This window comes from Falco biarmicus, chromosome 11 (assembly GCF_023638135.1).
Source record: "Falco biarmicus isolate bFalBia1 chromosome 11, bFalBia1.pri, whole genome shotgun sequence".
NCBI lineage: Eukaryota > Metazoa > Chordata > Aves > Falconiformes > Falconidae > Falco > Falco biarmicus.
In genome coordinates this window covers 11,601,717-11,652,942 of record NC_079298.1, presented here as the reverse complement: position 1 = coordinate 11,652,942, position 51,226 = coordinate 11,601,717, and the positions used below count along the sequence as shown (strand labels likewise).

General features: G+C 39.3%; 1 protein-coding gene across 3 annotated transcripts; it reads right to left on the bottom strand.

Moving 5' to 3' along the window:
* Positions 1 to 2,282: 2,282 nt before the first annotated feature.
* On the bottom strand, positions 2,283 to 47,907 carry SPATA6 (spermatogenesis associated 6). Of its 3 annotated transcripts, none has more exons than XM_056355769.1 (13): positions 47,723 to 47,907; positions 42,060 to 42,197; positions 40,493 to 40,541; positions 39,568 to 39,609; positions 38,091 to 38,212; positions 33,495 to 33,575; positions 30,625 to 30,903; positions 28,989 to 29,076; positions 27,199 to 27,239; positions 25,321 to 25,496; positions 16,005 to 16,104; positions 12,171 to 12,259; positions 2,283 to 8,387 (listed from the first exon to the last, which is right to left on the bottom strand). In XM_056355769.1, the coding sequence occupies exons 1-13, from the start codon at positions 47,897 to 47,899 to the stop codon at positions 8,207 to 8,209; spliced, it is 1,563 nt and encodes a 520-aa protein (XP_056211744.1). In that variant the 5' UTR covers positions 47,900 to 47,907; the 3' UTR covers positions 2,283 to 8,206. The 3 variants fall into 3 exon arrangements, with proteins under 3 accessions (XP_056211744.1, XP_056211743.1, XP_056211745.1); XM_056355768.1 differs by having other exon boundaries at positions 38,091 to 38,215; positions 47,723 to 47,906; XM_056355770.1 differs by lacking the exon at positions 39,568 to 39,609 and having other exon boundaries at positions 38,091 to 38,215.
* Positions 47,908 to 51,226: the final 3,319 nt, after the last annotated feature.

The window sequence follows — 51,226 nt, the reverse complement described above, 5'->3', positions numbered from 1 at the left end:
AAACCAAAGTCAGCCGGCACTGCTGAGTTCGTGCCATTTCAGTGCACGGTTCCCAGGAACGAGGAACAAGCTGTCCCCAAACACCGCTGCAGAAACGCCCCTGGGGAGGACATTTGCCCGCGGCCCTGTGAGCCGCAGGGTGTTCCCTGAGGAGTCCCAGTGCCACACAAGGGCTGGGCACAACGGCGTGTAGCAGTACACACGTGTGTGCAAAACGTAACAGCAACTGCACTTGCAGCGCTCAGTTACTGCTCTGCGGTGTGGTTTCCCTACTACACGGCTACTGGCTGGGTTGACTGCACTCCAGCCTCGGTGCTGGGATGGAGATCACTGGGGACAATTCCTCCGCCCACTTGCTGGTTTAGTCTAACACAGCAAGTTTTATTTCTGGGGGGGGGAGGACGAGGACAAGGAGCAGGGTAGCCATTTTAAGAAACCCGTAATTTCTGCTGATTTGTTCAAAAAAGGAACGTTGTTCAAAACATTTAGCTGGTGACTTGCTCCCGTAGCTTCCAGAAAAGCAGCATTCAATTTAATATGTGAGACTCATAACCAGCTCACGCAGTGCAATAGTTCTCATCAGTTTGAAGAAAAAAAATTCTGCTGGAAGCACAGGGAAGTAGCAGTGTCAATTTTTCATTAACCTGCAGCCACTGTCTCCATAGACTTACAGCTATAAGTAAGATTACTGTTATAATTTCTTCTGGTCCCTAAGGAGAGGGGAAAAAAATCTTCTCAAAACTTTTAAGGTCATTAAACCCCCCACACCTTTAAATTGGAGGTAGTTTCAGTTTACTTTCATATTTCAAAATCAAATCTCAGCTTCAGCCTCACATCAAAGCAGAAATGTCCGTTGCTTTGTTTCTATGTCTTCCATGAAAAGAAGTTCCAGCTTTTACATGAGCTGAATGCCAAGTAAACAGATTTTCCTGGGGAACAAACACATCTTTTTTTGTTTGTTTCAAACATGTGTAAATAGAGTCCCAGGAGCTGAGCTGCCTGTCACTTCAGCCAGGTTTACACTCATGTCACTCCAGCTGGTTATTTCTGACCCACCTGAGGTCAGAACCGCAGACATTTCCCTCCCTGCTCCACCCCGCACTCGTATCAAGCCCTCTCCCTCCGGCCTCATCCCTCAGCAAAGGGGAACCAGTTCAATATGCACTCCTTTTAAACCAGTTCAATATGCACTCCTTTTAAACCAGTTCAATATGCACTCCTTTTAAACCAGTTCAATATGTACTCCTTTTAAACCAGTTCAATATGCACTCCTTTTAAACCAGTTCAATATGCACTCCTTTTAAACCAGTTTCTGGTTCCTTCTTTTCCTTTTCTTCTGTTTCTGAGCTCTAGCTACAGAATCCCAGCAATACTTTGGTCCTCTGTCACGGTCACTGAGACGGATCTAAAACGCTTTCGTCAGACCAGATCAGTACCTGACAATATACGGCTACTATCAATAAACAGTCAGGGCTGTGCTGCTACATACCGAGAGTACGCTAAAGGCTGATGGTACCTATTGGCTCATGGCCAAGATTATGGGGGGCAGGGAATGGAAACCAGAGCGGATTTGTAACGGAAAATTACTTTTTTTTTTTTTTAAACAGGAGGGCACCATCAGTCTTGAGATGCTGCTTTTCAGTACCAGCTTCAAACAATGGAGAGTTACTTTCTACAAAGCCAGAAGACAACAAAGAGGAGTACAATCCCTTAACATGCCCATCACCTATTAAAAAAACCCAAACAAACAAACAAAAAAACCAAACCAAAAAACGCAATAGTAGATCAACGCAAAATTAAGAGCATTTAATGCCTGTCATTTCCAAATGGCTTGGGTTATATCTCAATCTTCAGCACTTGTTTTGGGTGTAATAACTGGGGAGCACCAAGGGATGCATCACTGTATGGGTTATGCATAAATCGTAATTAAGGAAAATCCTCAAGTACAAGAGAAACCTCAATTTTGATTGGCCAAGTTACCAGAACCTATTGATAATTCAAATCACTCAAGTATTATTCAGTGTTTTCTTCTCCCTGCTTTTTTCATCTCTTGACAAGTTTACAAAGAAAAGAATGGAGCAGAGCTTAGCTGCGTTACATCCAATATGCTGCCTACACAAACGCCAGAGAAGCTAAATGAACCCCAGAACATATGGCACTCTGCTGACAGAGCTCAGAAACTGGTTCTGCATGAGCAACAAGGAACATCTTGAAACGCACAAGACATATGTGTTTTAGGAAGAAGATTGAAGTGTTTCATAATAAAACAGGACAAAGTGAAATACAAGTGCTGTATAAAATTTTAATTAAAAACTGGTTTTACCCCTCAACGTGAATATACAATATGTTTCCCAGATGGATTTCATATTTAAGTATTATCCAAACCAAAACCGTAAATGAGACAAATAAAGCCTTCAAAAATGGCACAGAGGCTAAAATGTACGTAAACACTAGATGACTGTGGTGAAAACAAGGAGGCAGACAAAGCAACCTTTTAGCAAATGTTTACTACTGGAGTACTGAATGAAATAGTTCAACTATAGTTTTAGTAACAACACAATCCGCTAAACATTCAAAAATTCAAGTCAGTGTAACAATGCAAATAGAAGCATTAGAATTCACCACCGTTCAGTGACGTACATGGTGCTTTTGTTACTTATAAGCTTCACCGGTTATTTTATACACTGATAAGTAATGGTATAGAAATGCATAATTCGTGGCGTGCCACGCATCAAACCGCTCACAGTCACCGCTGCTCTCCAGCCTCCCAGCTGGTGCAAAGCTCTGTTCCTTCAGCGGCGTCAGCCCCACAGGGTTATGCAAATGCCTGACCACAGAACAGAAGTTTTGTGCTGCCTCCTCAGGATCAGTAAATTCTTACAAACCAAGAGGGATGGTGCTTCGCAACAGCAAACTCCTTTCCCTGAAGAGGCCAGAAGCAGGCTCAGGTCACCACTTCTCCGGCTGCAGAGAGCTCTCAGCTAGGTCAGAAGCAATCCCCGGGAACTGAATGGCACCAGGCACCAAGGAGAAGCACCACCTCCACACAGATCCCGCAGAGACCCATTACAGGGCCTTTCTGTTGCCAGCCAGCCAAATCGGCACCGCACTTCAGAGAATTTCTCACTGAAGACAAACGGGGCACAAACTGCTCGTCTTCGGCAAGCCAACACTGTAACAAAAGGAGCTACAGCCTCAGCCTTTAAGGGCTTGGGTTGATGATGTTTTGGTCTCTACTGCTTTCTCCATGGAATTCAATGCAACCAATGGGGCTTGTGATTAATATTCCTCTTTCTGTTACACAGTAAACTGTCAGGGGTTCCCGATCACTTCTCACAACACTGGTTTATCTGTTGAAACTGAGAGGAATTAGGCAAAGACCAGTTATCTGCTGCTACCAGACACCACCACCTACACCAGACACCGCTTCTGTCAGTGCGGTAGCTCGTGAGGACCACCCACAGAAGTGCTGTCTCCTCTCAGCTTCAGTCGTTTTCACTGGAACCAAGAAGCTAAGTTTCATTGATTTGAAAGTTTCCCCAAATTCCTTGACTACTACACGAATCTCTGGAGATACTCCCAGCACTCTGACATGGATCACTCCATAACCACTGAAGTAACTAACATCACGGTAGGCTTTCCTATGACCCAGAAATTCCACATTACAAGACTGACGCAGTTAAGTGACCGCTGCTAAAAGGGTAAGAATTCTGTTGCATAGTTCAATGTTTCAGAAAACACTTTCAAGCTTAAAAATCAGGAAAAGCAGAATTATATAATAAGCTATTCCTTGCACACGGACTGAACAAGCAGCGATTCCTTCCAACTGACTTTTTCAAACAGACCTTTGGCACGCCACACAAACTTTTCCACTGTTGAGTTGCACACACCATTGCACCCCTTGCTCTTGGGAAAGAAGAACAAGTGATGCGATAGATGTTAGTGGTGCTCATTAGTGCATATAGCAGACAGCACTAAGACATCAGGATGGCAAAAAAAATATCTGTATTAAAAAAAAATAATTATGAGAGCAATCTGCATGAGTCTGATGAACCCGGATCATGCAGGAGACAGAAGCAGAGTAGGATAGCAACTGTAAAGATTAGCTTCTAAAAGCACATGTAGTAAAGCAGTTCATTATCTTTTTCAGCCATCTCTTAGATTTAATAGATTTCTATCTTGATAAGATTAAGACTTGCTTAATAATTGTCTGATTAAAACATAATAAACCTGGGAAAATTAAAATAAAGCCTTTTACTAACCTGGAGATGAGATGGGACTTTTCACCCAGGCTTCCACAAAATAATTTCTGTAACGTTCACCTCAGGATCCCAAAGCACTTCACAGTCATTTAATTAAGCTTCAACAGAGCACAAACTCCCCATTTTACAGCTGAGCTAACAATGAGAGGGAGTCTGGAAAAGACTATTTAATACTGAGGAGAGCTGAATGTTCTCTTATTTTACCCAAAAAATAGATTCCCAACACCTACAGGTAGATTTCTTTCTCCCCTCACCACTTTGGTAGCCTCCAAAGTAACAGTAAAATTCAAACATGTGATGCACAATCTAAAGAACACCCTCATTGTCTTCCAAGCTGCCCAGATTTGGAGTATAAACACTGCCATCCATCCATCTTACAAAGCTGCCCCTGCCTGACCCCATCACTCCAGCCATCCCTATGCCTCTTGTCCCCAGTGGACCAATTTAAGCTTCCCTTCCTCTGGCTGAAGTCTTAGATAAGGCAAATCATTACAGAGTTTGACATTTTTGCCTTTAATCCACAACAGGTCTATTTCCAAAGCCACTACTACTCAACAAAGGATGTGCATTTCTACTGAGCACCGGCAGATAGCTTGTCTAAAGCCACCCCAAGATCCTAAACTATACCAAGTTATTTGTAGGAATGCGAGAAGGGCGCAAATAGCAAGCAGATTCCGACCTATTAAAATGAAAGTGATTAAAATATTGCACTGATTGCACGCTACAAGCGACACTGGATGCTGACTAGGATTTGGTGAGAATACTCATGGTTGTAGCAACTTGGGGAGGGCATGACAAGGAGACAGACTACAGAAAAACACTAATTCACTCAATCTGGCCCATTATTTCTAGATTTGAGTAGGCAGATTTCCTTTTGGAGGTAAAATGACGGGGGTGGAATTATACCATCCCACTGTCACTAACAGACCACTTTGTGGATGGCAAAAGATAAGGAGTGAGCACAGAAAATGCTATTTAAAGCGTCACTCAGAAACCTAGGAATTTGCATTTGATAGAAGGGATTTAAATTGTATTAGAAGGCAAGGTGCACCAAACAATTACAGTTTATTACTATGTTGGTTCACTGCCTGAACCCACACTTATCAGATACTGCAGTAGCAAAGGAGCAGCAGCGCTCAGTGCACTTGAGCTTGCATGCATATTAAGAGAGGGTTAGCTGAGCAAACAGGGAAGGGGCCAAATTCTCCCGAAAATAAAGTGGCTTGCAGATTTTATGGACAGATCAGAGCAATTTGGGTCTTAACTCCAATTTCAGAGAAAAGTTTTCCCTTAACCAAACCAGATTTCTAGCACAGTGCTTGGATGAGAACACTCTTTGCTGTTATCACAGCATATAAGCTGTGGAATGACTCTGACCCAAGAGAAAAACATATCCTACAGCAGCTGATTCAGGAAGACATTATACACACTGTCTCCCCTTGCAGCTGGAGCAGGGCCAAAGACACAGAGACTAGGCTTCATTTCTTGTTAGGCTGCATACGAAAGCTACACTGAGAATATTCATACCAGTCAAAATTCAATAGATGACACTTTTTTTTTCTCCCGTCCGGTTTTCACCTTTGATGAAAAATTTTTAATCTTTGATGAAAACCTGAAGGTTGCCATACTACCATTAGCTAGGGGAATTAAACAGCTATACCTCAGCCACTCCTCTGGACCACCCGAAAACATTACCCTGCTTTTTCACAGTGGTCTCCAACCTTCCTCATTCCCTCTGCGTCTGGAAGTCATGGCAACTTGTGTCCTTACTCATCCATTCAAAAATCCCCAAAGCCTCAGCATTCAGCCTTCCTATGCATCGAACAAACAGGGACTAAGATCTCCTGGATTGCTGGGGAGAGAAAAATTGAACAGTATCTCTATGTCACAGAACCAGATTAGACCAAAGGGGAGCAGCCAGCCTTCAGAAGACCGTAACTTTTACTACGCTATGACGCTGGTGAGGGAAAACACAGAGAATACTGAATGAAAGCTGTGGGATACCATAAGAAGAACACTAAATCTTATGGCTCAAACACACACAGGAAACTGCACCAACCTTCAGATTGCAGTAGATTCATTTTAAACCAAAAGCTTGGAAAGTCTGTCTCAGAACGTGCCCTGCCTATTTAGGATCCATTTGAATACATCCACTTTCCCGAACAGAAAGGAAAAGGAAACGATTCCTTTACGGACCAATATGGGGTCACAGACGCAGGCTAATGAATGAATACCAGGTCCTAGTAGCACAATACTCCATGGCCCTTCAGCGGCAAAGCTTGGGTAAATTTTACTTTTCACTTCTGCAAAAATAGTGTACTACTACTTCACAGAGTGACTCAACGCTTACCCACAGCATAAGGCTTGTGCAACTAATGCCCTTTGAAAGCACTAATGTGCTAAGTGGCATCAGGGACAGGAAGTTATCAGTGTTAATCCACTTCAACTGGTTTCACAGTTACAAGGAATAGAAATGTCTATATGCAAGACACTTCCTCCGAGAGCCCCCTTTCCTGAAACAGAAGCACACAGCCTTTCAACGTGCTTTCCCACTAGCATAATTGCTCACCAACTGCTTTCTCAAATCAATTATGTTGTCTCAGCATTAAAGGATGGAAGGCAGAGTAGACCAACTTTTTGTTTATCTAGGCATGCTGGCAGGTTACAGTCATATGTTCTGCCATCTGTACTGCTGGCTTTATCCTTTATCCAACCATAACAGGTAAAATGGCACTGGTGTAACTGAATCTGCTCGCTCAGTCAGGGAAGGAGCCAGAACAGGCATTTGCTTTTTCCCCCCATTCTGAAAGGAAGCAAGAGATGGACACTCTTGCCCTTTTAAAACATTCCGTTTTTCAATAGATGGGCAATTTGCCCTGGTCTGCTAATGTGGGATCTGCTCAATGCAAGGCTGAAAAGGTTCCATCCCCAGGGAAAGCATCGAACTGCTGATGAACATTTGGTGGCCTTTAGCAAAAGCGATGCGGTTTCTGCCAACAGGATCCCAGCAGACTGGGAAGGACAGGCTCCAAATTAGGTGGGATTGTGATGCAGGAACTTCAGAAGGCCTGTACAGGGTATATGAGGAGCTTGCTGACTAGCTCCAGTCTTTCCCCCTCCACACTCTTTTCTTATTCATATTTTTTAAAATTACAAGTGTATTGGCAAATGTCATGACTGCATTCAAGAGAACCTGGAAACATTCAAATGCACAGTGTGTGAAGATAACCTTTCTTCCGATACAAAGGCTGCTGGGCTGGGTGGGTTTCTTTTAAAATTTGACAGTATTAGAAAAATTGTGACTAAAGGTGCTTGAAACTACTTTGAAAGCACATCTATAGGTCAGTATCAGTTTCTGCCTTTCTCAAAAATAAACAATCCAAAGGCAATTTTCTAGAAAACAATTCCCTTTGTCCCAGATGGGACACTTTTAAATCAACACTCACATTCACCTTCCTCTTTACACCCCCGCTCTGAACACTAGGACATATTGCTTCTTCAACCAATTCTAAGTTACTAAATAGCTTTAATTATTTAGTAAGAATTGGCTGCAGCTGAAACCTGAGTTTAACGTCAGACAGGAATGTCCAGCAGACCTATTAGTCTTCAAAAGACTATATTTTCATAGTCTCAAAGGAGCAACACCCTCTTGCTGAACCAGAGGAGTTAGTTGCTGTTGGTTTTTTGGTTTTGTTTTTGTTTGTGGTTTTTTTTGTTTGGTTGGGTTTTTTTGTTTGGTTGGTTTTGGTGTTTTTTTGTGGGGTGGGGAAAAGGGGGAATGTTAAGAGTTTCCTTTTGGCAACCCAGGACAAACCCCCATTTCTCCAAAACCCTGCCCAACCATAACTGTACCTTAAAAATACAGTACAAACACTGGTTACATAAAAATAGTTTTCATTACAAATATGAACACTGTGTACTGTGCATTTCCAGGTCAATTGCTATCAGGAGTGTGGGTTTTGGCCTGAAACAGTGCCAGAAGCTTTTTGGTACATGTTTCTGTAGATTTTCTCAAGACTTTCTTCAAAGATCACTCTGTGAGGCTTCCCTTTGTATACAGCTGCACGACTAGACCAATATTCACCATTATCCAAGTGCCCAGTAGTGTTCTGCTGCACTGGTAAACTGTCAAAATAAAGAAAAGAAATAACAATCAAATCAAGATAAGGAAGGGGAACCAGAAGCACAAAACCAGCAGAAATCCAAATGTAGAGCTGCTAAACACAGATTACCTTTCGCTAATTGAAACAAAAACTACACTGCAGCTACTTCTAAGAAATGGGAGCCCCACGTCATTCGTTCACACGAATTCTCCCCCACTTAACCTGAGTGCACTTGATAATACCTCCCAAATAGAAAAAATTAATTTTCCAAGAGCATGCAGTAATTTTGCTATATTTTGATAAGCAGCGTGACTAGGCACTAAGCCTATGCAAGAGCAACATTTTTGTGTCCTTTGGACAAGGAAAAAAAGGATTTTTGTGTCCTTTGAAGGTTAAAACGTAACCACAAGCAGCTATTTCAATATGAAGGCAATCTATCAGAGGTATATTAAATTACTGTGGTTGCAGCTGTAAAGTGCTCTATCGGAAGCATCTTGGATTAAGTATTCTACCAAATACATTATGATATAGTGGCAATTGAGTGTTCCTTCCCCACCCCATCTTCTGTGTCACTGTTTTAATACTAAACACAAATACAGTCTCATATTTCAGTTGGTTTGAGAAATTATTCCTAGATCTATGAAGTGAAATCTATTCTCTGAAAATCACTACAAAACACTGACAAATCTGAAGTATGTATTTCTAAACTTCATGACTATTCGCCTTCTCTTGAAACTTTCAAAACAAAGGCTTGTGTCATATAATGAAATGAGCCATATTAATTTATTAAAGCATGAAACTAGTAGCTCAAAAACCATAAGCAAAAATGGACTGCTGAGGTGACATTAATCACCTCTATCTGCTCAGAGATTTAGGCACTTCAGACACTTAAAAATTAAGACTGAGTTATCTTTAGCCTTTCTTGAGCATTCTCAGCCTGGGAAATCAAACTGGAAATGCGAAGCTTACAGTGACCAACCCCACTTCGGAAACAGATTGCATTTCACAGGGAAGCTTTATATTTTCTTATATATATATCATTTATTAATCTACTATGATCAAACAGTACTTAAAACTTTGTCCTCAATATCAGTAAACACCTGTAACAAAATGAAAGAAACCTTATGTCAAAGGAATCAGAAATATACGTGTTAGCTGCATCAAGACACAAGGTTTTCACTTTAAGAATGGAAAATGGTGATGGAATAAGAGGAACATGCACGATCAGTTTTCTAAATTCACATTTCTGAGCTTCCACTGTCCCATGGAAAACAAAAGAAGGAATAGTTTTTGCTTTTAGACTTCTTACATTCAAACATTAAGGTGATGCCAACCTTTACCGCACAAACCAACAACAAAATCTCTATGTGGCTCCAGTATCAAAAAGGGAGGAAGGCCACTTTCACACTTTTTCAAAAGAGCTTCAACATTCAAAGTCAGCCAACAGCACGAAGCAAATTTAAACCTGTTTATCATCCTGGAGAGAGTGAACTGTGCTTCACAGTCTGGACACAAAGAAACCAACCTACCAAACAGCAAAATCAATAGGAAAGTTATACAGGCCTGTGTTAAATGTAGACAAGTCAATACCCTGGCGACCCATCAACAGCTGAAGTTTTACCTCCTCTTTTCTGCAGTTTGTGTTACTTCATTTCTGATGGAGAATTCTCAGGCCAACAAAGAGGCACAGCACTAGAAGTGGCACTTGTAACTATAGAACAAACAGCTCTGACACTCTTCTCCTTGGAATCCATTTCCTGCAGTCAGCCCTGTGCTTGCCTTTTCTTCTACTAAAAGCTTAATCTACACAGAGACACTCAAAATCCAACCACTTTAACTGCAGTAAAGGAAAGACTCAGAAAACAGCAGTAACTTTTACAAGTTCCTTATTCTGGTACCGACAAAGACTTAAAATAAAAGACACAAGCTTTATTTTCCCTTCTCTTTTTGGAGGGGTGTGTGTCTGTATTTCCACTAGCCAGCCCTTGCACATGAGATACTTAGCACTGGTGTGGACAAAGATACAGCCAAGCCAGGGAACAGTCCCTCTCATGTCTCAACTGGAAACCAGCTGACAACCTGAGCTAAGCAATCTGGGAATTACACTCACAAATCATATTAACAGCAGGATTTCTGCACGCAACTCCCTGCTCTGAAATACCTGTCATATGCTTTTGTTCCCTCATACATCTCCTTTAAGAGTCCCAGAAGTTCTTTTCTGAGTGAATCATATACTAAATATTTCACAAAACACGGCCCTTTTCCTTACTCCCAGTGGTTTTCAATCATCTATGTACTTTACTGCCAACATTTGGTCGACAGTACCATGTCCTTCGATGAACTCTGTCTCTGTCCTTGTGTCCTGTTTATGAGCACTGTGGCAAACACTCAGCAATCAGACTGTCCTTGAGTCCTTTTATGTCTTGCCCTTCCGTGAATGGGCCTACAGCTGCTGGCCTCTAAACCCAAGCAGCAGTCCTTCCCCAACCTGAGTGCCACATTTCATATCCCATCGCTTCATGATTCTGTAGTATTAGGGTTTGTTTTTTCTTTTTTCATGGTCTGCAGTTTCAGCATCAATCTCAAAGTCCCAAAGCTGCCTCAAAACAAAAACTTACACTTTCTCTCTCACAAACACATCCTACACAATTTAATTGCAGCAGCTGTCAGAACAAAGGATAAAGGACCAAAAAGGCTACACGCAGAAAGCAGGAGCGAGCATGGGTATAGAAATACTAACAACTGCAGCAGCAACTTCACATACATGTGCAAATCCGACTTACTAGATCCCTTGCAACAAATTACAGGAATTTAAAAAAAAGCCAACAAGTCATAAATGAACTTTTTAGAGCTTACTAATTGCAAGTAGAAGTTCACTATGATATGCATATTGAATTACCCTGCTTTCAGTGGTATGCAGTGCTGGTTTGGGAAGCCTTTGCAACAAAATACCGCATCACATTTAATTATCAAAATAAAACCTCTTCTTCTTAATGTTAAGACTTTTCAAATTTAGCAATACAGTTCTAGAACCTCTCTCTTTATACTAAGAACAGAAAAGCCACACAACCCCAAAAGATGTTTTACATTACTTAGCATCTTCCCTCAAACTAGTGCCCCAAATGTACAAAATACTGTGTGCATACATAGAGAACATCAATGTTGTTAACTTCTATTACAGAAGTTGTCAAAATCAACTCAATTGGTGTCTAAAGTAATATATGAAGCCCTAGTCATATATGTGAGTACACAGAATAATTAACCTTCGTAATCCAGGTTTTCAAGATGTCTTCTGAAATATGGCATGCTGAATTACTAAACAATACTATATATATTTGCTGGTTTTTTTGAAGATGCTTGTCTCTTCCAAATATAGGTTTTGTAAAAAAAGAATAAACCAACAAAACAGCCCCAAACCATATTACTAAAACTTCGATGTATTATTGCATTCCTATAGTTTTAAGGAAGAATAACCATTTGGTTATTTTTAAAGTGAATTTGCTCTCTGCTTGATAAAATCCCAAACCTACTGCCCAAGGATCACATTGATGACCAAGTCTAGTTCCAAAATCAGTGTTTTATGAAGACTATATTGACACAGTGCCAAACAGTATGAAAGGCGTAATTATAGTTAACTGTATTTTGCTTTCAGGTGAAAAAGCTCAGTAGGATGAACTCCTACAGAAGCCTTTCCCCCGTGCAATATATTACATAGATCAAAGTAGGAAGAGAATTTTTTAGCTAAATTTAAAGGGCGATATTATGAGTATGACTGTTCTGTCTTGGTCAGACAAAAACTCCATACCTGCTCTGCAGTTCCCTCATGGATAAGGGTGCTTTATGTGAAGATTCTCTTGTCTTAGTCAAGTCTCCTTTTGACGAGTTACTCTCATCCTAAAAAAAAACCAAAAAACAAACCAGAAATCAAATTCTCATTACCTTGGTTTCTGATTACAATGATCTCAGTTCAAAAATGCATTCTTTCCATTTAGTAGAAGACTATTAAAGTACTTACATTTCTTGGGGGAAAAACAGACAAAGTGTAATGAGCCAAATGCCATTTATGAAGAATTTTAATTAAGTTCAGTACAATTCAGCTAATAATTTTCAGGTAATAAGCTGGAAAGAATTTCTAGACAGTGTAGATCTAGAGAACTACGCAGACAGCACAAGCTTCGATAATCCCCAACAAACACATTGGCAAAATGTTATGAAACCTACTGCTCACTGCTTTACTTCTGTTTCTTGTAGAAAAGGGGAAAGAGAACCTAAAACTTATTATTTATTAGCTTTTATAATGAGCTACCATTATCTATTTAATGTATTTCACCAGGCAGAAGCATTCTACACATCTGAATACTTCGATTCCATATACAGGGCTGAGAACATACTTACCCCACTTTAAAAAATGCCTACGATACAATTTATGACCCTTCAGTGGAGTTGTAGAAAGCAGTCTTACCTTTCAAATGCTATCTAGGCATCAATTAACCCATATTTGCCCTCTTAGGTAAGTAAGACAGAAAACAGCTCATCCGAAGGGAGCCAGTTGCTCACCTGAGACAGAATAGTAGAAATTCCACTACACACAACCACGTTCACTCTACTCTGAAGAGCAAAGACACTACTTAAGAGGTGACACTAAGTGATGCTTTCAGCAGAAGCCAACTGCTGTAAGGATTAGTAAACAAAATCACCTGGAAAATCAACTGGAAAAAAAGACGGCAGTAAAAATAATCACACTTGCTGGTAACAGAAAACTGGGAGAAAGACAATAAATATACTGGTAGACGGCAATAAGATGCAGAGCAAGCTGAACGGCAGGCATATGGATGAGGAAAAACCTAACACAATTTATTGTGGTGAAATACAAGGTAATAACTGTGTTTGTAAACAGAAAAACTCTCTTCCTTCAGCAGTCACAGACTACAAAGCACTCAAGAGGAAATGGGGTACAGTGGTAAATAAAACTCTGCAGCATTTGCTAGAGGCAAATTATGTTCTGGAAAGAAAAAAAAAAAAAAAAGATGGAAACATTACAATACTGTCAGAATGTCACAGCAGAAAGTTACGGTGGACACCCTAAGGAATCTGCAGCAGAGCTCCAGTCACACCATTTTTACAGAGCACTATGGAAAGAGAATTTTGGAAAACACAGCTGGATGCTTCTGGGAATGATTATTTAGCATGAGGCTCTTCAGAATGAAACAGAGTAAGAGATAATTTTTAACCTTTCGAAGTTTGGAAGAGGATCCAGACTAGAGCCAAAATCTACTCACCACATTGCCAGTGCACTTGCCTTACTATTGCCTCACTTTCAAGATGAGCCATGTACCTCATCCATCCACTCTGTAGCAACGCAGCCTAAATTTTGGGCCATTTCGGGAAGAACAACCAGTCCTGGTGTATTTTACAGTACTCACTGCAAGCAGACTCAATTTTTTTTTTTTTAAGCAGGTCAGCTGGTGTTAGCACAGCTTTCACAAGTTAGCTGTGTGCAATTATCAAACACCGTGAGACTTCTCTGTAACATCCTCCCACTCCTTTTGCTCAGTGGAAGGAAATGGAGTGAGAAAAATGGTCCTTTTCCAGCATTGTTCTGACCAGGCAGGTAATTAAATACTCAAACATCTTACCTAATACCTGATATCTGGATTTTTTAAGGCAGAAACATGAGGCTTTCCAACAGGAGAGGAAACAGAAAGGCATCACCTCTGATTATTAATCCATGTGAGTATTCAGCAAGTGTCCAATACTGGAAGTGACAAGGTGTGCTAACGGAAAGCCAACAGAAAGTACCATGCTTCAAGAATCTAACACCATGCTTTGCAGTTTTGTGTGAATTTGTGCAATATTGCAGGAAGAAGGGAATACCAGCTTATGTGTAAGTCATTATAGAGCAGAATGTTTTATATTATACAAGTAAAATATGTAAACAGGAAGAAAATGATCAAATTCTCCTTTACTCATTATGATATTTAATAGTCTTTATGGTTGTATGGAGAGACTGTGTAATAGCCATCCAGCTCTCCTAACAAACCAGTAAGTCTTATCATAAAATCATGGTCCACTGTTTAGGGAAAGTAGTCAAGGACCACTGGAGATAGTTCAGGCTGCGCAAACTTTCATTATGTGTAAGTGCTGGACCATCATGAAATCCCATTTGTTAAGTTCACTGAAACAACAGAGAAGCATTTTACATGATTTGTACCTATTTTGGGGTGGCTGAAACACATAAAAATGTGATGGGCATCTTCTATTTGAAAGGCAGCAGCTCACAAGATCATAACATTCATATAAAAACTCAGGGAGGTACAGCATAAACTAGATCAAACAGTCTTAGCATGCACAAGAAAAGGTTTTTCAGAGTTTAAAACAAAAAGCACAACTAAGCTAAAAATGAAGATTGAACACAAATGAAAAAATAATCAGATTAAGAGAGCATGCAGGCAACGCAAGGAGCTGCCCAGATGGCTAAATGTGGGAAAATAAGTAAATAACCAGAGACTTCAGAGCTAAGGCAGATGTTCTTCAGTACATCTTGCAGCAGCTGACTGAGAGAACAACCTTCACTTCTGCCCCAGCCCCCTGCAGTGGTTTTATGTAGTCAGTGGAGTCATCCCATCCCAGCCAGCACGGCCCGCGTGCCAGCATACTAGTGCTACGCCTGTCATTTCTGTGCTGAAGTCGAGGCGCGGAGGCTAGGGCTCTCACTCTCTATCACGCTTCCCACTGACACAGTAAACCACGTCAGAGGGGAAAGGTGGACAGCTCTAAGTTAAAATTGCAGTGACATTCAAAAAGCAGCCTTCTGTCAACACTCCTTTTTCTAAGAGAGGAAACTGAAGCAAAAAGGATGTCCTCCTCCATTCTGAGAGACTCGTGTCTCTTCTAACTAAACAGTAACATCTGTGTTAGATTGCCAGACAAAAATAATTTCATCCAAGCTCCTAATCTTAATCTTGCCTCTCATTCTTACACCCTTTTATCTTACCTTTCTTTTACCTCAGCTCACAGTTAAGACCCTAAGTCCTTTGCAGATGAACAACCTTGTTCAGCTGGTACAATGCTTTGGCCAGGGAGATCCTGTGCCACAACCAGGTTTCTCAAAATCACAATAACAAAAATTTTTATCTGTCTAAAATCACACTTCAAAATTCCATCAGACTCAAGGACAAAATACTCTGATCCTGGGCATAATCTCATTCGATAAAGAGCTCTGCTCATTGAAAGCCAGGTAACTAAGGGGAAAAAGCACACATCTGAAGAATAATATTAGCTCTAACAACAGCTGGACACAAGCAGCTGCTGATGTGCAGCTGCACATGTTAAGCCCTGATGTTCTACAGATCTGTAACATATTTTTTGCTTAAACTGGAAATGGAAAACCAGATATAAAAAGAAACTTAATTGTCCTCAATAACCTGCGAGAGGGTTACCTATACCAGCTGTCTGTAAAGGCTACACATAAAGATCCTACTGCAATCAGGGTGAAACAGTTCAGCTTACACGCTGAATCCACATTTCTACAATCAAGGCTGCCTCAAAGGACATTATAATAAATCCAAGACTTTAGGCACAGTTCTCTTCCTCAGCCATCTTGGAGAAAAGAAAGGATTGAGTTTGAAGTCAAACTTACGAATATTAGGCGCTGTCTAGCACTGTGCGTCCTTAAAATATTTTTCACTCTTTTATGGATCTCATCTCCATTTGCTGATGAAGGCCAACCAGAGCTAAATCTGCAAGAGGAAGAGGAAAAACAAACAGAAGAAATACTTTCTTTTTGAAAAGCTCAAACATGTTTTTGACTCAGATTATTTTTTTTTAATTATGAAGCATACGTTACTTCCCTCTATTTGGAACATAAACAATGTTCAGATTTGATTCTTCTTCTCCTCTGGGGTACAAGTAAAGAAACATTTACAAGCAGTATAAATGGTATGCACCCACAATACCAACAGAAGATGCAAAACATAGAAACTGTTGATGATTTTGTAATGTGAGTAATATTCCCATAATGTTTGTACTGTCCCTACAAAATAGGAAAGCTATACAGCTATTGTATTCCCAGTAATCAGGTTTTGTTTTCCTCTTTTTAAAGGAAGTATTACACACATGAAATTCTTTTCACTGGAATAAATCAACAGATAACCCCAATGCATGCAAATTCAAAAGACCATGGAATTAAAACCTGCGAATTCCCAATCTTTATTTCACAAGATGGAACTGCATTTTGAGTTGGTTTTTAACATTAAAAGCAAGGTAGCTAGTGACTTAAAACTAACAGCTACTTTTGGATTTTACCCTTTTATGTTTTGCAGCACATTTTTTTCCACTTTACTGAAAAAAACCCCAAACCCATCATCCTCAGCAAGGCAGGAGCTAGCAGAAATTTCATCTGAATAGTTATTCTCAGACTGTTAAGGGAGGCAAGTAAGATTTTAGGAATAGGATCACTTAATCATTTACAAACCAGCCACGTTAGTACACTCAAAAATGTGTTTAAAAAAAAAAAAAAAAAAAAAAAAAAGAGATCAACAGATCAACATAAGTAAAGATTTACTGTGGTAAAGTTATGAAACGTTTACTTACACAATCTTATCACAGTGGACAGAAACAGGGCACCAAATCAAGATTGTGCATCTTCATTTCCATGTTTCCTAACCCCTGAGAACCTGATTTTGCACCAAGAAAATAAAAACTCATGACGTGGTATCATGCTAATATGAACGCGGGTCACCAGGCAAGCTGTGAGCTGGCAAGCCACACCGCTGCAGTTTGAGCTGACGGAACTACAGCCAGCAGCAGCACTGGGCTGCCATACTCTGGGTAGATTAGGAACACAAGAAACAGCAACATGCTTTGACAGTTGGCTTCACAAATTTGATGCAGTATATAAACACCATGACTCTGAGATTCTACAGTGGGCTCTGGACGGGTTTGTGTGACTGCGACTGCAAGCCCTTCTGCCCTCTTCTCTCCAATTTATCCCATTCCCTGTGTTATCCAGTCTATCAGTCTGAAATCCCCAATCTGACTGTGCCTGGCTTAGTTTACCTACATCAAACTTCCAGAAATTTCAATATAGCTAAAGAACCGTACAGCTCCTTCCAAAAAGGGACAAACCAAGTACATATGAAAGCTTACAGTTCAAAACAAGAAACTTAGCAACATTAAAATTAATGGAAGCAGGATTCTGAAAATGGAAAGTGCCTTGAAAGTTACAGGCAGGGCAGGGAGCTCTTTGCAGTCTTTTGCACCATTCCCTTTACTACCAGAGAGAGACAGAAATGTAAGTAGGAAGTGACCAGTTACTTGCTTCTGAGTAACCTTCTTCTGTTTTCTTGTATCTGACCAGCTTATTTGGACTCACTTATTATTGCTTATCTTTCCAACATATATCTCTCTGTTGTAAACAGACCCAATATTTTCAGCCTATTTATGAGTTTTCTTAAATCAGTCTATCTCCGAATGCTTCTGTTTTTCTGCAAGAAAGGGTGCCAATAAATGACACAATATTGGAAGGATGAATTGTATGTTCTATAGGACAATGTATTGTTCATATTTCTAATGTAATTAACATTGTTCATGTTTGAATCATTACAGGCAAGAATTTTCACAAAGCTGGCTGTAACATTTGTATTAGCATCCCGAACATTTAGAATTAATTTCAAACCCCACAGCACGTATGGCAACCATACTGTTCAATTCTTTTGCATACTAGAATCTAACAAGCTATTGCACTAAAAGATCTCACCTAACTTTTTCTAAAAGAAAGCAAAATGGTTTCTGAATTTTGTTAAGGGAGGAAAGCATTGCTTTAAAAGAAACAGGAGTAAGTCTCTTAAGCAGGCAGGAACATTCATTTCCCTAACAGAGTCAAACCAGTTTGATTTACTGCATTACAATGCATGTGCTCCATCACTAGTGGGTTTTTTTGTTCGTTGGTTTTTTCAAAACACAAAACCAATAATGACAACAAACAACCAATGATTTTTTTCTTTTTTCCTTTGAAGAAGAGAGGTAAAGGAAAGTGGTACTATTACTTTATGGCTTCCAATTAGCATTTATAAACATTTGCTAATATTGAAGAACCCCCAAAATACCTGTTTAAAAATCTGCACCCTAGGTGCAGTAAGAGTGAGTCATTTCCCATTTGACAAATAAAAGATAGACACATGAAGTCATGGCATTTTCTCTTATTTATACAGCATCTGCTGTTCTTCCAACATCCAGGTTCCTGGCACTGAGAAGCTGGAATACATTGCCCTTGGGAAATAAATTTTATGAAATTCATATGTAAGATTTCAGATCATTGTTATTAATCTTAAATTTACAAATATCCTTGGAGATAAATGTATTTACTTTCAGAAAAAAGAAAACCCGGCTTGTTATTGAATTCGTTTAGAAAATACATGGCTATGTCTGCAAGAAGAAGAAGATTTAAGTACTTAATTCAAGAACTATTAAATTTCTTTCTTCAGGTGATTTTACCGATCAATCCACTAGTGCGCGCTGTGGTATAAGAAACGTTAGCCACTCACACAGCCCAAACTTGCTTTACCGCCCCCCCAAAAATAAAAAAAAAAAAGGGAGGAGAAAAAAAATATCAAAACCTGATGTATGACTGAAAATAGTATCAGCTTCTTCTTAATTTCCTTTTCTGTTATTGTTACTGTCTAATTTTAGTAATAACTATAAGTCTAATCCACATTTAAAGTCACAATGTTAATATTTACACCAACCACAACTCAAACTAAAATAAAATCATGCCCAAAATGTAACAACCATAATCTGAAGTGAAACCTTTTTATGATATTCTAACTCTTCTATTGGAAATATCTCATAAAACAGGCCTTATAGCACAGCTTCTTTGAGTATAAATAAAGGGATGCTATTTGCCCAAAATCACCAATAACGAGTTTCTAAAATGACTAGCTACTTATTTATGTGATTAAGGTGTCACTATCATATTGCAATGTTGAAAGGAAAGTAATTTCATTTCAATGACTGTTTGTCCTGATAAACGAAATAAACTTCTACAGCTGTATTCTTTGTCATACTTTCAATTTTCCCTGGGACTTGCAAACATTCTGCAGTTACATCAGTTTAAATTGTTTATTGATTCCAATAGATTGTATAAACACTTTGGAAATATAGCTCAGTGACCTAGAAAAAGCCAGATCAATCAGAGAACTTCTCAAGATTAATTTCAAAGATGTTGTGTCGAGTCTGATCAAGGAAACAGAACCATTTTCCCTTGTAATGTGACTAAAGGCATTTATTTTCTTTTATGAGATAAGGGTTTTTTTTTAAGGTCAGACAGACAACATCTACCTTGATACAAAAAAACCCCAACAACACCCAACCAAAACATGCAGCCAAGCAGACAGTCTTTGTGCTAAAGATTAAAGTTATTTTCATGTATAATTTTATCCATTAGGATGAAATACTCCATTAGAAATACAAACAGGATACATCCACCCATGTACTCTAGTCAAACAGCAGCTTGTGAACTTGAGAGCTGTAATAAATAGGAATTTTCAAATGTCATACAATCCAATCATCCACTTGCACATAGCAAAAATGTTAATATCACATTTCAGCAGGAGATACTAATACATTTCATATCAGCAGAATTAATGCAAAAGCCTACTGCAGAATATTTGCAATGCCTATCGTGACCCCTTCCCCCACCATCCCACCTCCCAGCCTTGTGAACAGCTCTGTGCATGTGGCATCCATGAAGAATTCATCAGCTTCAAAGGCACAGACTTCATGCTGAGCAAAACCACGTACAAGGACAAACTATCAGAGGACAGAAACCAATAAGTCCTGTAGTACCAGACTCAGAATTGGAGAGAACACTACTGTAACTGGGGGGAAGAGGGAGAGAGAACTCTTAAAGCTTAGTATAATCTGAAAAAACCAAACACTGCAAGAACTTGTATATGGAACAAGAGAGATGCTCAAGAAAATCAAATATATTTAATTCTGAAATAGAAAAAAAATCCTCACATTTTATATCCAAGTAGGCATTTATACAGTGTTCACAGTAAGTGGAGAAGTTGCTTTATTCTCATTTAAGAGGACACAAAGTGGTAATTCAGTATGATGAACTTGATTCTCATTGTATGCTGATCTGTATGGAGGCATAACAGAAAGGCTGAGCTATGCTCAGGAGTTTCACTGGTCTACTTAGTAAAGGATGCAATTTTGTTTTGATTTTTCTTAAAATGACTGACAGCTATGAACCTTAGTGTAGTTGCCCCACAAAGGTGTTTTAGAGACTCTATTAGTACAGATCAGTTCCAGAATTTTAGTGAAAATATACCAACATACAAATCTTTACATTCTCACAATATGTAAGGTAAAGGAAGTAGGCTGCTTTCACAATGCCAGGATACTACTATGAAGCAGAAACAATTACACACAGACAAGGCCTTAAATCAAAGCACAGAAGCCTAAATATTTGGAAGCAGAAGCTGACAGCTTAGCTCTGTACCCATTTGCTCTCCCTTTTCAGTAAGAAGTCAAAAAAAAGTAGAAATTTCTCATCCTTTCTATACAGTTTCTCTTACTTTCAAAAGCCCTGTTTACAGTTAGGCTTTGAAGCACTGGAGATACATTCAGTGCTGGGCTTTTAAATTAATAAATGCTTTCTTCTCCCTCCCAAATTTCATATCTAGCCCTTAAAACTGTGGAAAGACACATCATCTTCGTGTAAAAAGTGAAACCTAAGTGGCAGACTGTTTCTGAGATTTCAAGGAAGGCCAATACTCCAGCTGGAGAGTTGCCCCAAAAAGGTCAAAGTTGTTTTGGTACTAAATCATGAGTATGTCATAAATGGGCTGCACCTCCTTACTCTCTTTGGAAGCTTTTCCATTAGCTCCCATCTTTTCTGAATGTATTAATTTATACACTTAAGCCAGCTTAAACAGCGATCATTTTCAAATTTACTTACCACTGCAGCAAAATAAACCAATGAAGATGACAAATAGTAAAGATGTTGGTCAAAAATTTGAAACAAGGCTTAGGTACTGCTCAGTTTTGCAGAATATAGTATGAAATAACTGACCTTCAAGCACTGATTCCAGAAATTAACTTAAAGAATGCAAAATATGTAAACTTCCCCAAGAGGTGAGACTCATAAACCCACAAGATTCAAGAACAATCTGACTACCAAATAAATTCCCCCAAAATAGAGAAATTATTTTTACGTGGTTTGAAATAAGATAGGAAATCTAGTTGCAGCCTCTCCCTAGAGCAAGCTTTTTTTAAAAAAGTCTGCTAAATTTTTTAGTGTTCTACTCTGTAGTAGAAAGTTCTCAGAACTTAAACATACACTCTCACAGAAGTAAACCCTGTCTTAAGGATGCATGTCACTCTAAAATATTAGCTGAACTACCTGTGTCTGGATTTTGCTAGGCAACAAAAATAATACTCAAGATCCTGGGGTGACACATTTCAAGATCACTGAAGCCAAAGCTTCTGATAACTGGAATTTTCAAGGACTTCCTGCAGGATCTAGTATTTCTTTAGATCTATCATTAGTAATATCTAACTTCATGCTGCCATTTCCCTCGTACTTGGAAAAAGATAATATGAAAAGATGGCAGTGAAACAACAGAGGAATATTACGAAGGGTATCTGATCCAGACAGTTAACCTCTGTCTTCAAGCAGAACTTAGGTTTTTGTTAAATTTTGTAGTAGGTAAGATCACATATCAGCAATATAACCAGAAGAATATAAAAGAAGATATTGAGCTGCACCTCACTCTGGAAACAAAAGCAAAAGCCTGCCATTCCAGAGCAGGAAAAGGAACCATTTCATCCCAAATAAAGGAGCAGTAGCTTTGCCTCTCATCATAACAGCAATGGTCAAATCCTCTATGATTGCTGTAGTCTCTTGAGCAAAGAATTTCTTTTGTGCCAGCACATAGCTCCATTCAGAGGACTTCTGTCATTACCTTACAGAATCCATCTAACTATTTCTCCTTTTCTTTATGAAAGGTACTTTGCTGCAGGTTTCAGTGCTGCAAGGAAGGTTTAGCTTGTAAATTCCCAAGAAAAGCACCATCTTTCTTCTAGGAGTCCATGAGGACACACACATACCATGAACGCAAGGGCTGGACTTAAATTTTACTTTCCTGCAGCAGCATTGAGAGAATACAGGATACTTACTTATGCACAAAAGAATATTTATCTACACACAAGCAAACAGACTGTGGGGACAAATCAACTGCATTGACATGCTGCTGGCCACACATCATGGGCAGGAACTAATGAGCGTGTATGTACCATTAGTCTGCACAAGAGCTAGAATCAAAATGGTAAGTGAAGCTGTACACACACATCACTGCTGAGTGTCAGTCTGCAACACCAGTAAATGCTTTCCTTAGGTGACCTAAATAATGGAAAAATGTAAAAATACAGTAGAAAAATAAATATTCAAAACTTTGCTGCCTTGCTCAACAGTAAATCTATTCACAGTTCTGGTTCTGGCTCAAACCCAGTGGGAAAGGGGAGAGGATTGATTCGTGGTCTCTCTAGCAGGCTCACTGGAAGGGACTGCAAACTGCTCAAAGGGATACAAAATTGCTCAGAGGACCTTATACAAGACACAAATTTCTGTATCACTGAAAAGTATCATGGTGGCTTACAACTACTCAGCAAGGCTCTGGGAAGTACTCCCAAGAATGCAGACATTCACTTTTCTTTTTTTTTAAAAAAAAGGAAAAAAAAGGAGAACTAAAGGTCGAGGTGGGGAGTCAAGTTTCATACTGACTGTGGGTTGACTAGCATTAAAAAAAAAAAAGCCTGGAAATGCTAAGCTCTTTGTCTTTGTAATTCAAAATAAAATTGAGGAAATAAGTACCAAATACTGTGAAATAAGACTCTATATTCTTGCAAATACACTAACACTGATATTCTTTCAGTAGTACTGATTTTCTCTGTATTGCTGTGATCTGAACAGCAGTGTTTGCATGCATTGCCAAACATTGACCTCTGATCCATGTTTGTCATTCCAAGTATCTCGCAGTATACAGTCAGCTAAAACCATTATCATCTCAGCAGCATGAAATAGAGATCAAATTTTTTAGACTATGCCCTTTACCTTCTCATTTTGAATTTTTTCTGATGACAAAAGTAAATGCTTACATCTTTAACATAAAGAGATGTTACATCTCTAAAGAGCTGAGAACATTTCTTCTAATAAGAAGAAAAAATGTAATTTCACAAGACCACAAATCTCTTCTGGAGAGGAACTCATAAAGAGAAAATGCAAGAATGTTCAGATAAGTTGAAGAGTAACTGTCAGATGACTAAATGACTACGCATGTAACAGCAGCTCACAGCACACAAGACTTTCCTGCTATCAATATAACAGACCCTGTCAGCTTTAAATATATCACATTTTAAAATTCACCCTCCCTCCCCAAAACAAGTCCAGCTGAAAAAAAAGGATAAAGACCCTCACTGTTACAATATCTCTTCCCCAGACTTGGGTAACTAAGGCACAAACATTGTCAGAAGAGTGGGGAGGTAGACAAGATGACAAAGAAACCTCCACCAAACCCCAGATACATCCTAATCTCTTTGTAACAGTTTTCAAGAAATACTACTACACAGAACAACAAGCAAGCAAGTTTTCAAACAGAGGAAGATACTACAACATCAACTTGATCTTCATGAGTATTAAAAATTCAGTCCCCATCTGCCATCTGTCATTTTTCTCTTCAAAGAAAAAAACTGAGGCAATTTTTCTATTTGGGGGGGGGGGGGGAAGCAAAAAAAAAAAAAAAAAAAAAAGCATTAGGCTGTGTGCAGGCTGTGAAATGCACCCTGTGAGCACTGACTGAGGTACTAATGGTACCAAGGATGAAACCGCCTGGAAGGAGTGTGAATTAGCCACCAAAGTACACCTCTAAGTAGGGCCTCAGTAAACACTTTGGCATTTAGGTCAGGACCTCAGTTCAATCCTCAGCTTCTCCCGATTATTTTATGTATTTGCTTATCCAGGCCCAGCTTTGTATATAGCTTTTCTGCTCCCACAAAGCCATCTAGTAACTTACTAAACTGAATGTACAGTAGGAGCATTGCACACCAAGTACATATTCTACACAGCAGCAGGTAGGGAATACTCTCTCTGAAGGACTGGAGGATTTAAGCATGAAAAAAATCTGTTGCTTTTTGATATGTCTTCCATCTTATTCCAATGAGACACTGAAGCTGTGAGGCTTGCCCAAAATATTAGCCCAGGGATTGAAATCCACTGAACTAAGGCATGTTAGAAACTGTCTTCACCCCAACCCCAATAGAGACTACTAAGAAAACTATTTTAAATATAGCAATTAATATACACACAATTGCTGCAGAGGCCCATACATCAACTCAAACAAAACAAAATGTTAGAATAAAGCAGAAAGATTGGAAAGTAATACACTGACTAGATTAAAGCTAGTGTGTGTAATATGCTTGGGCTAGTCACACATCTCACTACAGCACAGCCACAAGTATATGCTCACAAGCACCAGTCAGAAGTCAGAAGGAAAAAAAGTTCCCAAGTACTTCCCATAAAGCCTACTTGACATGTATTTCCTGAGATTCTAATTGTCTCTGAAACAGTGAGTATTTATTTAAGTATTCTTTGTTTCAGATGGACATTGGCAACCTGAAATCTGGACCTTCATTGCTTCAGAGAAGGTTAGAAACAGATATGTCAAAGATCCTTTTCATTGCCATATTAATAGGATTGTATTCATTAAGCAGAGAGGTGATGGCCAACACAGCACCTAAGGAAAGGTCAAACGACAACATAGCTGCTGGGGAAAGATTTTTCAGTCTCTTCAGCCTGCACAGCTTCAAACATGCAAACTATATTCATGCAAGTACTGTTATCATCTGCTCATGTTAATAATTCCAGAATTTCACAAACGAAACCAAGTCATTACCTTTCCCTTAGAGAAGATCGATTTAGCACAGAACTTGGAGAGTGCTTCTGAAATGCTGGAGGTGCTGAATGCTCTAACGAACATGCAGAATGGGACTGTCTGTTGGGTGGATCTGAGATCACAGCCTCATTCCAAATACCAGAACTGCCACAATCTTTTCCATGAGGAGATTTTGCCTGTAAAAAAAACACCACCAAGTCTTGCTAAAATTTATTACCAATATCAAGATGTACAGTTTTCATGGTTTTATTTTTCAAACCAAAATGTTAAGGGTCGCACGTATATGCAGGAATACCTACCTGCTGGGGAAAGAACAAGGACCCTTATTTCATAGAAAGAGCCCTGGTCCAAATTTAATCAACAAGTGTCAAAGGACTCTTGGTATCTAACATACCATGTTACGGCAAAGTCTACTATAGCAGCCCTTTTATCACCTTTTCTGACTGCATAAAGGCTTACCCTTCCCAGGAATCTCACAGATTCAGAATGATGTCTGAGAGTCTAAACAACGCAAACCTCAGACTTCTCAGTCTAGATTCCTTGTTGTTAGCCTTTCGGTTTTATCTCATGATTTTATGTTCCTGAAGGCAAAACTCAGGCCCATCTACTCACTCTTCACTATACTAGTTATTTCTTTCATAGTTACTCTTAACCTGAAACATAGCACTAAAATGTCTCCATGGGTTATCCCCTTTTACCTTGCATCAGGACTTTTACAGGACCTGCTTCCAAAGCTGAGGAAAAAAAAAAACCAAACCCACAACAAAATAAGTTATTCATTAGGTCTTTCCAGATTGCAGGGTTTTTCTCCTCAGCTTTGGGAATCAGCTTTGCTCAAACAAAGCTATACTATATTTCTGGCAAAAGATAAATTCTCTTCAGCCCTGATTTTGTGAGAATCACTAGTGATTAGTGGCACCAAGAACATGATGAATTAACCTGAGCTCAGCTGTCTGCATTCTCCAGTTACTGCTCCTAAAATCTACTTTCCCACTGGGAAGTTGGGGGCAGGGCAGAGGGATGGCGAAGATGACATGACCTTAAAATAACCAACATTTCAAAAGAAAAAACAAACCCAGATAGTTATTTAGTATAAATTATCTATTTTCTTTACAGTTTCTCATTTACAGCCATGGAATGATCCAGAAGTGACACAACATATTAGACTCACATGGTATGCAAAACTGCAATCCTTGGTAATAAAAGTTTAAAATCTGACAGAAGTGTGCTTAACATATCAAGGTTCATCCTTATAATTCCTCTTTTTTCCTCCTCTGCCTTATCATTATTTTTCCCAGACATTAGGAAATCTAAGAGGGCACATATAATTAAATGCTTAAACCCACAATTTCTACGTTACTTCAGGAAAACAGGCAAAAACAACAAAATGAGGATGGAAAGAATAAAACATAGCCCAAAACAAAGGAACCCGTGTCACATTAATCTCCAAATTCATTTACTAGACAAAGCAGCTAAAATCTGGGAAAGGAGGGATGTGAAGTAACAGAACAGTGGCTTGTCAGTTCTGCCAGTGCTACCTTTCCATACAATTCCAGAATCAAACGTGCTCTCAGAATGACTGGGAAGGCAAACGCAGACTGCCTTTAAAGGCTCTTCTACAGCTTTGTCCCAACCCTTAAAGCTGAGGAGAAGCAAGTTCTGTACCTACAGACATGACTACCTTATAAAGCATTGTTTCACTTTTCTATTTGTAAATAATCTGTCAGCGGGCCTAAAGTGGGTTAGGTCAGATTTAAAACATTCTTGCTTTTGATGCTACCATAGATAAAGTTTCAAAAATACCTATGCAAGACAATCCTTCTCACTCAGACCTTCCCAAGAAACAATGTGTAAACAATTGCACTTCATAGTACTCACTTTGGCTTTCTTGGGTCTGTAGCTGCCAAGAAGAGAAGGATCTGGGGAAAGAAAAAAGGTGCATCTCAGAGGAAATTAAAAGGAAAATCCAAATGTCCTAAATTTTATGAAATCTTCTACAAAATACCTTACCTGTCCTCCTAAACAGTACTAAAATTATTATTATTATTATTATTTTTACAATACATTGTGAAATCCTAAATCTCCTCAGAATATTCCAGGAAATCACTTTCTTTAGCTGAAAGCAAGGACTCCACATTTAATGGAATACAATGTTTATAATAATGAATCAGTGTACACACCGCCTTTTGCATAGCCAGAAGTGGCACATTTCGTTAAGCTATTAATTGCCCAAATCAATATAAAAATCAAGCTCTACCACTCCCCAAAATTCTCATGAACATTACACTACCTCATGATCTTCTCTGAACAAGCTTCCCTCTGACCACACCTCTGCCTCCTCCTATCACCTCTTCATACCTTCCTTCCTTCCACAAACACAAGTATGAAGCCCATGGATACATACATGGAGAAACTATTAGGTCCACACCTCGTTAGGATTTCACCAATATGAATATGCACCTGATCCCTGAGGGACTGACATTAAATTCTGTCTGCCTTCTTGATCAGTTGTATCAGTCTGTACTGAACAACCCTCACACCGTGACCCAAGCCCAAAGAGGGACTTCGATGCTGTACAGCAATGTAAAGTCACTCCTCTATTAGCTACCTGTATACAAGCAAAAAAGGAATAAACTCTACTGCCAATATTAAGATTTTTAATCCTAATTAGGATTCGAATCTAATTTTTCCGGATTTTTCAAAAGTTATATTTAAGCCTCAAGACATAGGCAGGTGACCAGTGAATCCTCTAGATATTAATAGTGAGGTAGATTTTAGTCTCCTAGCCGCTGGCCAGAAACCACCAAGTCATTTTGTAAGTATGCAATGGTATCGGATGATAATAGGCCTGCTGTATTATCCAGCTAATGCTAAGTATGACCCCAAAGGGAATGTGAAACTTTTAAAATCCTGAAGCCAGTGCTACTACAAAGAACAAATGCAAAATAACAAGTTCATAATGATTTGCTGTATAAAAATTATAATTAGTGAGACGGTGCGGTAAAAATGAGGCAAAGCACACATAACAAACAAATACTGATGAGACTCAGTAAAATCCTCATATGGTCAGACACATACAATAAACCCAAGTTTTAGGGTATTTCGTTAAATTTCTGGTCCTGCACCTTTTATTAAACCCTCACTTACTGTCAAAGAAGATACTGGAGCACATCCTGGATGCTCATTAATAATGGTAAATCACTGATCCACTACTCACAAATACTGCTGAAATAAACATTAATTTTTGAAGCAACAGAGCCCTTGAACTTCAAAGTGATCAATACGCCTGACCAACGCACCTACAGACTGTGGTGCAGATCTGCTCCACTATCCAACTCATCAAAACAGGTGGAGTGAAACAGAGCACTTGCCTGGGCTTTGGTATTTTCTACTCCTACTTTCCTATCATGTAGAACTACGTTCCAAGTTTCATGAAGTAAAGAACTAATCAAAACCACCTTTTGCAGCAGTAGCCTATTCACTGTTCCTCCTGTTCCTAGGAAGAAAGAACAGATTTTTCTCCATAATAGACAGCCTTTCTAGTAATGAATTAAAAAATCAAAACACCACCCACCCACCCCAAACAAATTAACCTCACTAAACTACGGCAGAAAAAAAACCACCCAAAACCCAAACCATTAATAAGATATATAGGAGAAAATACTGACCATGGTCTATCCTGGTCCAGGGTTCAGCTGCGCTTTCTTGCATGGGACACCAGGTATGAAGTTTAATACCAGGACTTGGTTGTTCAACCTGAGGCAAAAATACTGTTAAAATGCTCAGTATAAGATGTATCAATTCCTATTTTTTTCTGTTTCCATTCATAAGATTACATCTAGTCCTTCCTGAAATATTTGGTTCTTACTTAAAACTATTTTCACAACACTTTGCTCCTATTATGTGTATTATTAGCATTACTGTGCATAAAACTAAAACAGTGCTTGAAATATCTAGAAAACTCTGAATATCATATTGTTCAAAGAAAAAAAAATGCAGATAGTTTCTCCTTCATCTACAATGTCTGCCGTCTTTTTAAACAATTCTTGGTATCTCATATTTATTCCAAACAGTTCAGATCTCACCAAGAAAGATCTGAATCTCTTCCTAATTAAAAAAGGTAAATTTATCACAATCTGATTTAAATCTTCATGTAACACAAAATCTCCAGGCCAAAAGAGTCCTCAGCAGTAAAGATGCCCCAAAAGGAGCATTCTCAATCTAGAAAGGCCATAACACTCAGGATATGGTGCAATCAAAATCAACAATGAGTGTTTAAAGATGCTATAATTAAACTGTGAACTTCACCTATAGATAAAATCCAGAAGAATTGATTAAAAGTGTGTGTGTGGGAGGGGGGGGGAGAGTTGATGAATGATTAATACCTACTCTAAATTTCTAAAAGATATGTAGAATAAAACTTGGAAAGTAATTCTAAAATTTGACAAGATATTATTAATCCATTTGTGCATAAACTAGGAAAAATTAAATAAAGTGAGAAGCAAACTAATTAACACTAATTATCTCAAATGGCTGTGACAAGTGTCCAAAATTGTAGACAAATGATAATGTCATAGCACAGAATCAGAACAATCCCATTTCTGCCCGACACAAAGTAGTTTTCTAAAAATAAAGGACTGTTGCAATCACTAGATAAATTACAAGGAAAAAAAAAATACAAGATTATCCTCCAAAAGGCTGGGAAATCTGGCCCCTTTGTATTAAAGCACTTAAACACAGTTTCTTTAAATAAGTACCTAATTTCAGAACAATTTTTCATATATAGTTAGCAAAAAGTCCTTATGCGGATGCTACAGTCTCGTTGGTTACGAACTCTAAGTCAAAGTGTTAGAGATGTAGCTCCGAGCAAAGGAAGTGTTTCAAAGATCACAGGATGCCAACATAAAAAAAGTTGAAAGAGAGGAAGTGTAAGTGTTCATAATGTGACTAGACACTCTTTCTTTAAAGTCTTATTCAAGAATCTCTAATACTAATATCAATTACTTCCAAGCTGAATTTATACACCTATTATCCTGTCTAGTGTGCTGGAAGAAAAGGAATGGGGCCTCAGAGAATTTAACCAAGATATTCATGAAAGAATTTGATCTTTGTCTGTTACTAATGCAGATAAAAGAAATTTTATTTTAGTTAATTTTACATTTAAATCACTATGTGACAGACTGTTAAGAAGAGAAAAATTATTCATCTAAACTAAGAGCTGAATGAATTTTTGGAGGAGTATTTAGTGAAAGAACAATATTTGATCTGAGCTTAAGCTGGAAGCACTTTGGAGAGAATACAAACCCGTCTAACTACAAATGGAGGTTTATCGGTTTCTCTTCTGAATTCATAAGGACCAAGGTTTAAATGGGCCAGTCGTTGCCTGGCTTCTTCTGATAGCTCACACATTCGTCTTTTTGTGTATGGAGATGGAGAACGTGATTTAGAAGCTATTGTAGGCTGCTCATAGTTCTTTGTTGCTAAGCTGTGCCCGCTTTTCTCAGGTGAAAGAGTGTTTTTCTTTGGTAACTTTGTTTGCAGTTTTCCATTTGGGGTTGAGCGATGTACCCAATTCAAATCACCCTGAAGTGAAAAAGAGAAATTATCTGGTTTGACAGCATGCAGAACAAAGATCATTGAAAATAACAGGGGACTAATATTTTTAACAGAAATAGACGCCATGTCTGCTGAAGTTCCCTTCACAAAACTATAATCAAACAGCAATTTAAAAACCAACAAATGTATTTACCATTTTCTCTGAAACCAGAAGGAGGTTAAAACACACATTACTACACGTTAGATGTTAAGGTTAAGTGCCTGATACTTACCCAATTAGCTTTCTCACACAGTTACTGTACAGAGACTGTAAAAAATTAAACTGAATTTTGTCACAAGTTCATTTTAAACAAGCTTTACCTGGATTGGACATACACAGATTTGAAACATTTTTTTCATCTGTTTACACTTTTCTTAAACTTTTAGAATTCCTACCCTTTAAAATAAATTACATAAATTAAAACAGAAGCCTGCTTAATAGTTTAAATTATATGCGTTGAGTGGCCTAAAGCCTCACAACAAGTGCAATTACATTCTCTGAAATTTGCATTTTCTTGGATCACAGTGAATTTACTAGTTCTTTAAAGAGTTACGATCAAGAAGCTATGTTTAGTTAAAAAAGCTACCCCCCCAAAAAAAACCAGAAACAACCCCCCCCCCAACAACTTCAAAGGCCATCTTCCAAAGATCCTCTCAAATCATGTGAATACTTTTGCAAAGGAAGAGGTAAAGCAGCTTTTTATTTGTACAACTGGCACTTGACATATAAAATATGGATTTTGTAGCTAAAACTTATAAAAAATATTGTCTTAAGTCTGAGTCGATAACTACTTTCAAAATACCTACATATAGCAGAATCAAGGAAAGTGAAGAAACAACCTCACCACCTCCCTTCCCACCAGACAGGATGGTGTTGGTGCTGTTGGTTTTGTTATTGTCGCCAGCAAAGCCTACATATCAATCAGGAATGATACCCCCTCCAAATAACTTTTTTGGTGACCAATTTCAAATTCAGGGAAACTGTTCCCAACACTGAAGTTTTGTTTGAAATACATTATCATTCCTTTGTAATTCCTGGCATTCAATGAGCATTCAATTACTCTACAAGCTTTATAGGTCAAGACACTCCTGATTATACAACTCTTATCGGGCTACTTAGTCAGCAGCGTGTTTTAACTTCGAATACTGCAGTATGGATAATTAGGTTCTTTTGTCAAATCTGGCCCAAATTCACAGGTTATAAAAAAAGATAATAAAAATGGTATGGGAAGACTTTCCTTCCTGTTAGAAGTATCTTTTCAAGCTTGAGAAAGTTAACGTTAGTCTTCAATCTGAATGTTGCATGCACTCCTTCAGTTCTGAGGACCCCAGAAACGGCGTCCAGCTTGTCTTCAAGCCCTTTCCTTTACACCCAGCCACGAACCAGGCTGAGCTTGCGTGTTTGTTTTCGCATCGACATAGTTTGAACCTGGCATCACACAGACTGTTCAGAAGCACCGTCCTTCTCACGCCTGTACTAGCACTGAGGCAGCTGGTAGCAAGCCAGAGTATGGAACTGGCCCAAACAAAACCAGACCTAATTCTCTAAGATTAATTTCAATTTCACCAGAGTAGGCTGTGCTTCTTCTGGCTTACACCAATCATGAAACTAGACCTTCAATACAACACATGCAAATTTGATATGCCATTCATAACATATTCAGTACTTTTAAGGACATCTTAAATTTTAAATCAAACTGCCCTTATTGAAGTCACCTTCAGTGAAGTTAGTTTTCTGACAGTGACAATTGTCACTGATTTTTTTAAATTCCTTATCCAAGCGTCTCAATACCTTTCGTTTGCTAAATTTGAAAGAATCTTCTCAGATCATCAGCAATGCCACAAACTGGTCAGTTACCTAACTGTCTTTGCACACAAGCCTTCCTAACAACCATTCCGTTCTAATGATGCTGCACCATTTTCAATAATATAGTAGAAAAAGGAGGATGTAAAAGAGTAATTTTATGTGACAGCAAACCCAACCAAAATTCCAATCCATGAGACCAAAGAGCACTACCAAATGAACAAACACATCAGAGGGTTTTTCCCCCCACAGGTCTCTTCAGCTACTTCACCTTTAACTTTGCTCATGGCAGAAGCAGCATTTGCAGATTAATATTGGTGACAGTCTTTTCAACATAATCTTCATTTCCATTACTGTAACTGATACTGTTATGGAAAACAATTAAATTAATGGGTTTGTTTTTGATAATGTACCTTCTCTGACTTCACCTAGCTTTCACTGTCCTTAATTTTAAGTGTCAGTGAGAAATGGTGAAAAGGCATCTTCCCACCTACAAATACACCAGGGATTGACACTTCAGCTGATCATAGAACATAGCAGCTGATAATTGTTTCAGATTCAAGGAACTCTCAGCGTTTACTGTCATGCACCAAACCCACTCTTTACTCATACTTGATTAAAAATTTAATCAAGTTGTCAAGCACCCATGATAACTGCTTTAACCACAACAAAAGAATGAGAAAAGTTTGAAGTGAGCAGCACATGCAAAAATTGGAACCAAGGCTATCAATATTAAATCTAGAAATTAAATTGCAAACAATTAAATTATGCTAACCTGTATGTGACTCCTTCCTGGGCTTAACAGACTTTGCGTAATAAGGGAGCTTGTAGAAAATCTCAATTTTGGTGCAATTCCCTAGAAGAGAGACAATAATTGAACATCAAGCTCCAACTCAAGATAAAGGGTATCAAAGAAGTAAATGTCACCTAATGTAACAAACCATTCCTAATTTTCAGCCATTTCCTTTGTTAATTTCAGCCTTTAATAAAGATAATTAGAAAAGACAGAACAGCAATGGTAAATGTCAAGATGCTAACATTTGCATTTCTGACAATTCAATTACACATGATTATATTGCTTTCGTACAACAATTAAGGTCTGACTTTTATTTCAATACATTTTTTTGTCAAAAGCACTTTTAAAGATTTTTCATGCCATACTATATAGCATCAATAAAAATTCCAGTCATGCTCTAGAAGTTTCACTAACACTAACTTTGGGAACTTATTTATAAGTAGTCTCAATTGTGCAACCTTTTTTGTAAAAACATTTTGAAATAAGTAAATTACACTGCAAATAAAATAAATTTCTAACAATATGATCAAGAATACCCTTTAGTCTGTAGCCATTAGAGCAAAGTCTGATTTCTGTAGATTGTCTCCCATGTTCTATAACCACATACAACTTTCTCTCAGTCTCCTCTTACACATGTGGCTGCCAAGAGGCAGCCCTAGTTTGACCAGTTTGGAATCAGTGGGTCCCAGCTGGGCCTCCTGGTCAATAGCACACATATACTAATGGCCAGCAAGTCCCTTCATCTTTATGTAGCTAACAGTTTCTGTTCAACTCATCTTCTTTTACTGCAGCGATGTCTAGAAACGTAATACCTCTGAGAGCTCTATTTCCTGTTAAATTTAGCTAGAATTGGCCAACATACAAAAAAATCACTGGGTGTAAATGGCAGAGATTACGAGACACAAGTGGTATTTCCCAAAACAGCAACATTAAAAAAGGCATAAAAGAACTAAAGGCCACATATGCTATAAACAAGCGTGAATCATCTATGTGCATCTTATACAGCTCTGCAGAAGCAAAGACAGAACCAAGTGTCCCTAGAACTTTCTACCTTCTCTTCTTTCCACATGGACAGAGTTTGCTGCCCCGAGGCATCTGTGTGCATGGGCATTTGCACATGAACATACAGAATCACTGAGAAATGAAAAGGAGCTGGTCTGTCTGTGGCTCTGCCCTACATTCTTAAGTATTACCAGGAATTTCATGAGTGAAGACTACTGCTGAGCCAAACTATTCTCCACCACCTACCTAAACACTGATTTTCCATAAGAGAATATGATCTGGCCCCAGATTAGAATATGGAAATGAAATGACAAAAATGCCAAGAAAGCTCAATCATAGCAATTAACATAGTCCAGGATCCAATGAAGTCAAGTTATGGCATATAAAAGAGATTTTAAAGCTGACTGTCTTTAATCAGCTCATTTTTATTACTAATGAATTGTCAAGTGCTATCAACAATTTTTAAAAGGACACATCAAAATTAGTAAGTCTTCTATAAAAAGCAACAACAGAGCACCTACTGCTCTTACAGAGACTGGGAATAATTTCAGAATTGTTAAAGGTTCATAGCTTAAAAAAAAACAAACCATAATCGCACAAATCACACAAAACCATGGTTTCTTGGAAGAAATAGTTTGTGGAGAGGGAATACGAGATGGCACTTGCAAACATAGGCAGGTAACTTACAGGCCAACAGAATCCGAGTTCTGTTTTCTGCAGTTCCCAAATTAGGGGTTGCTGAAGGATATTCAGTACGGTAGTACATAAACACTGCCATATAGCCCCCAACATATCTGTGAATGAAAACCCAGCCAGAAAGTTTTTGGGATCTGTTCTTCTGTCTCTGGCTCAGCGGTGCCTGCAGCCCTGAGAAGGCTTATCAGTCCTTCTCTACCAGTCATTACATAGAAGTGATATGGACATAATATTAATTTGATCACAGGAAAACCGTAAAGGTGGTTAATATTTATAACACAAGCTCAAAACCAAATCTACTATGTGCTTTTGGTGTGTGTGAGTACAAGCCTGTAGCTTAAAAAAGTATATATGTATATAATAGAAGGTCTTGTATTGGTATGCTAATCAACAATAGCATGACTAAAAAGAAACTGTTATAAGTAACATGGCAAATACTGCATGAGGGTGGGGAACGGAGATAAGAACGTCTGTAAGAAGCATCACCAGTCAAAGCTTAAACATATTCTTAAAGGCAAGGGTTGCAAAGAAATACAGAAGAGCCAGCAAAAAGCCTCAGCTGGGCAACACTGGACCAGGAGAGATAACTTGAGGCACATCTTGTATGCGTATTGTGTTTGTAAGCCTCATAAGACATTTAGCCAGAGACATTATCAGTCAAGTGCCAGATTTCTGGAGGAGTTCTGATCCTCTCAACTTGGGATTCCTTCCAACTGGCAGATTAGCAGTGTTAATCAGACACCGCTTGTCACTGCCTATCTGAACTCCACAACCGTAAACTTGCTGTTGCTACCTTTATTTTTTAATAAAAGGAAAATTTATTGGGAATCAAAGTGCCACTGAAGCACAGCTGTCAGTCAAAAATACTCAACATCTCAGCTAGCTATAAATAATTTTTCATGTGGGAAGAACATGGCTTGACTAGTATAGGAATAACGTGAGGGTTCTCACGACCTTGTTTAACACTTTCCCTTTTGCTTAGCATTCATATTCAGCGCTCGGTACTGACAGAGTTAGCAGGAGATACATGCCAGCAAAGCTTAGGAAACACTATAAGATGGAGGCATTTGAGATTATATTTCTACTGGAGGTAAAAATCCTCTCACAGCTATCCCATTTGGCAAGTGAGGAGAGGAACCACAAGACTTTTTGGGATCCTCCCTCCAATTCCATCAAACACAGCTTCTTTATTATTCCTGAAAATGGGGTCACTATGTCAAAATCCTTTCTTAAAACTGTTCCTTCTGTGATGGAGATGGAACACAGCAACAGATGCTTCTGCAGTCCTTGTTCCTGGGCAGAGATGAATTTCATTTACACTGCTCCCAAGGACACAGAAGTACATTTCCGTCTTACATCAGTCAACTTTTTAAAGGTACTACAATGTCATTATTCAGTTACACATCCAAATGACTCTGGTCCCATCTTCTCACAGCTCACAAATTATGCCACCTTCTCTTCAGTAGAAACCGCTTAATTTTTGTATTGAAGGCCTCAGTCCAACAAAAAACCCTCAAACTTCTCTAGTGGCTCTGCTTCTACAAAGATTCATTATACTGCATTTACAAAAAATCTGAAATAATTTTGCCAATACCACCTCATTTATTACTACCTCCCTATCTATCCTTCCTCAGCACAAGGAAAGCACCTATTCTATAAGTAATATGAAAGCAATACAGTCCCACTCCCTCTCCAGCCACCACTAACATGCATAGGATAAGCTATATGAAAGAGATGGTACGGCCAAAAATAACATTTATTTTTGCAGGTAGAGTTTAAGCTGCTGCAGAACTAGATATTTGCTATGGCAAAATCACAGCTTTAATTCATTCAAATGTAACACAGCATTACATATCAAATTAGCACTTCTACTTGCAAGTGACTGGGCAATTTCCAGGTTGCCCTTGCAGGGGAAAGATTATACCAGCTAAAAGACACCAATGACTTCTAAGTTAGCATCTCCCTCCTGCCATGTGCTTTTAATCCAGTCACAACAGACAGGGCAACCGAGTCGCTCTCTTCCCAATCCAAATGTCCTGCCAACCCACCAGTAAAACATAACCAAAGTAAGACAAACAAAACAAACCTCAAAACAAATCTCCCACATCAGCACCATCATCTTTGAAGTACCTTTCTGAGTTATTCCACTGACACCTAAGATTCAACAGTCAAACTCTATGAAAGGGCAGTGCGAGATTAATTCATTTTCATTTACTATGTACTTGAGCCCTTATCTCCAGAAAATTAGCATTAATTCATTGCACTCATTCTGCCAATTAGTTGCTGTTTATCATAGCTTTTTTGAAACTGTAGAAAAGACAAGTTATTAAATAAGCGTGAATGTCCTGAACAGACCGTAAGAAACAGGCTTTGGAACTGAAAAACAATCATGCAGCACTAAGCTAAATTTCAGTTACCCGCTACAGGTCAGATGGCATAGCACTGTAAATTTGTACTGACTGTCACTGTCCTAAACAGCACCAAAAATGGTCTGAAACAGAATGCTACAAAGAGAGACTGAGGAGGAGGGTTACACGGTTTATCTGTTGAGAACTGTGGTGGTGATACGACATCTCCTCTTCTCTTGCATCCCTTCAACTACCAATTGCACCACAGATTAAACTGAATGGAAGACCCGTCCGTCATGGTGCCACACTGCAAACCAAGTGGAAACTAACTTTTTCACATTAAATAATTTCTTGAAGAATTTTCAAAAAGATTATACCTTCACCAAAGTTCAGCTGTGTGGATTTGTACATTCAACACCTGAAATGGCAAAATCTGTTAGAAGTAATTGCTTTTCATTTGAAGTAGTTCAAGGGGTTTCTTCAGTGAAACACACTGTATCGCAAATATAATCCAAAGATATTCACTCACTGTAAAAGAAGAGGACCTCTTCATTAAAATCTCACGATCTAAACCGTGGTGCCCATGGGTAAGCTTAGGGTCAGGGAACAGGAAATCTCTTGTATTTTCTTCATACGTAGCTAGAATTTTCCCTACTAAAAAGAAAATATATATACTTTAATTGGAAAATAGACAAAGCCATGTAGTACAGATGCCACACACAAGACCATACTGAAACTTACGATAAATTTTGTTCTTTACAAATTAACAGCATGGCTCTAAAAATCATATCACCCTAGGAAATAACCTCATCAAGTTAAATCAGCAGCAGCAATGTGCAGAATCTACTCTGAAAGTATGTTTCACTGTTACTGTGTAAAAATGAAAGAAGATTGTGTTAACTGTGCTGTAAGAGACATATGAGAAGTTTTCTCTAGACAATTCTTCAGTAGTTTTCCTCTTTCTTTCCCTTCCATGCCACAGAAGAAATCAGTATTTTTTTTAATGGCAGCCAATCCCTAATGGAAAGCTGTATCATTCCATACTACAGAATACTAACAGCAGTGCTAATAGTAGGCAGAGTAGTAAGAAAGAAATGTAAGCAACATCAAAATCTTTATCTCAAGATTTTCTATTATTCTGGTTTGCTACTTTAAAAAAAATATTTAAAAAACCTTGAACATATATTATAAACAAATTTATATTGTGCTAGCACAGTCATCTCATCAGCTCATGTTGGGCTGTATCACACCTGTCTTTGACCCCTGAAACTAAATTCCTTATGCAAGACCTTTTACCCTCCCACGACAAAAATCCACATTCAGTACGTTTCTTCAAGTAAACAGTGTGGTGAGTCACCTGAGAGGTGCAATCTTTTCCTTGAAAGTACTAAGGACAAGTGAGAGTGCTTTTAATACCACAGTTTCCAAATGAGTCCTCTTTAAAACTTGACTTTATTTCCAATAAAACGCAGATTTACATTATTCATGGGAACACTTGAATTTCATTAAAATAGATTTTTATAATCACACAAACCAATAACAGAAGTATGACAAATCGCTATTTATTATCTTCACATATCCCAGGAGACCCATAATACTTACAGTGAGGATAAGAGTTTTCCCAATGGTCACCATTAAAATGGAAGGGAAAAAAAGTGTCATTCTGAGAGCAAGATTATGCACTCTGAAATTTCACAGACAGCCACTTTGCAAGTGAATTGTGATGCAGTTAATAAGTGTGCACTGGATGATTCCAGTTTATTTTCCATTTTAAAAATATTATCACTTTTCTAAGTCTGAGTATGGTACATTTCAATATTCAGTTATTATTCTCTTTCAAGAATGAGATCCTCTTGATCTATTAATATTTTATATTCAGAGGACTATTTGCTGAAGAGCTTTCTATGTTGTTTGTGTGTTGGAAAAAGTGATTGTGCTGTAATGGGCAATGTCCTCATGGAAATTCACCTATTACATTGCATAATTTATGAAGAGACATACAATACCTGGAGGAACAAGCTGTATTAGTTCAAGTACTGCTGTGTCATCTACAAAGTAAAAAAGTTTTTCCGTGAGTTAAAAAAACCTAAAATGGAAAGTAATTCTCAGAGTCAAAAAACAAGAGAAACAGCTCACTGATTTAAGCTTCATAGCACTGTACTTAGCTGCACTATTTCCATTAAACCACCACCAAGTGAAAATTAAAAACAGCTTGCATAAATACCACAGATGAATACAATTGCATTAGCGGTGTACAAATGACAACTCTAAATGTGACTTGGAACTTGGTAAGTTCTATCCGCTGCCAAATGAGTCCTTCTTTTAAAGAAGATGATGCAAGTTTTGCCACTTTTTCAGGTAACTCCCAGTATGAGGAAACATATTCCTGGAGTTTGAGTTCAGGGTCACTGTTGTCTCACTATAATTCATTATGCTCCATATGTTGCAAAATAAGTAATTTTCTTAAAAAAAGAAAGGAATAATTAAAAAAAAAAGCAAAGATTTATGCTTACATAATTTCAAAATTAATCAAATAAATGATCAGATAAAGGAATCCATTACCTATCTGGAAAACTAGCTGGCTTTTTCATTAATTATGACATTTTACCCTTTTCCTGTTCTAAAGCATGTAGCATACATTTCTAGAGGCATTTTGTTAGATAACAGTATTTTGGTTAAGTTACTAGTCACCAAAGATAGTAAAAAAACTCTGCCTGAACTTAGAACAAATCTATACCGAAAACCCACTAGTGCCAGGGTCCTACTGATTTAGTACATGATATACTATATTAGTTATCCACTAGATTTTCAGAGAACAGGCTCCTGATTGAAAAAAGTATCAGATACTTTAAAAACATTTTGGATGTTTCGAGCCCATACATGCATGACATTAAGGCATACAATGCAGTATACATAAAAAACAGAACCTACATTCCAGTAACTCCACAAGGTCTCCAGGATCAACTATATCAGCAAATGCCTGGAAAATAAATAAATAAATAATAATAATGACACAGTTAATGTCATCAGATGGACCTCTGGGGAAAGAGAAGGGAAAAAAAATATTATTTCTTGACAAGATGGTTACAAAGAGTCCTATCCCACTGGAAAAAGGAAAGGAAACTGAAATTATAATTTGGTACATGATCAAATTCATTGAAAACTAGCAGTTCTTGTCACGTGCTGTCTAGCCATTCAGGGTTACCTCCCCATATTCAAATTAGGAGGTATTGTGAAGAGTTGAACATGTAGAGATAAGTATTGTCTGAGAAAATTTCAAGAGAGAAAGGTGAATTCCTGAATGCACTAGAATTCTGATAGATGATGAATATGTTCTTTAATATATAAGCAATGCTTTAAGCTTCATTTTCATGGAAGTGACTATCCATGTAGATAGTACTGTTCAGGGTTTTTTATAACCTGAATCCCATGTGAATAGATAGCAAGTAATAGCGGGCTTGTTGCACTGGATATTCAGCAGGTAATAGACTTCCCCCTAATTCTGTACAAAAGTCTCAGCAGAGTGGTGTAGATCACTTTGCGGTTCAAGGTACCAAATACTAAAAAACATCACGTACTGGTGCTCCACAAGTATCTAGACCACTAACAGCTATTTTGAAGATGACATACTATTCTCAGCTCTCTTGTTCACCTCTTCTGTAAACAGATCCTGGTGTCTTGGAGTTCCCCTAAATTACACTGAAAACAGTATTCAGTACCTTTCCCTCAAGTAGTTTGTGGTACGTTCAACTTTAAAGAACTATAGTCTTTTTTACTCTTCAGCAGCTGCTGAAATTATCACTGCATCTCACCCACATCACTAGAGCATCATTGATGTTTACTCAGCCTGGTTTTCAAAGTGCTAGGGGATGCTTAACGGAAAAGAACTAGAAAGGGCAAAGTATTATTATTCATAGGTAGTCAAGAAGCCGGATCATATCTGTACGATACTGTGTTTCATTATCCCTGTGGAACTAATAATGAAGCTAGTAGGGACTCAGAATATGTGATAAACAACTATAAATTATAAGGCCAGAGTACCAACCTGGGAATTCTGGTGACAAACCATGAAAAAAGTATCTCAAAGGGAGAAAGATGTCACCAAAAAGGCTTGAGCTGCTATTCTATCTTTCTACTAAATTAAGTTGACTCTCCTATATCGTATAGCCTTTGTTCTTCACCTTGCCATAATTTTTAGAACAACAATGTTCAGTTCCTTCCACGCCAGGAAAACAGACACTGAAAAAGGACAGTTCGCAAAAATATGAACAAATACCTAAAAAGTCTCATCATACATTATAATATTCAGTACGCATAATTCTTGAGTCACTGTGTGCATAATACAGGCACATACCTCCTTTGTGCTGAAGAGAAGCAGGAGTTACAACACTACGCCATTCTCAGTGTGATTACTTGTGCTCAGGGATTTTGCAGTGAGTTTTTGTGGAGTTCGGGATGGGTTTTATTTGGCTTGTATTAGCTCTTGACATTATCTTACCTTTTCAAATACTAGTTTTTCTTGAAAGAGGAGTGGAAACACTGCAGGGACGCATTGAGTTTTTTTGTACTGCCCAAATACAGAGACACTGAGATAAAGTTCCTCTTTGTCTTTCAGCAGCACTCCGGGACAAGTTATCTGTAAGAGTAACATTCATTAAACAAACTGGACTTTAGTTATAGAAGTAATGGCTGTTTTCAAGATAAAAATGAAATAGTCAAGGCTGAAATGGTTGACCTCGGAGAGTCAGATGTTAACAGACTAAAGTGAAAAAAAAATATTTTCCAAAGCGATTCTGTTTGTACAGACTGACCAGGAAAAACTGTTACATCAGGTTCTATATGAACAGTCATGTAGAATGAAGTCTATGTGATGTCAAGACACAAAAACCCATGCAAATTTTAGCCTAACTACAGAGAGAATGAAGCTGGTAAATGTATATGCTTAGATATCCATACTTTGTCCAGCCACCAAAAAGGGCAAGTTTATTTGCAAATACTGTATTACCTTTGCCTTCTAATACATACATGAGAAAAAGCAACTGTAGTTCCGTTCCTATCAGACACATGGCAAAAAGTTTTGTCTGAAATGTTTGGCCACCTTGGACCGTATTCAAGGCAGGGAAGGCTCCTCATTAGGTTGCCAGATACTGACATTAATCTCTCAACTTTCTCCGGAAAATTCTTGTTCTTTAAGTAAGAAGTTGGCATGTTTTTAAAGCTCTGAAGAACATCAGAAGTTCTTACTCATGTTTTCACTGCAAGGATGTACATAACTCATTGCAAAACTATTTGCTATTTTCTCCAAGCCATGTGGTTTTATTCTATTACTCAGCCAGAGAATTGTCACCTTTCACGTCAGTTCTACTGCACACTTTTTATCACCGTATAATAAATATGAGGTTGTCTCTTCCAACATAAGGTTGCTAGAGAAAGTGTTCAGACTTTCAATTGCCAGGTAGAAAGACAAAGGAGGAGAGTGACAGGAATTAAAATAAGTGCTTTGGTTACAGTCTCCAACTCCCAAATGAACATTTTAGTTCAGAAATCCTAACTGGATTTAAAAAAAAAAACCCTATATAAACAGCAGGAAAACAGCCTCTGGTGAAAGAAATAACAGAAACCAATGTGTGATAGATTATTATAGATGCAGTATAAGCTAAAAAAATAGTGCTTTACTCCTAAATATCCAAGGAGAGGAAAAAAAGGGTTTCCTCTCCATGTAAATGAGGACTTCAAATCTGCAAGAAAAGTGCTAGTATAATATATACCCCAACTGAAACAAACTGTCAAGCATTAAACAGCTTGTGTGACACTCATGCAGTTGCAAATGTGAATAGGAGTGAGAGACAGATTTCATTCATACAAAGCAAGATCCCCCAAACTACATCCTACAAGCCATATTAGCTTAGTTCTCACTTTTTTTCTTGACATTTTTGTAGAATTTGCAATCCCTTTTAGCTGGGGTTTCCTGCCTTTCACCTTAGAGAAGGCAACCAATATTTGCCTATTTATTGAGATGAAAAGTAAGAGGTTTAAAGACATCAGAGAGGGCAAAACTGCAAACAACAGGTGCCATTTATTCTGGCTATCTCTTACAAATCAACATGTGTGGCAAGACAGCACACGTGGGAACTTGTGCTTCTACTATCATCGAGACAAACTGCACAATTCACTGCCTGGGCTGGAACACCAGGTCTACCTGTTCACGTAACTTTAAACCAGCTCCAAAAATGAATGACATGTATATAACTGCAGTTCACGAAATCTTGTAGTATGTGATGCATGGAGCTGAACAACACTTAAGACACAAACTGAAGCTCTTATCTGACTTAAAACTGTTCAGGCAGGATGAGGGACCATTTTAAAAGCTGTAGGAGTATTATCTATGGATCAGCTAAGGAAGCGGGATATCAATGCTGCAGTTAGAACTGATCTTACAACTAACCAGGAAGACATATGTTGATATATTATACATAGGATCAATGTCTAGGACACTGTTCCCCTGGACTTCTCTGCTGCAGTTCCCAGGAGGATGGAGAATGTGTACCAGCCGTATTGCTGGGACATCATAAATAGCAATTAAGAAATCAGTGAATTCATTTCATGGAAAAGAACAGAATTCTACTGATACACAACCCCCTATGGCATTTGTTCGTAACACACAGTCCTAAAACTGTAGCTGCACATGTAACCAATGAAAAAGGCAGGCCTTGGAAATTCCCCTTAATTGCCCCTTACCATCAAAACAAGAAGAGTTCCCTATGAAGGGCAATGGACAGTATTAACTTCTGCTGAGTGCAAGCTTCTAGACAGAATAGCATTTTAGACTTAAGAGTTGCAAAAATAATCTTCTCAGTGTGAAGAGATGCCATTTTAGTCTCCTTACCCGGCAGTAATCCACAATGCTATTAATTCATCTTAGTGCTTAAAGCTTTACCTACCTTCACTGCCACATTTGTGAATTCTCCATGTAGCAATGGCATGAAGAATAATGTGAATTTCATTCTGTTGCTACATAAGCAATCTAAATGCCAGCAGCAGAGGTAGGCACCAAAATTAGTCTCAAAAGAACAAATAACAATGAAATCTCAGCCTGAGCAATCATGAATTATTCAATTTCAATTAATGGCAGGATAAACCAAATAAGGTCTTTAACTAAGGTTTTCCATTTTAGAAGAGCAGTCTTTCAGAAATGAAGAAAGCTAGCAGTGAGATAAACCAAAGAGCCGGTGGAATCAGATCGGAAAAGATCTTGGAATTTCATTAAGTCAAAAGGAACAAACCCCATCTGTATCCTAAAGCAAGGGAAAACCAAAGAGGACAGAGCTTCTGACACAAGGGGATAGGTTGCAAAGAGGGTTGAGAAATATGCAGAGCATTGTAAAAGAACAGGAAAAGGAATCAGAAATTTGGACAAGACTTCAGTCACAAATAAAGTGAAGTAGGAGAAAACAAGTGGTTGTAGGATAAATCAACCAAGATGTGAAAACATATCTATGTCCCAAACACAACTGAATATTTTTCCTTGGTTTTAATGATACTTAATACAGGAGCAAAAAAAAAAAAAAAAGAATGAATGATGGAAACAGAAGTTACCCAATACGCACGCCTGGACCAAGGAGCCAAGGCAAGGCTCCATCATAGTCAGCTTAGGTTCTAAAAGAATGTCATTTTTTTGCTGAATCTATACATAAATAAAACCTATGTTATGAAGACAAGGATAGTACTATCTGCTGAAAAATAACAAACATAAGGCCACGTGAGGCAGAAAGAGAGAGCTGAAAAATTATAACCCCATCAATCAGATTAAATATGCAAAAGTAAAGAATAAAGATATGGAGGGAAACATGACTAGAAAAAAGCACAGCAGCGCATGTTCCATAAAAATAGATCAATCAAGCAAAATTTGACTTTTTCTTGAAAGTCTGTTTTCTGGACAAAGGATATCATATGGTGTCACATGAGAAATTATTACTTATGATGCAGAAGATGGGAGTTAGTATGAAAGTCCTAAAGTGGTACAGAACTGGTCAAAGGACAGCATCAATAATGTGCAATACTGGGAGGTATCAAGCTGAGGGTTACTATTAAAAATGTTACTCTATATATCCTGGGATTCAAGCATTTTAATATTTTTAATGACCTTGACACAGGAAGTCAGAGCGTGTTCATAAAATGTTTCCAATTAAAAACCAGAAATCATCAGAGGTCAAGAAAAAGATACAGAAAAACCTGTTTGTGGGATCACAGTAATGGACAGGAGATGCACCTACTGCGTATTAACAAGCTTTTGCTTTCACTGAGGGGGTTAACCTTCAGCATTGTTCTGAGGGGAAGATGACGAGTGTGTAAATAAATGACAGCATAACTGCTGTGCAGCTGTGAAGAGACTACTATTAAGACATATAGGATGAATATCGGATGTTTTTCCCCTGACGTCACCTAAGGCAACAGGGTGATCCCATCTGGAATGCGGAATTCGATACTGATCCTGATCAATGCACATTCAAATCAGAAGAGTAGCACCCATCTCTAAGATGATCAGAAGACTGGTGAGACTATCACACAAAATACTACCAGAAGAACCAGGTCTCTTTAGCTGATAAAGATCAATTGTAGAATGATGGAACAATTGCCCAAAAAATACATCCACAGAGCAAACACCAAGGAAGGAAAAAAAATTATTTAAGTGAAAGACCAGTGCTGATATTTCTCTAAGAGTAGGGCATCAACTAACCAGAAGGAAATCCATGCTGGAAAGTTTTCAAACCATCACAGGAGTAAAATGCTGAAGTAGGCTCCAGTGGGGAAAAAAAAGGAAAAAACAAGTGGTTCAAAAACCAGACTAAATAGACTTGTTAAAGGGTTATCTGAGAGAAATTATATAGCATAGCATGGATATAACTGAATGACTCACGTGTGTTGGAAGGGCCACCCAGACCTGTGTTGTCGATTTCCTGTTCTGCCCTTTTCCACTATGATTTGTAGCCTTGAGAGCAGGGTGAGTAACAAATACCCAACAACTGAAGAAGCCTGACCCTGGGGGGAACACCTTCCCTGTACGCTCTCCTGGCACACAAATAGCTCACAGCAGTAGGAGTAGAAAAGGAAAGCACATCTACTTTCTAGGAACAAGGAGGCTTTTGCATTATGAAGACGAACACTAGCTGTTGAGGCCGCACAGCATCACCATTAGGGTGATACCCTCACCATCTATGTGTAGAAATTCACAGCTCTATTTTAGAGCAGCCACACAACTTTGGGAACAACTGTGGCCGAGCAATCATGAATACCAGGTCTGTTTCCCCATACATACTTTCAAGATCTTCACTTGAATTTTTTGGATGGCACCTCAGGTTTTCCTTTCAGCAGCAAGTATTCTGGCAGCACTTGCCCCGTAAGGAGGTCTAACCTCTGGAATACAGCGACCAGGGTGTACAATGACCAGAGTAACAGAGCACTGTCTACTGCAGCTACTTCTTAAAAGTTATCATGATACAGACTCTTATTTACTCCCAGCCTGCATGTAAGTAGAAAACTTTGCAAAGTGCACAAAGGAACACGATTAACGTAAAAACTTTCCACTTTCACACCTATTGACCCCACACACATGCGCACACATGCACGCACCCATGTAGCAACCAGGTGCTTCAGAGCTGCCCAGTGCCACATCCAGCCCCTCACAGACACCTCATCGCTCACAGGGGCGCATATGCCACGTGCAAGCTGCTGTTTCCTGGGGGGAGGGTTTGCTCTGTTTTTTTCAAGAGTGCTTTTCCTACACCGTACAGCTTCCCTAAAATCAGTGTCTCTTAAAAAAGACCGTTTCCACAGGAAAGCGAGAACTATGAAGGAGCATGGCTGCTGCCAGCAGCAGCAGGGGCACAGCGTCGGGCCGGCGGAGGATGCGCACACAAGAGGGGCAGAAGCTGCCCAGGAGCCAGCCTGAGCGGCAGTTCTGGCGGAGGGCGGCCCCCGCTCGGCAACGGGGCCCAGACCAGCCTCCCTGAGGAAACCCCAGGCCGGGAGAGAAGGTGTCGGCGGCTGAGGCAGAGCGGCGAGGCGGGAAGCGACGCCGGAAGGGCAGAGCGCGGCTTCCCCTCCAGCCCGGCCCGCCGCGCCCCGGCCGAGGGCGGCGGGACCCGCGGCCCGGGCACTCACCGAGCGGACGTCCAGCTGCAGGACGCAGCGCAGCGCTGTGCGCGGCATGGGCGGCCGGGCTGGGCCGGGGGCCCGCCGGATCCCCGGCCCCGCTCCGGCTCCGCCGCGCCGCGGGGCCGACGCCGTTGCCACGGCAACCGGGGCCTTCCGGCCGCGCGCACTGCGCCTGCGCGCCATCCCCCGCGGGCGGGCCGCGGCGGGGCTGGGCCGGGCTCTTCGCCTCCCGCGGGTGCCGCCCAGCCCCGCTCCGCCCCACTGCGCTGCCGTTCCGCCCCGCTCCGCTCCGCTCCGCACCGCCCCGCCGGCTCAGCCCCCACCTCCCGCAACGGCCCGCGCTCCCCCACGACTCCCACAATGCTTTGCGCGGCCGCGCCTGCCCTTCCCACAGTGCCCTGCGCCACCGCCAGCTGCCCCTTCCCACAATGCCCTGTTCCGCCGCGTGCCCCGTCCCGTCCCAGCGCGCGCGGCCCATCAGCGCTCCCGCGCCGGGCCGGGCCGCTGCGCCGCTCGGCGGCCTGTGTCACAGGCGGGCGGGCGGGCGGGCGGCTGCCGGGGCCTGCCAGAAGCGGAACGGTTTCCCGTCCCTCCGCGCCCTGCAGGACAGCCTGTCACCCTGGCGGGTGCTGTGCGCAGAGCTGGGCCGCTGGTGCGAACCCGAAAGCGGCCGGCGGAGTGCTGGGAGCCGGGCAGGCCGCACGCTCGGGGAGCGCTGCTGTGGGGCATCTGAAAGGAGCACAAGGGTCGGATGTGCCTGTAACCCTCTGGCCTCCCGGGCCTCCTGCGTAAGGTGCCAGGAGAGCCATGCTTTCCGAAGAGGGGGACACGAAGTTTAACACAGCAACAGGGTTTAACAGCTAAAAACGACTGGACTGTCATACTTGTTTTTGACCTGGTTTTTGCTTTTGAGTGTGCTTGGATTTCACCTACATCCTGGTTTAGGCATTTGAGTGCTTTTGACTGTTTGAGGACCCTGTTTTAGTGTCCCTTGTGGGTGAGATGCAGAGTGGATGTGGTGTATTCTGACCAGTCTCATCTATAGAGGCATGTCTCTACACACATACCTGAAACTTACCTTTGCATGCCTACTTTCCTGCTTACATTACTAGACAAATCCAGATTTTGTGCCACTGATTTTGATGCCAATATCTTTGATGCTAAGTTGTTCTCAGAGTATTTACAAACACATATAACACCAAAATAATCTGACTTTATGTTTTGGCAACTGCGATTAATTTCAGCCTCGTACTGTGAGGGGGTGTAAACTTTTACATATTATTTCCAAATTCACAAGTACAGCTGTAGATGGTGAGAGGAGCTCTGGACAATTTCAATTGCTTCCAAAAGAGAGCAGCAGCTCAAATGCATCCCATGGCTTGCTTTGTTTTAATTTTACACTTGCAAAGAAGAATCGTGCTAAGTGATCTGGAAAGAAATGGCATTCTCAATATGTTTTGATTTAAAATATTTTTTTAAAAAGGAAACTATACAGAGAACAGAATATGTCAGTGCAGACAATAGTGAAATCTATAGACGGATTAAATACCACTACTAATACTTGATTCCAATCTTTTGAAATAAAAAGTGACTGGAAATGCAGGTCTTATTTTCATTAATGTGACTTTTTTTGTCTGAGCAAAAGACAGGAGTCTGTATTTGGGGCCTGTAAAAGACTCATTTTTGAATCACAGACCTCTAATACATATATTAAGGAGGGGTTGACACTTGGATAAAATAATTTCCTTTGCATTATCAGTCTCAAGGTTATGAATAGCGTTCCAGGGTTAATGAGAAGAAAATTCTCAAAAATCCATAGCCCCAGATGGTAACAGTATTTAAATGGTTTATTGCTTATTTTCGGTTACCTTTCATATACATGCTTTTTAGAGGGAAAAATAATGTGTTAAAGATTGTGAAGTATGAGATATTATGGTAAGTGCGGCCATATAAGAACAGAAGATAGATAAATGCCGAAATCAAAAATGGCATCATGTTTGTGATGAAAATTTAATATCCATGTGCAGTGCCCTGGAACAGAAGTACTTTATAACCCTTGCAAAAGAAGCGCAAGGCAGGACAGAAAGCTTCTCCAAAGTGATAAGGCAGCAATAAATTCCAATGCTTTTCTGTGTTAAACCAAGGAAAATCTGGGGTAGACTGCAGGGATATGCACTCTGCACAGAAATGCTTCTCCATCCCTCTGGTCTGCGCAGTTTCTGCCACTTTGCCCTGCTGGGCCTTGGAAAGAAAGGCTGCTGCTGCAATGTTTCCTCTGTAGCCCTTTCTGCACCAGTGTGAGATCCATCTGGACCTTCTCACTACGATGAAATGCATGATGCACTCTTACATTTGCACTGCGGGAGCAATGATGCAGGAATTTGGGAGACAACGGGAAACCCTGACTTGCAGCACAAATCCGTTTGCTAATAAGCAAAGCTGATAAGCAAAACCACAGAAAGTGGATGGTACTTTAATAGACCTGAGGTTTTAACTGCTATAAAGTTTCCCTGCTGTGAAAGCATATGAATTGCTTTGCTTTAACAAAAGTAAATCTTCTTGTAACGCTACTTATACTTAGTTCCATGTAATAAAAGAGCATGGATGACAGCTTTGCATTATGCTGAGGTTTTTGCAATCTCCTCCATTTAAGAGCTTCATTTTTTTCTGTCCTCCAGGCCCTCCAACATGCCTGCTATGGAAGAACCCTGATGTCGTCAAAATATTCCATACTGCTCTTATTTTTGTCATTGCAGCCAAGGGTAAATGATAAAAGAGTGAGGTTGCACTAGTTTAAGATAATTATCACAAGATTTATACCATAGTGTTGCAGTGCTCATGACAGTCAGGCCTCAGAAGCTTCTGTCTGTTGAAATATGATACAAAACAGGTAAAGTGGGAAAAATGGAAAGAGTCAGGTTTGCAAACAGTGGCTATTCTAAAGTTCAGAATCTAAAAAATACTGTGGGTTAGACAGGATTAGACCAGATAAAACTGGAGATCAGAGAGCAAGTCTAACATCACTGATGTGGTCAGAGACTCACTTGCGAAGAAGCCAAGACTGATTTTCTTCTTAAGCTTGGGAAGCATTACTCTGGGTGCAAAGTGGCACTGCACAGTCATTCTGGCCATAAGAATGCAGGAAATAAAGGAGCTTTCCATTTTTCCACCTTCTGCTTTAGTTCTTACGAGTGTTGTCAGAGAGCCGTTTCTGCGTACTTTAAGCCCCTGATGTTGACAGAGCAGCCAGAAGAGACCTCTGTGTCTTACTGCACGTCGAGCCCTTTATTTAGATATCATCACTGGGTACGATACTCTTGTCATTAATAATGGTGGAGAATTCCAGGAAGACATCTGCTCAAATAACAGCAACAAATTATGAGATATGGAAAGATTTCCGTATTGGAAAAGGCAAACAAACAAAACATTAGGACTGTTTTACTTTGGAGAGGAGAAAAGTAAGATGTAATACAGAAGAGGTACATAAGGGATTGAATAATATGTAGACAT

Bases quoted from the DNA above. Each gene is read 5' to 3' on its own strand.
- SPATA6 (XM_056355768.1), bottom strand. From the start codon at position 47,899: ATGGCGCGCAGGCGCAGTGCGCGCGGCCGGAAGGCCCCGGTTGCCGTG. The intron at 16,105-25,320 runs GTAATGACTTGG...TTCCTCTTGCAG, and splicing joins CGATCTTCTCTAAGGGAAAG to ATTTAGCTCTGGTTGGCCTT. The intron at 8,388-12,170 runs GTATGGAGTTTT...TTATTTTGACAG, and splicing joins ATGAGGGAACTGCAGAGCAG to TTTACCAGTGCAGCAGAACA.